General features: G+C 40.3%; 1 long non-coding RNA gene across 1 annotated transcript; it reads right to left on the minus strand.

Moving 5' to 3' along the window:
• Positions 1-17102: 17102 nt before the first annotated feature.
• On the minus strand, positions 17103-37979 carry LOC143665399 (uncharacterized). Its single transcript, XR_013166935.1, has 3 exons — positions 37894-37979; positions 17499-17611; positions 17103-17346 (listed from the first exon to the last, which is right to left on the minus strand). It is a non-coding gene; the product is annotated as an uncharacterized LOC143665399 (long non-coding RNA).
• Positions 37980-72089: the final 34110 nt, after the last annotated feature.

Here is a 72089-nt window from a genome sequence, read left to right on the forward strand (position 1 = left end):
GTAAAATTAAATAAAATTAAGGATGTGTTTCTCAGTCTGACCGACCACATTTCAGGTGCTCAATAGCCAGTGTGGTGAGAAATGATCGTATTGGACGGTTCAGGCCTCCACTACGAAAAGGGCGTGAAAGCAAAGCAGGTCAAATACAGCCCCCCAAAGATACCACATCCTAATCCTCTTGGGATAAGTTTATCCTGGATTATCTGGGTGGGTCCTAAACGCCATCCCAAATGTCTTTATAAGAGAAAAGCAAAGGGAGTTTTGAGAGACACTAGAGGAGAAGAAGGCAAGGTGAAAATGGGAGCTGAAGTGGGAATGACGCAACTTTAAGTCAAAAGTTACTGGCAACAGGTTGGGGCCTATTGCAAAGGGTCCTGGGTTGTAAGCTGTCACATCTATTCAGGAGCTGTAACTGTTCTTTCTAAATTCTCAGATACTGAGCTGTTTGTGGATAACCTGGTGGTTCCCTGAAACTTTGGATATTTGTGTGACACCCGAGACTCAGAGTTGGAGTTCTGAAGCTATGAAAGTCAACAATACTCCATAGAGGAACTGTTTAAAAAGTTGAAAAAGGGATCAGACTTCAAATAACAATATGAGTGAAGGATGATATGGACCATATTTTAAAACTTCAACTTCTGTATGTGACTAAAGGAAGAGATGTTTATTTGGTTTGAAATTTATATTTTGGGTATCCCATTACCTAATTTAACTTGTACAGTAAGTTTAATTGAATACCATAAGTATGTGGAATCTTGAATTGGGCATGAGACCTTGTTGGTTTGTCCAGGTTAGTGTGATGCCTTGATATATCCCAGAGTAATCTGGGCAGAGAATAAAAAAGTATTTGCAAAGTCCCCTTGGGACACTGGAGAGAAAGGAAGAAATACTCAACTTCCCCACCTGAGGAATTCCTGTTATTCTCTCAAGCAGTGGGGACAAACAATTCAATAGTCTGAGCCCTCCATCTTGGAGCTTGCCCTTATGAAACTTATTCCTGCAAAGGAGAAGCTAAGCTTACTGATAATTATGCCTAAGTGTCACCCCCAGAGAACCTCTTTTGTTGCTCAGATGTGGCCTCTCTCTCTAAGCCAACTCCATAGGTGAACTTACTGCCCTCCCCCACCTACATGGGACATGACACCCAAGGGTGTAAAACTCCCTGGAAACATGGGACAGAACTCCAGGTATTCAATGGGACTCATCATCAGGGAATTGAGAGAGCCTTCTTGACCAAAAGAGGAAGAGAAATATGAGATAAAATAAGGTTTCAGTGGCTGAGAGATTTCAAAGAAAGTTGAGAGGTTATCCTAGAGGCTATTTTTATGCATTATATATATATATAACCCTTTTTAATTTATGGTGTATTGGAGTGACTGGAGGGAAGTACCTTAATCTGTAGAGCTGTGTTCCAGTAGCCTTGTTTCTTGAAGATGATTGTATAACGATATAGTTTCTACAATGTGACTGTGTGATTGTGAAAACCTTGTGTCTGATGCTCCTTTTATCCAGGGTATGAACATATGAATAAAAAAATATGGATGAGAAAATAAATAATGGGGGGGAAGGGTAAAAAATTGGGTAAACTGAAATACTGTAGGTCAATGAGACGGAGGGGTAAGAGGTATGGGATGTGTGATTTTTTTTCTTTTTTCTTTTTCAAGATGATGCAAATGTTCTAAAAATGTTCATGGTGATGAATACACAACTATGTGATGATATTGTGCGCCACTGATTGTACACCGTGTATGGAATGTTTGTCTGTAAAGTTTTCTCAATTAAAAAAAAGCTGCTGGCAACAAACCAGAAGCTGGAGGAGACAAGGAATGGATGGAGATTTCGGGAAGGGATGTGGCACTGATGACACCTCAATTTTAGACTTCTAGCCTCCAGAACTATAAGGGATTAAATTTATGTTGTTTTAAGCCACGCTGTTTGTGGCCATTTGACAGCAGTTTTGGGAAACTAATTCAGTATATATATTTCATGTGCTCAAAAGGATATGGCTTTAGTCCCTAAGTGTCTCCGTTTCTTCATTTCCAACTTGAACTGCCAATGTAGAGCACGTATGCAGGTCACTACCAGCTCACCAACAGCCAAGGCAGGAAGACAAACTATGCAGGTGATCACTTCTCACACAAAGTAGAGAGGAAACCATCTTGGTTACAGGAACTGGCCGTGAGTTCCAAGGACGGTCACCCAGAATATTGGCTCATTCATAGGGTTTTCCCTGACGAAAAATCTTAATCATAATTCCAGAATGCTCCCACTTCACTTTTTTTTTCTTTTTTTTTTTATTAATTAAAAAAAGAATTAACAAAACAATTAGAAATCATTCCAATCTACATGTACAATCAGTAATTCTTAATAACATCACATAGTTGCATATTCATCATTTCTTAGTACATTTGCATCGATTTAGAAAAAGAAATAAAAAGACAACAGAATAAGAATTAAAACAATAATAGAAAGAAAAAAAACAAAAAAAAACAAAAACAAAAAACCTATACCTCACATGCAGCTTCATTCAGTGTTTTAACATAATTGCATTACAATTGGGTAGTATTGTGCTGTCCATTTCTGAGTTTTTATATCCAGTCCCGTTGTACAGTCTGTATCCCTTCATCTCCAATTATCCCTTCTCTTTTTTTTTTTTTTTTAATTAACGGAAAAAAGAAATTAACCCAACATTTAGAGATCATACCATTCTACACATGCAATCATTAATTCTTAACATCATCACATAGATGCATGATCATCATTTCTTAGTACATTTGCATTGGTTTAGAAGAACTAGCAACATAACCGAAAAAGATATAGAATGTTAATATAGAGAAAAAAATAAAAGTAATAATAGTAAAATCAAAACAAAACAACACAAAACAAAACAAAAACCTATAGCTCAGATGCAGCTTCATTCAGTGTTTTAACATGATTACTTTACAATTAGGTATTATTGTGCTGTCCATTTTTGAGTTTTTGTATCTAGTCCTGTTGCACAGTCTGTATCCCTTCAGCTTCAATTACCCATTGTCTTACCCTGTTTCTAACTCCTGCTGAACTCTGTTACCAATGACATATTTCAAGTTTATTCTCGAATGTCCGTTCACATCAGTGGGACCATACAGTATTTGTCCTTTAGTTTTTGGCTGGATTCACTCAGCATAATATTCTCTAGGTCCATCCATGTTATTACATGGTTCATAAGTTTATCTTGTCTTAAAGCTGCATAATATTCCATCGTATGTATATACCACAGTTTGTTTAGCCACTCTTCTGTTGATGGAGATTTTGGCTGTTTCCATCTCTTTGCAATTGTAAATAATGCTGCTATAAACATTGGTGTGCAAATGTCCGTTTGTGTCTTTGCCCTTAAGTCCTTTGAGTAAATACCTAGCAATGGTATTGCTGGGTCGTATGGCAGTTCTATATTCAGCTTTTTGAGGAACCGCCAAACTGCCTTCCACAGTGGTTGCACCCTTTGACATTCCCACCAACAGTGGATAAGTGTGCCTCTTTCTCCGCATCCTCTCCAGCACTTGTCATTTTCTGTTTTGTTGATAATGGCCATTCTGGTGGGTGTGAGATGATATCTCATTGTGGTTTTGATTTGCATTTCTCTAATGGCCAGGGACATTGAGCATCTCTTCATGTGCCTCTTGGCCATCCGTATTTCCTCTTCTGAGAGGTGTCTGTTCAAGTCTTTTTCCCATTTTGTAATTGGGTTGGCTGTCTTTTTGTTGTTGAGATGAACAATCTCTTTATAAATTCTGGATACTAGACCTTTATCTGATATATCATTTCCAAATATTGTCTCCCATTGTGAAGGCTGTCTTTCTACTTTCTTGATGAAGTTCTTTGATGCACAAAAGTGTTTAATTTTGAGGAGTTCCCATTTATTTATTTCCTTCTTCAGTGCTCTTGCTTTAGGTTTAAGGTCCATAAAACCGCCTCCAGTTGTAAGATCCATAAGATATCTCCCAACATTTTCCTCTAACTGTTTTATGGTCTTAGACCTAATGTTTAGATCTTTGATCCATTTTGAGTTAACTTTTGTATAGGGTGTGAGAGATGGGTCTTCTTTCATTCCTTTGCATATGGATATCCAGTTCTCTAGGCACCATTTATTGAAGAGACTGCTCTGTCCCAGGTGAGTTGGCTTGACTGCCTTATCAAAGATCAAATGTCCATAGATGAGAGGGTCTATATCTGAGCACTCTATTCGATTCCATTGGTCGATATATCTATCTTTATGCCAATACCATGCTGTTTTGACCACTGTGGCTTCATAATATGCCTTAAAGTCAGGCAGCGCGAGACCTCCAGCTTCGTTTTTTTTCCTCAAGATGTTTTTAGCAATTCGGGGCACCCTGCCCTTCCAGATAAATTTGCTTATTGGTTTTTCTATTTCTGAAAAATAAGTTGTTGGGATTTTGATTGGTATTGCATTGAATCTGTAAATCAATTTAGGTAGGATTGACATCTTAACTATATTTAGTCTTCCAATCCATGAACACGGTATGCCCTTCCATCTATTTAGGTCTTCTGTGATTTCTTTTAGCAGTTTTTTGTAGTTTTCTTTGTATAGGTCTTTTGTCTCTTTAGTTAAATTTATTCCTAGGTATTTTATTCTTTTAGTTGCAATTGTAAATGGGATTCGTTTCTTGATTTCCCCCTCAGCTTGTTCATTACTAGTGTATAGAAATGCTACAGATTTTTGAATGTTGATCTTGTAACCTGCTACTTTGCTGTACTCATTTATTAGCTCTAGTAGTTTTGTTGTGGATTTTTCCGGGTTTTCGACGTATAGTATCATATCGTCTGCAAACAGTGATAGTTTTACTTCTTCCTTTCCAATTTTGATGCCTTGTATTTCTTTTTCTTGTCTAATTGCTCTGGCTAGAACCTCCAACACAATGTTGAATAATAGTGGTGATAGTGGACATCCTTGTCTTGTTCCTGATCTTAGGGGGAAAGTTTTCAATTTTTCCCCATTGAGGATGATATTAGCTGTGGGTTTTTCATATATTCCCTCTATCATTTTAAGGAAGTTCCCTTGTATTCCTATCTTTTGAAGTGTTTTCAACAGGAAAGGATGTTGAATCTTGTCGAATGCCTTCTCTGCATCAATTGAGATGATCATGTGATTTTTCTGCTTTGATTTGTTGATATGGTGTATTACATTAATTGATTTTCTTATGTTGAACCATCCTTGCATACCTGGGATGAATCCTACTTGGTCATGATGTATAATTCTTTTAATGTGCTGTTGGATACGATTTGCTAGAATTTTATTGAGGATTTTTGCATCTGTATTCATTAGAGAGATTGGTCTGTAGTTTTCTTTTTTTGTAATATCTTTGCCTGGTTTTGGTATGAGGGTGATGTTGGCTTCATAGAATGAATTAGGTAGTTTTCCCTCCACTTCGATTTTTTTGAAGAGTTTGAAGAGAATTGGTACTAATTCTTTCTGGAACGTTTGGTAGAATTCACATGTGAAGCCATCTGGTCCTGGACTTTTCTTTTTAGGAAGCTTTTGAATGACTAATTCAATTTCTTTACTTGTGATTGGTTTGTTGAGGTCATCTATGTCTTCTTGAGTCAAAGTTGGTTGTTCATGTCTTTCCAGGAACCCATCCATTTCCTCTAAATTGTTGTATTTATTAGCGTAAAGTTGTTCATAGTATCCTGTTATTACCTCCTTTATTTCTGTGAGGTCAGTAGTTATGTCTCCTCTTCCATTTCTGATCTTATTTATTTGCATCCTCTCTCTTCTTCTTTTTGTCAATCTTGCTAAGGGCCCATCAATCTTATTGATTTTCTCATAGAACCAACTTCTGGCCTTATTGATATTCTCTATTGTTTTCATGTTTTCAATTTCATTTATTTGTGCTCTAATCTTTGTTATTTCTTTCCTTTTGCTTGCTTTGGGGTTAGCTTGCTGTTCTTTCTCCAGTTCTTCCAAATGGATAGTTAATTCCTGAATTTTTGCCTTTTCTTCTTTTCTGATATAGGCATTTAAGGCAATAAATTTCCCTCTTAGCACTGCCTTTGCTGCGTCCCATAAGTTTTGATATGTTGTGTTTTCATTTTCATTCGCCTCGAGGTATTTGCTAATTTCCCTTGCAATTTCTTCTTTGACCCAGTCGTTGTTTAGGAGTGTGTTGTTGAGCCTCCACGTATTTGTGAATTTTCTGGCACTCTGCCTATTATTGATTTCCAACTTCATTCCTTTATGGTCCGAGAAAGTGTTGTGTAAGATTTCAATCTTTTTAAATTTGTTAAGACTTGCTTTGTGACCCAGCATATGGTCTATCTTTGAGAATGATCCATGAGCACTTGAGAAAAAGGTGTATCCTGCTGTTGTGGGATGTAATGTCCTATAAATGTCTATTAAGTCTAGTTCATTTATAGTAATATTCAGATTCTCTATTTCTTTGTTGATCCTCTGTCTAGATGTTCTGTCCCTTGATGAGAGTGGTGAGTTGAAGTCTCCAACTATTATGGTATATGAGTCTATTTCCCTTTTCAATGTTTGCAGTATATTCCTCACGTATTTTGGGGCATTCTGATTCAGTGCGTAAATATTTATGATTGTTATGTCTTCTTGTTTAATTGTTCCTTTTATTAGTATATAGTGTCCTTCTTTGTCTCTTTTAACTGTTTTACATTTGAAGTCTAATTTGTTGGATATTAGTATAGCCACTCCTGCTCTTTTCTGGTTGTTATTTGCATGAAATATCTTTTCCCAACCTTTCACTTTCAACCTATGTTTATCTTTGGGTCTAAGATGTGTTTCCTGTAGACAGCATATAGAAGGATCCTGTTTTTTAATCCATTCTGCCAATCTATGTCTTTTGATTGGGGAATTCAGTCCATTGACATTTAGTGTTATTACTGTTTGGATAATATTTTCCTCTAACATTTTGCCTTTTGTATTATATATATCATATCTGATTTTCCTTCTTTTTACACTCTTTTCCATATCTCTCTCTTCTGTCTTTTTGTATCTGACTCTAGTGCTCCCTTTAGTATTTCTTGCAGAGCTGGTCTCTTGGTCACAAATTCTTTCAGTGACTTTTTGTCTGAGAATGTTTTAATTTCTCCCTCATTTTTGAAGGATAATTTTGCTGGATATAGGAGTCTTGGTTGGCAGTTTTTCTCTTTTAGTATTTTAAATATATCATCCCACTGTCTTCTAGCTTCCATGGTTTCTGCTGAGAAATCTACACAAAATCTTATTGGGTTTCCCTTGTATGTAATGGATTGTTTTTCTCTTGCTGCTTTCAAGATCTTCTCTTTCTCTTTGACCTCTGACATTCTAACTAGTAAGTGTCTTGGAGAACGCCTATTTGGGTCTAATCTCTTTGGGGTGCGCTGCACTTCTTGGATCTGTAATTTTAGGTCTTTCATAAGAGTTGGGAAATTTTCAGTGATAATTTCTTCCATTAGTTTTTCTCCTCCTTTTCCCTTCTCTTCTCCTTCTGGGACACCCACAACACGTATATTTGTGCGGTTCATATTGTCCTTGAGTTCCCTGATACCCTGTTCAAATTTTTCCATTCTTTTCCCTATAGTTTCTGTTTCTTTTTGGAATTCAGATGTTCCATCCTCCAAATCACTAATTCTATCTTCTGTCTCTTTAAATCTATCATTGTAACTATCCATTATTTTTTCTATGTTTGCTACTTTATCCTTCACTTCCATAAGTTCTGCGATTTGTTTTTTCAGTTTTTCTATTTCTTCTTTATGTTCAGCCCATGTCCTCTTCATGTCCTCCCTCAATTTATCGATTTCATTTTTGAAGAGGTTTTCCATTTCTGTTCGTATATTCAGCATTAGTTGTCTCAGCTCTTGTGTCTCATTTGAGCTATTGGTTTGTTCCTTTGACTGAGCCATATTCTCAATCTTTTGAGCGTGGACAGTTATCTTCTGCTGCTGGCGTCTGGGCATTTATTCAGATTTCTCTTGGTGTTGGACCCAGCAAGGTTGTAATATTTTTCTGTGAAATCTCTGGGTTCTGTTTTTCTTATCCTGCCCAGTAGGTGGCGCTCGTGGCACCCGTTTGTCTGCGGGTCCCACCAGTAAAAGGTGCTGTGGGACCTTAAACTTTGGAAAACTCTCGCTGTCCTGGGGGTTCGCTAGCCGAAACGGCTTGAGCCGGCCCGGGGTCCGAACGCAGGGAGGGTTGCTGGTCGCCGCAGCCAGGGAAAGAGCCCGTCCGAATTTCCTAGTCGGCCCTGGGCAACAAGCGTGGCGGGAGGGCGCCAGCGGCAGCGGCCTGCCCGAGAGAGTGCACGTTCCCCGGGAGTCACGGGTTTGGAAGGGGCCTCCCCCACCCGTCACCGTTCTCCGCGGCCTGGGGGTTTCCGATCCAATTCTCTCAGTTGGTCTGGGGGCTGCGCGTGGTGTGGGCGCCAGCCGTCTTTGTTTCAGGGGACCGCCTCTCCAATTCTCCCAGCCGGCCCGGGAAGGGGGAAGGGAGTAACTCCGGCCACTTGCCACCCCGCCCGGTAAGGCCCGCGCGCCTCGGCGATCTCACCCGAGCTGCTTCTCTCAGCCAGCCAGCCGTTCCAGGAGGGGGTACGCTGTCTTTTTTATCTCTGTTGTGGCTTTGGGCGCTTTCTGTATCGTTTCTACTCCCCTAGTAGGTGTCCTGGAGAAGAAACTAAGATCCGCGCGTCTTACTAAGCCGCCATCTTCCAGGAAGTCCCTCCCCCCCACTTCACTTTTTATAGCACTCTGTTCTACCAATTAGAGATTCCTCTGCTTCTCTTTGACAAACTCAAACAATTCTTAAAGTGGTGAGATTATCAGCGTGTTGGATCAGAAGGCTTCCTCTTAACACCTAGCTGAGATCGAGAGGGAAATCAAGCCCCATCATTAGAAACCACTAATCGAAAAAGAAACAGGGAAGGACACGGCTTCCTGCTCAGAAGGGGCCTATGTGGTGTGAGGATTCCAAGGGTGCTTAGAGCACAGTGGACCACTGGTGAGCAAAGAACTTGGGCCCTGGGAAAGGTTCCTGTCTTTCCCAGAGAAACAAACCAAACGCATTAGTATGTTCAGTGGCCAGGACACAGACAGACAGAGAAACCCAGAAGAGAAGCTACCAGAGGAAATTTCACTGGGTGCAGGCCTGCAGGAGGGAAAACAAGTGCGTTTCCTCCTTTGCCTCCTCCTCTATTCTCCCACTTCTCCTTCTGCTTCTTCTTCCAGTCTCTTTTCTCCCATCCTCTTCCTCCTCCATCTTCTCCTTCAACATTTCCTCCCTCTTCTCATCTCTCAGCTTCTTTTGCTTCCCCACTCCTGACTTTCCTACCCACCTGCTCCAGTTACAGAGACTCAGGCCGTTATTCAGAGCACTGAGCTGAGTCCAATTTCCTTCCTGGGACCATCCTGGGTATGTTGTCTCTGTATGAGTTTTCCGTAAATTTACAACTTCTCTAATTCAAAAAAAATTATTTTAGAAAAGCACTTTTCCCCAAGAAACAAAGGATGATCTTCATTGTACGTATATTCAATGTAGACGTTACAATGTATGTAACTTCTCTGTAAGAAGAGAAGTTCCTAACTCCAAGCACCCAATCGCTTTGCTGGCAACTCCCAGTATGGAGACACTGGTATGCATCATCTTGCCCATCCTAAATCTCAAGAAATATTAGTTTTGTAGAAATAAAAAGATGCTGACATTCTGGGATGTAAGTATAATCCTTCACAAAGAAGCTAACCAAAAGCATTCTGATTCATTTAGCGGCCAAGATTAGACCAGCGTGTGATTAAAATATTCATGCTTCAACTCAAAAGCCACCTTTTGTTAGAACAACAACAAAAATCTTCCCAATAGCTGCAGGCCATATGTTAAATAAACTTGAGGAAATATTTTCAGCCGTAAATGTCAACTCGCCACATGGAAGGCTGTCAGAATGACGAGCTCTGGAACTTGGCCTAAATTCAGTTTCACGTTTAAAAATGGAAGGTTATTTTTCTGTTACTGACACATGAAGGTAAGTATGTTACAATCACATCTGACCAAATTTCCTGGTTAAACTTTCAAAGTAATGAAGAAATCTCTCCATATAATTTTGTGTAAAATACTGGATTAGTGATATTCTTGTTTTTATCCTTTTGTATGAATGTACATACAATGAAGATCATCCTTTGTTTCTTGGGGAAAAGTGCTTTTTTAAAATAATTTTTTTTGAATTAGAGAAGTTGTAAATTTACAGAAAACTCATGTGAAAGATTCAGCATTCCCAAACACCACCCTTCTTCATCCCCACTGGTAACACTTCTCATTAGTGTGGTACCTTTGCTACAATTGATGAAAGAATATTCTAATTGTACTGTGAACTATAGTATATCGTTTACATTAGGGTATGTTTTCCCATACACCACACTATTGTTAACAGCTTGCATTAGTATAATACATTTCTTATAATTCATGGAAGAACATTTTTATAATTGTACTGTTAACTATAGTCCATTGTTTACCTCAGGGTCCCACTGAGTTGTATGTTTTAAATTTTAATTTTTATTCTAGTGTTATATATATGACCTAAAATTTCCCTTTTTAACCTCATTCACATATATACTTCAGGGTCATTAATTACACTCACCATGTTGTCCCACCATCACCACCATCCATTACCAAAACTTTACAATCAACCCAAATAGAAATTCTGTACAACTGAAGCCTTAACTTCCCATTCCCTGCAGGTCCAGCTCCTGGTGACCTTCATTCTAGATTCTGTCTCTATGAGTTTGTTCATTATAACTAGTTCACATCAGTGAGATCACACAATATTTGTCCTTTCGTGCTTGGCTTATTTCACTTACCATGACGTCTTCAAGGCTCATCCATGTTATCGCAAGAACCACAACTTCATTCCTTTTTTTTTTCTCATGGGCAGGCACCGGGAAACGAACCCAGGTCCCTGGCATGGCAGGCAAGAACTCTGCCACTGAGCCACTGTGGCCCGCCCCATACCTTTTTGATTCTGAATAATATCCCATTATATACACTACATTTTGTTTAACCATTCATCAGTTAATGGACGATTGGGTTGCTTCCATCTTTTACAAGTTGTGAATAAAGCTGCCGTGAACATTGGTGTGCAAATATCTGTTCGAGGTCCTGCTTTCAATTCTCTTGGGAATATACATAGTAGAGGAATTGCCGATCACACGGCAATTCTATACTTACCTTTATTTCGTAAAGTAAAGATTGATAGGTCCTGGGGCGGGCCGCGGTGGCTCAGCGGGCAAGAGTGCTTGCCTGCCGTGCCGGAGGACCCCGGTTCGATTCCCGGCCCCAGCCCATGTAAAAAACAAACAAACAAACAAAATATAATAAAACAAGAAAGATGTTTCCCTTTCTTCCATCCTTCCTTCCTTCTCTGTCTTTCCTTCCCTTCCTCCCTCTCTCTTAAAAAAAAAAAAAAAAAAAAAAAAAAAAAGATTGATAGGTCCTAATGTTAGTGTAGTCCAATTTGCCAATCTTTACTTTATGATAGTGCTTTTTTGGTTCTGTTTATCTTTGCCTACCCAATGTCAGGAAAATACTCTCAAATGTAAATTTACAGAGGATTTATTGTTTTACTTCTTATATTCATGCTACAATCCATCTGAACTTACTTATGGTGTAAGGTATGGGGTCAAGATTAATTTTTTTCCAAGTAGATATCTAATTGACCCAACACCATTCATTCAAAATGCCACCTTTTTCCTACGGTTCCAGAATTCCACCTTCATCATAGACCAAGCATCCAGATGTGCATAAATGTTTCTGAACTCTGCTCTGTAACATTTGCTTTTTCCTCTATCTTTTCACTAATAAATGTTTTAATTATTGAAGTTTTAAAATAGGATTTGATACCCATTAAAGCAAGTTTTCTAATTTTCTTCTTCAATATTGTATTGTTTATTCTGACCCTTTGCAATGCCATATAAAGTTTAGAATTCATCTGTTTATTTCTACCAGAACAGTGGCTTTTTCAAATGACTATATTGAATTTATAAATCAGCTTGTGGAAAATTGACATCTATATGAACTTGAATCATAAAGATAAGCTATACCTCCACTTATTTAGGTTTTAATTAATTTCTCTCAGCAGTATTTTGCAGTTTTTAGTGTGGAGGTCTTACACATCTTTTATTCAGTTTATTACTAGGTATTTGATATGTCTTGATGTTACTGTAAATGGCACAATTTTTTTAATATATTCAGAATCTGTTCATTTGAAAAGAACAAAATAATAGTCAAATATTTAAGAGGATATGACAAGAAAAGGAGAAATACACAGATAAGAAATAACAGTACAAGTGAAAAGAAAAGGACAAAGCTTCTGAAAGCAATCTTTTTCTCTTAAATAATAGCATGAACAATTCTATGAAAATAATTTTCAGAATTAGACTAGATTATTAACTCCTAGAGTAATAAGCATCACTTGATTTTACTCAAGAAGATATAGTTAAAGAAATCCATAATTGTTCAAATAACAGACCATTATCAAAACTTTGTTCTCCAAGCGCATTTGATTTGGCAGGCAAGTTAAGGAAGCCCCTTTATTTATACAAACTAATAACATGGAGAAAGACCAAACTGGTAGAATGTGAGTGTAAATGGCATAATTTTTTATTAGAGAAGTTGTAGGTTTACAAAAAATCATGCCTAAACTTCAGAGTTCCCATATATCACCTTATTATTAACACTTCGTATTAATGTGGTACATTAGTTACAATTGACGAAAGAACATTTTTGTATTTGGCATATTAATTGTAGTCCATGGTTCACATTAGGGCTCACCGTTTGCTTCGTACAGTCCTATGGTTTGGTCTTAATTTTCTCCTTTTAAACACATTCAAATGTATAATTCAGTGGGGATAACTACATTCAAAATGTTGTGGATATATTGTGTAAATTGTGTTCACAACGTTGTATTCATTTTCTAATTCTATTTCTAATTATATTGTGTTAGAATATAGAAGTAAAATTGATCTTCACATATTGATCTTACGTCCAGTGATCTTGTTAACTTCATATATTAATGCCAATGCTTTATCTATGGATTCTTTTGGGTTTTTATATATACAGAAAAAGCATCTGTGAATAATGGTACTTTCAAACCATATAACTTTAATTTATTTTTACGGCTTTTTTATGCTGACTAGAACCTCTAATACAATACTGAATAATTAGTGAGATGAATGACACGGATTGATTTTTGAACGCAAAATCAGCATTGCATTACTAATATAGAGTATTATTGTGAAGTATTATCTTTTTTATTTATCACTGGATTTAATTTGCTTATATTTTCCTTAGAATTTTTGAATTTCTGTTCATGAGAGAACAGACCTGTAGCTTTCTTTTTTTTGAAAAAAAAATTGTTTTGGTATCAAAATTTTGCCGACCTTATAAAATGCTTTACTATTCCTTCTTTCTATTCTCTAGAAAAGTTTATGCAAAGTCAGTGTTATTTTTCTTCCCTTTAAAGTAATTAAGAATTTTGCTGATGAAGTCACCTGAGCCTGGAGTTTTCTTTGTGGGAATATTTTCTTTATGGATATAAACTCCCTTTATAGCTATAGGACTAGTAGATTCTTTATTTCTTTTTGTGTTGTTAGGGTAAGTTCCCTGTCCCTCAGGTTGTCAAGTTTGTGGGCAAAGTTGTCTAATATATCTTTTTATTATTTTTTAATGTCTGCAAAATTTGTAGTTATATCCTTTATTTCCTCCCTGATATTGTTACATGCTCTTCCCTTTGGGATTTGTCTTGCAAAGTATTTTTCAATTTTATATCTTTTTAAAGAACTGATTTTTGGCTTTGTTGATTCTCTCTCTTATACATTTATTTGCTACATCATTCATTTCTGCTTCTCTCTTTTGTATATTCTTACTTCTACATTCCATGACTTTAATTTTCTATTTTTTTCCTACATATTGAGATGGACACTCAGTCTACTAATTTTTCAGTCTTTCTTCTATCTGATAAGTGTATATATTTAGTGCTAAAAATATCCCTCTAAGCATGACTTTAGCTGCATCACATATTTTGATATGTCATATTTTAATTATCATTCAAGTAAAAATATTTTCTTTCTCCAATATAATCTTCTCTTTGATCCAAGGGTTATTTACGATTGTATTATTTAATCTTCAAAAATTTAGGAATATTCTAGTTATCTTTTTTTTCTTGGTTTCCAGCTAAGTTTCACTATAATGAGAGATCATACTCTATATTGAACTTCATTGAGACTTGATTTATTGTCCAGCCTATAATCAATTTGGGTAACTATTCCATGTGTACTAAAAAAGAATGTGCATTCTGGAGTTTGTTGGGTGCCGGGTTCTACATACACAATTAAGACAAGTTTGTCAATCCTGTGCTTATGAAATTTTTTGCATGCTTCTTCTCAGTTACTGAGAGATGAGTTAAAATCTCCCATTATAACTGTAGATTTGTCTAGTTCTCATTTTATTTTTGTCAATTTTCACTGGCACTGTAGCCAATAAAATGCAAAGGAAAGAATTTGAAGGTGTAAAATGGATAGGCAGAGATAAAACTAAACCAATTTGCAAATTATGTTATTGCTTACCTGGAAAATCCAAGAAAATCAATGAAAAATGTCAACTGGGAACACTAATAAAATTCACAAATATTGTGAAGTAGAAAATTAATTTCAATAGTCACAAGTTAGAAAAGTATTATAGATGGAAAGACCCCATTTGCATCAGTAAAAGTAAGAACAATAAAAAGACTAATTTTCTATAAATAAATTTATCAAGAAAATATATAAATCACATGTCAAATAATCTTTAAAACATTTTAGAAGGTCATAAAAACACATAAACAAATGGAGAAGCATACTTTAGTTTTGGACAGGATGACTTAGCGTTGTTTTCTTATATCTTATCTCTGATATTTCTAATTTGATTATCTTTTAGTATTTTTTTCCTTTATTAAATAAGTTGTGGGTTTACAGAACAATCATGAATCATGCATAAAATAGAGGATTCCTATTTATCACTCTGTCAATCACTTGCATTGGTGTGGAACATTTGTTACAATTGTTGTAAACATATTTTTATAATTGTGCTGTTAATTAAAGTCCATGGTTTAACTTAGGGATAGTTCCATGAATTTTTTAAATTTTTATTCTGTTTCCACATATACAACCTAATATTCCCCTTTGAATCATATTTAGACATGTAGGTCAGTGCTGCTGATCGCACTCACAACGTTGTGCTACTATCACCACCATCCATTACCAGAATATCTCCATCAGGACAAACAGGAACCTGTTATATTTTAACCTTTAACATTAATTTTTTAATTTATCCATTTCAATAAAATCCAAGTAGTTCTTTTTTTTTAAGTAATGAAGAGAATCTAAATTTTATATTGGAAAATAAAGAAACAATGTGAGGAATGCTATGATAAGTAAAATCAAGGAAAAGGATTGTCCTCTATCAAATATAAAAATATTCTACAAAAGAAGAGTATTTAAAGCAATATAGTACATGCAATAGAATAGAAAGGAAAGTCCACGGAAAGGACATAAATACAAATCAGTGGGAAAAACTGAATTATGGAATAAATATTGGAGCAACTTGGTAGCCATCTAGAAATTATCAATATCGTGTCCGTATATCATACTGTGCTATTTAATAAATTTCAAATGGGTCAAGTATTTAAATATAAAAATAAATAAATAATGGTAGTAGGTAAATAGATGGGATGATTTTCATAATCTTAGAGAATGGAGGGATTTCTAACTGTGCCCCAAAATCCCGAAACCATGAAAAAAAACACTGAAAAGTCAACTATATGAAAAAAATTTAATATCTGCATGACAAGAGTAGATCCCTCCATAATCACATAGAAAGACAAATGGTGAACTTGGAAACAAAATTACAAGTCATCATAGAACAATCTTCCTAGTGTATAAAAAACTCTACAAATTGATAATAAAAAAAGGTTAATGACCCTATAGTAAAATGGACAAATACTATAAACAGACAATTCAAATAAAATGCATGCTTTTTTTAAAGATATTTAAGGGTGCTCAATCTCATCCTTAGTAAGAAACACAGAGATTAAAACAACCCTAAGATACTATTTTCACCATAAAACTGGCAAAAATTCCAAAGTTTGGTGGCAAGACTCCATTGTCAAAGCTGTGGGAAACAGGCACTCTCACACCTTGCTGGTGGGAGTAGAAATTGGTTCGGTCTGTAGGGAGGGCAATTTAGCAATCACAATCAAAATTACACATGCATGTACTCTTGAGTCCAGCAACTCCACTTGGAGAATTTCCACTATACATACATTTACATATCTACAAAACCACAGGTACACAGTTATTTATTGCAGCACTGCAGTCAACAGTGAAAGAATGGAAAGAATCTGGACACTCATTAATAGGGGACTGGCTAGATAAATTCAGTGGAGTATTTTGTAATTGTGACAAGAAATAAGTAAGCTCTTTGTATTAATATGGGAAGCTCTCTAAGATATATTAAGTGAAAAAAGCAAGGTACAGAATGCTGTACATAACACGCTAGCATCAATATTACAGAGGAGGGAAAGCAATGTCATCTGTACTGTTACGTCTGTTATTTATATTTATTTTGTATTTATCTTCAGAACCTCAGGAAGGGTCAATAAAACCCTAAGACCAGGGGTGGCTGTGGGGACCTGGAGATAGGAATGACAGATGTGGGAAGTTTTTCACTGTGAGCCTTTTCACACTTTTTGGTATTTTCACCGTGTATTTTGTATTACCATTCAAAACATTTTTTAATAACTTAAAACAGAAAACAACCTAACAACATTATCAAATACATTTAACTCCAAACGGAGCTTAAATGCACCATAACTCTAGCAAGGTCTGTACCACTGCAGGGTACATCAGTTGGGTGGTTTTTTTTTTACTGGAAGTGGCAGAAGGTTTAAACAATGAGAGCAATTTATTATGTCAGTTAACAAAGCGTCTAAAATCAGATCTTCCCAGGCTGGAGTTAACTCTGCAATTCCGGGCATCACATACAGACCTCATCATGAGCAGCCAAATGGACAACGTGTACCTTCCAGAGCATTTCTCAGGGGCTCCCTGCGGTAAACTGAGTTATGGACAGCCCACCACCCTACCCGCCCCCCAAAAATCCATGTTCTTAATCTTAATCCCATTTCACTTGTGTGTGAACTCACTATAAATAGAAACCCTTGAAGTTTTTTTTAGTTACGGTGTGGACAACTGTACCAGAATGGGTCTTAGTCCCATCCCTGCAGGCTTTATAAGAAGAAGATTTTGGGGAGGGAGCCAGAAGTCAGCTGGAACCTGGAAGGAAAAGGAGAGGACATGGCCATGTGATGGGAAAGCCAAGGAACTCCCAGGATCTGCCAGCAGCCAGAACGTTATGGAGCCCAGGAGAAAGCAAGCCTCCCAGCCCCCAAAACCGAGAGACAATACTCTTGTTTAAGCCAACTCACTATGTGGTATTTGTCATAGAAGCCGGGAAACTAAGCTATTTCCCAGCAGACTTCCTCTCAGGTCCAATTGCCAGTAATAATGTAATTTATCCAGGCCCAAGCTGCAGGAGAGACTGGAACAAAAGAGCAAGAACAATAATCACTAACATTTTGGGGCATTTACTACCTAACCAGCTACTTTCATAAGCACTTTACACATATTAAGTCATCTACTCTTCAAAGGTAGTATTATTAGGTATTGTTATCCTCACTTTATAGCTGAGGAAACTGAGGCACAGAGTGGCTAAAGAATTTGCCGCCATCACAGCTACTAAGTGGGTGGTGGAACGAGATTCCTGGTCTGGAAATCTGGCTCCTAAATCAGTAATCCCGACTGTCATGTGGATCACGTGACAGTAAATCTTCCTCACCTGTGGCAGGTGATTGAGTCCACCAGCATGGAAAAGGTGGAAGGATTGCTACTGGATACTCACCCAGCGGTTTTCTCCCTAGGACTAACGCAGTTCTTGACTGGTAGGAGCCACCCAGCCATCACCATTGGCCATTCTGTGAACACCTCCCCGTGTGCTCTCTAGGCCTGAGTCTAGTTGTCCATCAGGAGGAAACCCTGGGCGATGGGTGGGGTGTTTCTAGAGCAGCTGCAGCGGGAGCTTGACCTAGAGACACCTCCAACCAGTGGTCACCAGGTCTGCCACGGGGTGCTGGAACGAGCTCTAGCAGAGGGACAGAAAGGCCTCCTCCCAGGGGCAGGACAGGACAGGAGGCTGGAGAACGCATGGAAGACAAATGCCCACAGTTCAGTAGCAGCCCACGTTTTCAGGGCTTATGTCTACCAAGACAGAGTGTCCTGGACCTCTGACCCAGAAAGGCACTGTAGGACTCAAATGGAGTTTTTGGTCTGGGAGAAAATCTCCATGCCTGGGTTTCACGGGCAAAGCCCCCAATCATTCATTCTGCACCAGTGCTGATTAGATACCCCTGGGCATTTCCAGTTCCGGTCTCCAGTCCTGCCTGTGCCTCCCTGCCACTTGAGAGCCCTCCGCTGCTAAACACGCTTAAAACATTCAAGACAAAGAGCTCTTTTTTAAAAATAAAAAACTTTCATCCTCTAAGACTTCAGAGCAGCTAACTCTGCCCCTCATGTGCTAAAAATACCAATTTTCCCCATCATTAATCCAATAGCTTTTTCATATATTTCTTTTCAAAGAGTCAGAGATGCAGTGAGTCAGTTTCCTCACCTCCCAGGCACACAGCCCGGGGAAGGGGGCGGATATATTCTTAGCCTGGAGCGCACTTTGGTCTGTCTTATGTAAATCCTCTGGGAACTAGACGTCTCTAGACCATGCAAAAGAGGAGCCAGGAAGGCTCAGAGGAAGTAAGGAGCTGCAGCCCCTAGACAATGAGCCAATCCAATGGAACCTGCTCAAGCCTCCAGCTCTGAATTTGGGCCCCATGGGACATCCAGCTTCTCTCAGAAAGGAGTAACAGAGGGGAGAAATTCCTCTCCAAGTTTCCTCTCCAGGAGACGTCAAGAGAATTCATATGGTGGGCCCATGTCTGCTCATCAGCCCAGGGTTCAGGGAGGGATGAGAGATCTGGCCCCCAGGGCACCCAGGACCCCGGGCAGAAGTCCTGAGAACTGTGAGAAGAAGATGGAGTTTGTCTGGTTGGCCACTGCAGCTGATGGTCCTTAGGCAATACAAAAGCCAGAGGCATGTTCCTATAGACCCCATCCTCAATGTTATTTATTGTGTTTTTTAACTCAGAATTGGTTGAGTCACCTGCCCCTGCAGGTTACATGCAAAGGAGGCCAAAGAATTGAGAGACATGTCTGCTTTCTGCCAAGACCCCACCACACTTCCTAACAGCTGCTTTCAGAGCTCTTCAGCCTGAAGATAAATTTAGACCACAGAGAAGTGAGACAGTGGTCAGGTGCCCGAATCCCAGTTCCGGTACGGCCGTTGACTTCTGCCAAGTCGCAGCACCACTCAGGCCTCCACAGCCTCATCTCAAGTGAGGAGATGGACTCTGATCTAACCTGCCAAATTCAGAGGTTCTGAGCATGAGAAGAGGACTTTGCTTCCCTTCAAAGAACAAAAGTGCCTTACGCTCCACCCTTGGATCTGGCTTTCAGGTTCCTTCACTTTCTCTACTCAGTTCTACCCAGTATCTGGTGGAAATGCCAGACATGCTCCCTTAGAGAGCTACAACAGCTTCTCCACCTTGGGTGGCCAAGACTATCAGTGAATAATTTATGGGGGGAGGGGGGCATTATTTGCCCCCCACCCCAGAGATGCCTATGCCCTAATCCTTGGGACCTGTGGACATGTTGTATTAGCTAGCAAAAGGGACTTTGAGGATGGAATTTTGCTAATCCATGAACTTAAAACACTGATTATCTGGGTAGGCACAAGCTAATCACATGAGCCCTTTAAGCAAAGAACTTTCTCTGGTAAGAGGTCAGAGAGATGCAGCAAAAAGGGAAACTAAGAGAGATTCAATGCATGAGAAGGACTCACCTAGCTGTTGCTGGAGGAGTCACATGGAAAGCATGAGAAGGAAAGAGGGCATCATTTAAAAATAAATACCAGCCCCTGGCTAGAAGCCGACAAGGAAACAGAGTCCTCAGTCCTACATCCACAAGGAAATGAATTCAGCAAACAACTTGAGTGAGCTTGAAACAAATTCATCCCCAGAGCCACCAGAAAGGAACTCATCCCTGCTGACATCTCATAAGACTCTAAGCCAAGGACCCAGCTGAGCTACGATGTACAGATATAAACAGGTGTTGACAGTGGATGATTGTGCCTAAAATAAATTTGTTTTCTCCATTTATATCAAGATGAAAATTATATAGATTCAGTTCAGATTCTGAACATATTCAAATGATGGTATTTAAGGTGATGTTACTAAATTGTAAACTAGCCCAAGTCTAAATCAATTTTTTTAGGAATATAAATAGTATACTATGTCAACATGGGAAAAAAATGGGATGACAAGGGAAACATAGAGATTAAGAAGAGATGAGCACCAAAGACAATCAGTGTAAGCAAATCCTCTCATCTGTCTAACCTATCCTACATCTATATGAGTGATGCGTTTCTAAAATAGATTGATATGACAATTACTCAAGGAGTTAAATCTGAGAGTAACCAACCAAAATGCATGTGTGTCTAGAAAACTCTCAACAGGGCAGAAATAATTAATTTTGTGGCTTTTTGAAAAATTTCAGAGCATATTCATATCTATCTTTTAATGGATGTTGTTTATACCCCTAAAATTGTGGTAATTTGTTACAGCAGCACTAAAAATGTGCCATATAGGATGCTCCTGACACATGCATTACTCTAACACAAAAAGCTTGTCCTTTCAGGACACTCCTTCTCCGTCTGGCCCAGGGCTCTGTGCCGGTCCTGGCTGACCACTGAGCTCTGTCCTGCTTCCAGGAATTGACAGAATTCAAAAGCTTGACAGAAAATAAGGAGGAAGAAGGAAAGAAGGGAGGGAGGAGAGAAAGGAAAGAAAGGGGCTAATGTTATTTAGAGTAACTCCCATGGGCGTCTAGCCCCGACAGCACCCTCCTCGTAATTGAGAAATATGAAGTTGGCGACAGTGGCCATCTGGAAGAGGAGGGTCCAGGAGGGCCCTGGGGGTGCTCTGGAATCCAAAGACTTAAATATCTGCAAAGAACATCTTGTGAGGAGCCCTTTGGCTGTGAAAATGCAAATGACCCAAACAGACTGCCAAGGATGGTCTCAGGGGCTCAGCTGGCTCAGGAGTGGGGCCAAGCTCCACTCTCAGCCCTCCCTCTCACAGAGCCAGCGTGGCTGGACAGTCAGAGTGGGCCGCACCCCAGAGTCTGCGCACGGATTATGGGCCGGGGAGGTGCCGTAGAGGCCACGTGCTCACACTCCCTGCAGCTCTGGGCATCTGGAGAGAAGGGGGATTATGGTGCTTTGTGAACACATCAGTCTATGGGGTGGTCATGAAAGGGTCTTCCTGCTGCAACCGAGCATCCCGGGAGCTCGACAGCTCGGGGGTTACCCACTTCTCTCTCCTCCTCCACCCCCACTATCCTCCATTCTGCTTTGTCTCTTACTCTCTGCCTCTGTCTTCATCACTCTTCTCCTTCTCTCTTGCTTCCCTCTCAAGTTCCAAAGTGAAAACTGAAAATTAACCCTGCCCTCTCCAAGTTCTCTTTTCTCCTATGTCGTCTTAAACTTATGTAGTGAGATTGTACCAATAATAGTTGTTACTCAGAAAGGAAAGAAGATAAAATTAAGAGGTCATCCAGAGACAGTTTTTATTTATACAATCTAAAAGTTCCTGTTTATTTTGAGGCCTACCCACAGTGCCGTATGCGCATCTCGCCACTGTTCCTGGAAAGTCATTCCCTGTACACACAGAACCATTCAAACTCTACTCCCTGCGCCTCACCTCTGATCCTCTCTCAGCAAGCCTCTGGTGCCAGCCCAGGCTCTGGGGAAGCAGGCCAAGGGTGACCACAGATAACTAACCAGGGGAAAAACATGGTGAGATCATCAAGAACCTTTAGGCCCTGAGAGTGCCTAAGAGTTCTTCCCATCTGGTAAAATAATTGCAAGAATGAATTCATTTTCCAAATGGCCTAAGCACCGAGCCAGGAACTTGTACTCCATTTTAAGGTCAAAACACAAAAATTGGGAATAACAATCCTTGATCCAGACCAATGTGTCTTGAACTTTAAGTGTGCACAAATGCAGACACACACACACCCAGAAACCAGTGTCTCTATTTTTCCAAGCCCGCACCCCATCTTGACCCTTACTACAGGAGCGCCACATAAAATTCAGCCAGGTCTGAAAGGTAACTCTTCTGATAGGAGAGTCAGCTTGGGAAAGGAAACAGTTGCTAACCACAAAGACACTAGGCTGGAAGCAGAGTTATGAGCAAGAGAAGAAATAGGGAGACCAGAATGGGTCCTGCCAGCTGGTCTTCTGTCCCTGCAGGAGAACCCTCAGCCCCAGTGCTCCCCCTAAAATCCTGGCCCCTCAGAGCTGCAGCCCAGCCTGACTGCCCAGGGGCCCAAACTTCTAATGTGATTTTACTCATGAGACTCCAAGGGAGGAATCATTCACAACATCTGGAAGAGCATATTCCCTGATTTGATCATTTTTCTTTCTCCAATGCCATCTGTTGAATGTTATTATTCTGCTGAAACACAAGCTGTGACGGTATTAATTCCTTTCTCTGTCTTGCTTCTAAACCTCCTGTTATGAACAATCCTTCAAAAAGAGACTTTTAGCATTTGAGACTCTGCACTACGAATAACAACAACATAGCAGAAGCTAACACTATTGAGCATTATGAGCCAGGCACTGTCCTAAGCACTTTACATAGATTAACCTAAGCAACCCCCACAGCAGCCATTTGAGGTAGCTGCTATCACCCCGTTTCACAGTTGAGGTCACAGGCACGGGGAAGTTAAGAGATTTTCCCAGGACCGTAAGGTTAGTAAGTAGCAAATCTAGAATTCAAAATCAGGAAGTATGGTTCCAAACTCCAGTCTAAAGCCTTAATCACTGCTTTTCCTTGCCTCCCTAATATCGAATCTAAGGAATTGTCCAGCTCCTACAAAGAAGATAATGAAAGGGGTAAAGAAATGTTACAAAATGAAGTATCAGCAGCTAAAAGAGTTCGGATAGAGTGGAGAAGCTATTTTGGAGGTTACTCTTAAATAAGCTTCACTAGATATTGCTCATACTGCCGTTTGCCAACCCCCCACCAAAATCATTTCTGCCAACCCTAAAGAATACCTTGGGCTCTACCTGAGAGTCCACAAAAGTTTCACACACCAAAATTACTTTCCAGAAACCTACAACCTTCAAATGGGTTCCTGGGCCAGATGAGTCCTGAAACCCAGAGAGGCCAGCCTCTCCAAGAAGCTTGCTCCATCCTCCAACCACACTATCCCCCATTCCATCCCCACCCCTCATCAGCGGCTCCATCCCTCATCCATACTATCGACACCCCTTTCTAATATGAAACAGTTAGAATGGGTGTGCTAGTTTGTAAGCTGTCAGAATGCAATATACCAGAACTTGGATCAGCTTTTAAAAGGGGGAATTTAAGAAGTTATAAGTTTACAGTAGTAACCCTATAAAACTAAGGCATCCAGTGAAAGATACCTTAATTCAGGAAGGCCAATGAGTCAGGAACACCTCTGTCAACTGGGCAGTCACGTGTCTGGCATCTGCTGGTCCCTTGTTCCTGGGCACCATTGCTTTCAGCCTCTGTTCCTGTGGGGGCTCCTCACGTTGCTTCTCCAGGGCTGGCTTTCACCTCTTGGCTTCCCTTGGCCCTTCCAGGTTCTGGCTTGTTTAGCATCTCATGGCAATGGCTGCTGGGCTCCAAATATCTCCAAACACCCATGTCTCTGTTCTCCAAGTATCAGCATCTGTGTCAACTCTGCTCTGAAGTTTCTGTTGGCTCTGTCATTTCTGACTCCAAAATGTTTCCTCTTTTAAAGGATTCCAGTAAACTAATCAAGGCCCACCTGGAATGGGTGGAGTCACATCTCTATCTAATCAAAAGGTCACACCCACAAGTGGGCATGCCACATCTCTGTGGAGATAATCTAATCAAGGGACTCCAACCCACATTATTGAATCAAGATTAAAAGAAATGGCTGCTCCCACAAGATTGAATCAGGATTAAAACAGGCTTTTCTGGGGCATATAATATTTTCAAACCAGAACATTGGTTCGAAATACCCTTAAAGATTGGGAGAAAGATCAAAGGAGGAGGAGTTATAACAGAGAAGATAGGATTTAACAAATGAGTATGACTACTGAATCATTATATTAATATTTCTTTTAGTCTCCAGTGTCTTGGAGCAGCTGGAAGGAAAAATCTAAAACTGTGGAACTGTAACCCATACCAAACTCTGAAATCTGTTCTATTACAACTTGTTACAATGTACTTTGAAATTCATTGCTTGTTTGTATATATATTTCATAATTAAAAATATAAAAAAAAGCTGGGTCAAGATGGCGGCTTAACAACGTACGCATTTAGTTGTTCCAGAACAACTACTAAATAACCAGAAACAGTACAGAACAGCTCCTGGGGCCATATCAGTGACCAGACACACAGCGTACCCCAGTCTGGACCAGCTGCACTGGCTGTGAGCACCCCCCCGAACCGTGAGTTCCCAAAGCTGCGGCAGCCAGCACCCCTCCCCCACAGGCCGCTTCCCAGAGGGGAAAGGAAAGGACTTTACCAGCAGCAGGGACTGGGCACAATCAAATGCCAATTGTGGAACTAATTAACAAATTCTGACTACTAAAAATAGGCCCCCAGCTTAGGTGAACCTGATCAAAGCGGAGGTTGCTCATTTTTGCCCCAGTGCCAAGGGGGCAGGACTGACAGAAAAAGGGGGAAAAAAAAATAAGGAAACAGAGGTTTTTATGGCTGTGTATCTACAAAGACTTGACCTCTGGATACAGCAGCAGGACTTTTCAGGCTGCAACTGCCCCAGACATAGGCAGAAGTGAGCACTTTTGGGGGCTTGTCTGGAGCCTGTGCCTTCCCCAGGGGAGGGGTGAAGCCCAACTCAGGTGGAATCCCTCCATCAAGGAATTCAGACACCAGGGCTTGGTAATTTGAAGCCATTGAAACCAGCCTGCAACCTCTCCTCTGTCTCCACCACGCCCCCAGCAAAGAGAGTCTGCCAAAGTTAAAGGTACCACATCATCTTATGCTGGTGGGACCTGCAGTCAGACAAGCACCACACACAGGGCAGGATAAGAAAAACAGAGTCCAGAGACTTCACAGGAAAGTCTTTCAACTTGCTGGGTCTCACCCTCAGGGAAAACCAATGCAGGTGACTCTTTCCTCCTGATAGGAGGCCAGTTTGGTCTGGGAGAATCTGGCTGGGGTCTATAATATCTAAGCAGACCCTCCCAAGTGTGGGCGGGGGGGGGGGCGGGAAAGCACCACACAAGCAAGGCAAGAAACAAGAAAACAAGAACTGAAAAATTCTCCTCTGTTAAACAAAACTTGAGCTAAACGTGCAGATAAAGCTGAACGGAATGTCAAAGAACAGATAGACAACAAATTCATCCAGCAAGAAAACCCTAGATAAAAGAAGTGAAAGCAATCTCCAGAATAAACTAATTAAGGTAATTAAATGCCTAGACTCCAGCAAAAAATAACAACTCACACTAGGAAAATTGAAGATATGGTCCAGTCAAAGGAACAAACCAACAATTCAAATGACATACAGGAGCTGAAACAATTAATTCAGAATGTACGAACAGACATGGAAAACCTCATCAAAAACCAAATCAATGAATTGAGGGAGGATATAAAGAAGGCAAGGAAAGAACAAAAAGAAGAAACTGAAAGTCTGAAAAAACAAATCACAGAACTTATGGGAATGAAAGACACAGTAGAAGAGATGAAAAAAACAATGGAAACCTACAATGGTAGATTTCGAGAGACAGAACATAGGATTTCAAAACTGGAGGATGGAACATCTGAAATCCGACAAGAAACAGAAACTATAGGAAAAAAATGGAAAAATATGAGCAGGAACTCAGAGAATTGAAAGACAATATGAAGCGCATGAATATAAATGTTGTGGGTGTCCCAGAAGGAGAAGAGAAAGGAAAAGGAGGAGAAAAGCTAATGGAGGAAATTATCACTGAAAATTTCCCAACTCTTACGAAAGACTTAAAATTAGAGATCCAAGAAGTGCAGCGTACTCCAAAGAAAATAGATCCAAATAGACATACTCCAAGACATTTAATAATCAGAATGTCAGAGGTCAAAGAGAAAGAGAGGATCTTGAAAGCAGCAAGAGAAAAGCAATCCATCACATTCAAGGGAAGCCCAATAAGACTATGAGCAGATCTCTCAGCAGAAACCATGGAGGCGAGAAGACAGTGGGATAATATATTTAAATTATTAAAAGAGAAGAACTGCCAACCAAGAATTCTATATCCAGCAAAACTGTCCTTCAAAATAGAGGGAGAAATTAAAACATTTTCAGGCAAAAAATCACTGAGAGAATTTGTGACCAAGAGACCAGCTCTGCAAGAAATACTAAAGGGAACACTAGAGACAGACACGAAGACAGAAGACAGTGGTGTGGAGAAGAGTGTAGAAAGGAAGACTATGAGTAAAGGTAAAAAGAAGGAAAATTAGATATGACATACAAAATCCAGAAGGCAAAATAGCAGAAGAAAGTACTACCCATGCAGTAAGAACACTGAATGTTAATGGATTAAACTCTCCAATCAAAAGACATAGTCTGGCAGAATGGATTAAAAACCAGGACCCATCTATATGCTGTCTCTACTCAAAGGACACGAGGCCAAGGACACAAATGGACATTTACACACCAATGTTTATAGCAGCATTATTAACACTTACCAAGAGGTGGAAACAGCCAAAATGTCCATCAACAGACAGTTTTCTAAACAAACTGTGACATTTACATAAGATGGAATATTATGCAGCTGTAAGACAGAATAAAGTTATGAAGTATGTAACAACATGAATGGACCTTAAGGACATTATGCTGAGTGTGATTAGCCAGAAACAAAAGGACAAATACTGTATGGTCTCACTGATATGAATTGACATTAGTGAATAAACTTGGAATATTTCCTTGGTTACAGAGACCATCAGGAGATAGAAATAGGGTGAGATATTGGGTAATTGGAGCTGAAGGGATACAGATTGTACAACAGGATTGAATACAAAAACTCAGAAATGGACAACACAATACTACCTAACTGTAATGTAATTATGTTAAAACACTGAATGAAGCTGCATGTGAGAATGATAGAGGGAGGATGGCTGGAGACATAAATGAAATCTGAAAGAAAGATAGATGGTATAATCTAGGAATGCCTAGAGTGTATAATAATAGTGAAATGTACAATGCACAAATTTTAAAAATGTTTTTGCATGAGGAAGAACAAAGGAATGTCATTATTGCAGGGTGCTGAAAATAGATGATAATTAATACTTTAAAATGTGACCTTATGTGTGAGACTAAAGCAAAAAATGTTTATTTGTTACAAAATTTATATTTTGACTAGAGCATTTCCTAATATAACTCATGGAGATAGTTTGATTGAATGTCATAAGTACTTGGAATCTCAGGTAGACATGAGATTTTGTTGGTTTGTCCAGAGTGATGCCCCGATGAATCCCAGAGTGATTTGATCAGTGACTGGAAAAGTATTTGCAAGCCCCCTTCAGGGAATGGTGAGAGCGGGGAGAAATTCAACCTCCCCAAGTTGAATTCTTGATATTCTCACAAGCAGTGTGGACAACCAAAGCTATAGGCTGAGCCCCCAGTCTTGGGGGTTGTTCATATGAAGCTTAACCCCACAAAGGATAGGTCAAGTCTACTTAAAATCTAGGCCTAAGAGTCACCCCCAAGAGAGCCTCTTTTCTTGCTCAGATGTGACCTCTCTCTCCAGCCAACATGACGAGCAGTCTCACCACCCTCCCCCTCTCTGTGTGGGACATGACTCCCAGGGGTGTGGACCTTCTTAGCAACGTGGGACAGAGATCCTGGAATGAGCTGAGACTCAGCATCAAGGGACTGAGAAAAACCCTAGAATGAGCTGAGAATTAACATCAAGGGGTTGAGAGAACCTTCTCGACCAAAGGGGCAAGAGTGAAATGAGACTAAGTGTCAATGGCTGAGAGATTCCAAACAGAGTTGAGAGGTTATCCTGGAGGTTATTCTTAGGCATTAAGTAGATATCACCTTGTTGTTCAAGATGCAGCGGAGAGGCTGGAAGGAACTGCCTGAAAATGTAGAGCTGTGTTCCAGTAGCCATGTTTCTTGATGATGATTGAACAATGATATAGTTTTCACAATGAGACTCTGTGAATGTGAAAACCTTGTGTCTGATGCTCCTTTTAGCTACTATATCAACAGACGAGTAGAACATATGAAATAAAAATAAATAATAGGGGGAACAAATGTTAAAATAAATTTAGTTTGAAATGCTAGTGGTAAATGAAAGCGAGGGGTAAGGGGTATGGTATGTATAATCTTTTTTTTCCTCTGTTATCGTTTTATTTCTTTTTCTGTTGTCTTTTTATTTCTTTTTCTAAATCGATGCAAATGTTCTAAGAAATGATGAATATGCAACTATGTGATGATATTAAGAATTACTGATTGTATATGTAGAATGGAATGATACCTTAATGTTTTATTTGTTAATTTTTTTAATTAATAAAAAAATTTTTTTAATGTAAAAAAAAACAAAAACTAGAAGATAGTGAAACAACAGCGCATTGTCCATAGGAGAAAAGAAACTTGTGCTCTCTGCGAATACACTCCCTCAAATACGTGCACACACACACAGATTTACATGTACATTTCTGCAGTACCTGGATCCAGTACCACAGTGCGATGAGATTCAACCTTGATTCAGTGTAAGACTCTTTTCCTAACTTTTTGTTCTTGGGTAGAAACTAGCCAGAGGTGACGGGACATTTTCTTGAGGAACTCTGGGAACGGGGTGGAGAGCAGAGAAGAGAGAAGGCCTCCTGCCCCTGGAGGTCCTGCTGCCTGGGTTAGGAGGACAGCGGCACCTGGACAACCTGCAGTGGGAGGTGGCCGCAGGCTTGTCTTCCTTGTCCCGTGTCCACTTCCCTTTCAGTTCTGCTGTGCTACTTATGTGCGGTGCATCTGATCACATCACATTCCATCACCATATTATATGTTAGATGAGAGGAACCAAGGTTTGGCTTTCTATAAGATATGTGAAACATTATACAAGTGGAAGGGGGTGGCTACATTTTTTCCACCATGGATGGTTTGCCTTTCAGGGGTCTACTGAATGCCATATTTGGGAGCATGAAATCCTTCTACTAGATATGAAAATGCTGATGAAATATTTTACATTTTGTTGAACATCATGTATCTCTATGATATTCCCACTATGGCAATCTCAGCAATTAAAGGATAGTGCTATTTTTGCTACCTGGATTAGTCACTTTTTAATCCATAAATAACAATCATATAGCCAGTGGCATAACTATAGCTAACAACTTCATAATCTCAGTGGCTTAACCCAACAAACTTTTGTTTTCCTCCCTCAGGGTCTGTAGGTCAGTTGGACTTGGCTCTAATCTGGAGATGGTATTTGGGTCTGTCTGATCCAAGTTTCTTTCAGTCTCACTGTACTATCTTCTTCTTGGGAAGCTTCTATCATGTTCTTTTCATAGCAGATGGTAGAAGACCAAGAGGCCAAACCAAACAATGCAAGCACAGGTAAAGTTTGTGCTCATATCTCTTCTGCTGACCCTCTTTTAACCAAAGTCATACAACCAAGTCCAACATCAGTGGGGCAGAGAATATACTCCTTCCACTCTATTGGGAGGGTCTGCAGAGAACCACACATGGCAAAGGGCATGGATGTGCAATTTCATAAGCTAGAGTAAAGAATTAGGAATAATACAATGTAGCCCACTACCTCTATGAACTTCATGTTGGATTTCCGCAGACTCCTTTTCTAACTACCACATCTCAAAACCAGAGAAAAGTCAGTAACATGTGGAACCCATCAGTGTGGAGTAGGATTTAGGTGTGCCTCAAACTCAAGGCCCTGAATGTGGTTTAGCAAAATAGAAGGTAGATGTTTTGCAAAGTGGTTGTGGGACAGAAAGGGAAGACAAGAGTAGGGGGTAGAAAGTCAGAGCTTGTGCATCAGACTGCAATTCAAAACCAAGGATCAGGATGAACGTGGGAAGAGATGACGCAAACATCCTTCAATAAACAAGGAATATTTATAGCAGGAGCATAGCTGCCCTTGATCAAAAAGGCACTAATTATACTTAAGAAAAACAACCAACCTTTGGAGAAGTTTCTGTTCCCTACCCACAAAGGGCAGAAGAACATAAGAGAGATGACAGGCAGAAAACAAAAGCTAGCCCTTTATTTTCAGAATGGTATACACTGTGACTTAAACTACAATTTTATCACACAAGCAATAATTCTCCAATAAAGAATTATAATGTAGATGAGCCAAAAGAGTAAAATAATAATTATTCATTATCCTACTACTGGGAAATAAACATGGTTAACCTTTAATGTATATCTTTTGAACTCTTATCCCCAAAATTATACTGCACACAGGTTTTGGCATGGGCAGGCACCAGGAATCAAACTCGGGTCTCCACATGGCAAGGGAGGATTCTGCTACTGAGCCACCATCACACTGCCCTGCATGCCCACTTTTGTATAAACTGATTTTTTCCACCTTGTGGTGCATGCCAATAAACTACGATTTTTAATAGTCTCAGAACATTCCATATTAAGCATATGCCACATTTCATATAAAAAAGCATATCCTTAGACATTTATGAGTTCTCAACTTTTCACAGTTATAAATAGTGGTATAACAAAAATCCTTAATTGTAAATCTTGGCACATATCAATTCTTTAGGATAATTTCATAGACTTAGAATTTTAGGGTTGAAAGTTATACTATATTTAAGCTATATAAATTAAGGTATATAATAATAAACTGACTCCAGGAAAGCTACCTGGATTCAGACCCCACAATCGGTATATGAGAGTTTACTGGTGCATTGATTTTCAGTGTTGCTCTGAAAGACCTACGCAGTCTCACATCAAACCAAGAGAATAAGTGAGAGTCCGGAAACATTCTGCTTCCTAGGAGACAGGACCGAAGTACAAATGCTGTTGACTCTACATCACCTTTGAGCCAGGCAGGAAGATGGAAGATGAGTCCAACTATCCATCAGCTAGTAATTTGAGGGCAAAAAGAGTCAATAAAATTGACAGCTCTTCATGTTTCATTAGGTCCTTTCAAGTGAAAATCATTTCATGAACAAGTTTTATTAATTATAGTGATAAAAATATGTAGCATGGATTTTTAAAAAGCAAACTGAAACAAGCCATGAAGAAAAGGTAAGGACCTCTCCCCACTCACATTCTCACTTACCAGCAGAATCGCCATTAATTATTCCTTTGTAAATAGGGAGGTATAGAAATCGTCTATGCATTAGGCACGTATAAGGACATATCATTTTTAAAATGGATAGGATGTCTACTTCTGGGTATGATGGAATAACAGGGACTGACCTTAATATTCTAGGAAGAACTGAAAATAAGACACATTCTGTATAAATATCTCATTTTATTGTGCTTTTCAGATAGTGGTTTTTTTTTTGTTTTACAAATTGAAGGCTTCTGGTAACCCTGCATCGAGCAAACCTTTCGGCACTATTCTTCTAACAGCTCACTTCACACCTCTGGGTCACAGCTGGATTTAGGTATGCACAGTGTTTTTTTAGACATAATGCTATTGTACACTTACTGGACTTTAGTACAGTGTAGACATACTTTAATATTTGCTGGGAAACCAAAAATTTTCATGGGTCTTGCTTCCTTGTGATATTGCTTTATTGGGGTGGTCTGCAAGCACACCTGCAATATCCCCCAGGGATGCCAGTATGTGAAACAGGACATGGCGTACAGGCAATGAGAACATTGATCTCTGAGAGTTGGGAAGTAAATGGGATCAGCCCTATAAAAGCCCCACCTTACTACATTGAGAGAGTTTCCAGGTTGTGGGGAAAGGAAGAGAAACTGGGCAGTAGTCTCCCAACTTCAATGAAATGAAGCTGGGAGTCTGAGGGAGCCAAAGTGGTAACAGTTTTCAGTCAGAGTATCACAGAAGACTGAACCACAGAGAGAACTCCAGAGGTCTAAGGACGGTCCCCTGAGTTTTCAACTGAATCCTGATCAGTGCAAGCATGTGGGAAAAATATGTGAAGTGGGTGAAAGGACTCCTGAAAAGATAGAGGGAACAATCCTCATTGCTCACAGAGTGTTAGGAATAGTTCCTGTTCCCAGGAAGCAGAGTGGAATCCTCATAATTCATACAACATCAGGCAGAGACCCAAAAGGGATGTGCCTCAGTGATAACACTATTCTGGTCTAACCAAGTTTAAAAGCAAGACTTGAGCAGATCAGATTTTTCCCAAAAAATTTAACCACAGCTCAGAGCAAAGCTTATGCATTTTTATAGGAACACAAAAAAATCTTGCACCCAACAAAGTAAAAGTCACAATGCCCAGCATTCAGTCAAAAATTACCAGACACATAGAGAAACAAGAAAACGTGTGCGTTTTCTTGTTTCTTGTGTAGACCCACAACTAATGCAGGATATAGAATTACTACACAAGGACATTAATACAATTCATTTAACTATGTTCAATATGCTCAAGAAGCCAGAGGAAAAATTGAACAAAGAAGATATTTAAAAGATAAAAATTGAACTACTAGAGATTAAAACTACAATGTGTGATATGAAAAATATACCTGATGGAATTAACAGATTACACATTACCAAAGAAAAGATTAGTGATCTTGAAGACAAAATAGAAGTCTTGAACAGAAAATCAGTAATCTTTGAAACAACTCAAGCAACCTATGACGGACTCATTGCAGTTTCCTCAAAGGAGGTGGATGGACAAAAAAAGCACTTGAAAAAATAATGGTCAAAATAGTCCAAATTTGATGCAAACTATAAGCCCATGAATCCCAGAAGCTCAATGAACTTAAAGCACCAAAAAAGAAAAGAAAAAAAAAAAACACGAAAAAGGTACATTAAGGCACATCAAAATTAGATTACCTAAATCCAGTGAGAAGGGTGAAATTTTTAAAGCAGCAGCAAAAAAAGAGCAGGAAAGCAAAGATAAGAATGACAGAAGTTTTATCAGGAAAAAAAATTGCAGCTAAGAAGACAGTGGAATAATGTCTTTAAAGTTTTGAAAGAAAAAGCTGAAACCTAGAATACTATGTCCAGCAAAAATATCTTTCAAAAATGAAGATGAATGAATATATGACCCAGCAATCCCACTTCTAGATGTATACCCAAAAGAACTGAAAGCCAGGATTCAAACAGATATTTGAAAACTGATATTTGTAGTGGCTTATTCACAATAACGAAAAGATGGAAGCAACCCATGTCATCAACAGATGACTGGATAAGCAAAATGTGAAACCAAACGGATGGCAGTAAGTTGGAAGGGGAGAGTATTATTGTAAGGACTGATACTACATGAAATAGTAAAATGCCCCTTGGAGGTAGATCTATGATGAGAGAATGTAGACTATAAACACTAAAACCATCACTAACTTTCCCCAATGTCCCCTTCCCTGTAAATCCAAATTACATAATCAAGATCAGAATTAACTTCATTATGTTCCCCGTCTTCCTTCTTTGCACTGGGCATTGTGTACCAAGACTGCCCAGGTTCGCATTCCAACTGCATCGTCTTCCTACTCCCACTTCCCTACAACTTTACCCAGCCCCAGGCAGCCACTAATCTACTTTCTGTCTCTATGAATTTACCTGTTCTGGATATTTCATATAATTAGAATAACATAACATGTGATCTTTTGCATCTGGCTTTTCAGTTAGCATAATGCTTTCGTGTTACTTCACTCCCTTAGCTTCTGATTCTTCATGCACAGGAGGCTAAGAATGCCATCAGCCAAAGAAGGTTTCTATAAGAATTAAAAGAGATAATGTATGAAAATGTCTTTTGCTCAGTGTCTGACACACAGTAACTGTTCAGTAAATGTAGTTGATGCTTTTAGTATTAACACAATTACAGTAATTAAGAGATGTCAGGACAGCTTCATGGGTATGTGATCTTTGCAGTCACATAGGGCCCTGCCCTCAGAAAGGGCCCTGTACTTGGTTTCATGTTCTTCTGTCGCCATCTTGAAATTCTTAATAACTTACTTTCTTTCATTTTTTGTAAGTGAAATCCAATGGGGAAATGGAGCATTCTCATAAGTAGAGGACATACCTGCAATATGCCTGCCTGCCACCGTTCTTTGCCACCTCATTCAGATATAATATTAGAGAAGCCCCCTGAGCAGAGAATTCCCATGGGCCTATGTTGAGTGGTAATTTGGTGAAACTCAAAGAAAATAAAAAGTAAGCTTATTACATCTACAACTGAGTAAGCAGAGGCACTGACAGCCCCAAAAGGCCACATTTTCTCTACAAACGAGGATTTGCTCCCAACACAGAAGAAGGCAGTGGAGTTGTAAGAAACACAGGTGACCAAGGAACCCTATATACCCTCCCTGCTTGTGTGGTGTCCCTATATTAGCCACAACTTACTCTGAAAATGATGGTATATGAGGAAAACAAAGATAAGACAATCCATAGTTCCTTTTCTTTTCAATCCTTCTTTAACCCACCAGTAAACCAAAGGTAGAGAGTGTTAGTAGAAGACGTGAAGTAAACAGTTGGGTTACTTTTGTGTAGCATTTCCACTATTCTGGTAAAAACAAAATACACGGCATGTATAAGCTTTGAAACATCAAGTGTGTAATTCTGGTGACTCTGCAAGTGAGTTAAATGCTCTTATGTTCGCATTTAAAACTGGCACTATACCACATAATGATGAACTATAAAATTCATGCTAAAAATTTAAATTTTTAATTTTTCTCTACTTAGAACAACATTAAATAGTGAATAAAAATGCCTAAATAAGTCAAGAGAGAGACCATGGAAGAAAGGAAAAAGCCTTATATTTTAGTACTTTTATTAACACTTTGTACCAGCTTTTTGAACAAAAGGCCCCACATTTTTACTTTGTACAACTCCAAAAAGTATGCACCTGGCCCTGACAGATGACGTTTAATCTGTCATAATGTAATAATTGCATTCTTAAGGAATTACACAAAGTTAAAAATGCATTTTAAACATAATTGCTTCATTAGAAATAAGGAATTACAGACAAGAGGATTTCAGACTCACATCAAAAACGTTTTCCTACAGAATTTGTTCTAATAGAAGGGGTTTTTATAGCCGTAAGTGTGTGACTACAACCCCTAACTGACACCTAGCAAATCTAGCATATGAATGCAACTTCCTTTGGTTCAAGAGTAGCAACTTTTCAATTTCCATTGCCACCAGCATTTCAGTAGCAAAAAGCTTCTTTTTATGTTCTTATCCATTTTTCATCCATTGTTGCATTGAGCAGAGCAAGAAGCCATTTAAACAAAGTGTTTTTTTACTTTTCTCTGTAGGTGCTACTTCCTGGTTCTATTTATTCCCTTCGTGGCGCATTATCATCTACAGCTGTCTCTAAATGCAAACTATGTTCCCTAAATAGCAGATCACTTATATCCAACTCTTATTATGAAACACTGAGGAGAAATATCTATAATTACAATACTCCAAAATCCTGACAAATTGAAAAGTAAGGAAACACCAAAAATTGAACTCCTGGAAATCAAGATGCTATCTGGAAAACAACAACCCAATTTCCCTAATATTACAGTTGCAGAACATGAAGTCTGGAAGCAAGGAAAAAACCCCTACAAGATTGCTGAGTTAATCAATGGCAGAGTTAGAGTACACATAGAAATATCTTGACTCCTGACTGAGAAGATCTACCATACTCCAATATTACACAGTTTAAAAGGAGAATTCCTTGGGTTAACCTTACCAAACAGCTGCCCACGTGACCAGAAAGAAACTTCTGGGGTCTCCATGTACTTCAATTTAATTTAATTTGAAATGAAGGAAATCTTTGGACTGGAAAGAGGTTAAAATGATCCTAGAGAAGAACAGTCATTTGGGGTCATCAGTCAGCACTTCAACAGTGTAAGATAATTTTTATTTTAAGTTTCTTAAGATTAATACAGTGTACCAGGGTCAGTAGCTGCCACTCTCTGGGGCCTTCCTGGTGTGTCAGGTTCAGCAGAGGCAGCCGTAAAACCTGCACAGACCAATGCACTCAGTCCTTTAGAGTGTGGCCAGCCATGGACCAACACCATCTAAGACCTAAGATTACACACCTTCAGATAAAAGAGAAGACCCTGTGCTGGTTTTCAACTGTTCTGCACCCCAGAAAAGCCATGCTCTTTTGATCCAATCTTGCAGGCCCAGACCTATTTGGGTGGAAACTTTTGATTAGGTTATTTCCATGGAGATGTGACCCAGCCTATTTAAGGTGGGTCTCAATCCGCTTGCTGGAGTTCTTTAAGAAAGCTGAGAGAGTTTAGAGAGGCTAAGAAAGAAAACACCCCAGCAGACGCCAGAAGGACCTATAGGAGCCGAGAGAGCCATTTTGAAACAAACCAGGAGAGAAGGGCCAGCAGACATCGCCATGTGTCTTTCCATGTGACAAAGGAACCACGAGGCAGTCAACCTTTCTCCAGTGAAAGCATCTTTTTGTGGATGTCTTAATTTGTGCATTTCCATGGACTTAGAATTTCAACTTTTAAGTTAATAAATCCCCTTTGTAAAAACCAATCCATTTCTGGTATATTGCATTTCAGCAGCTTTAGCAAACCAAAACAACCCCCATTCTTATGATGAGAAGGGGGAGGAGATAAGCACTCAAACAGCTAAGCATAAAACAGGGTCAGTGCGCCACACCTGCATAAACTGAGCGCTTTAATACCACAAAGGAAGTGCTAATTCTTCCCTCATTGCTCAGGGAACACAGGAAAGATATTTAGGAGTCTGCCAGATAGAACATTTCTGGCAGTAAGAATATCATGAATAAAAACCAAGTGACTTTTGTAATTTACAGGTATGCAATGGTGAGGGGAAAAAAAGTTTGTAAGTTATCTTTTCAAATGTGAATACTTCTTAAAGGAATAAAAGCATGTTTACTTACTTAGCCTCCAAACATGCTAGTGTTAGCAAATGTGTCAGAGATCAGAGATGCCAAGCACTGAGGAAAGAGAAGGAAAAGGAAGATGCACAGAAAAGGGAAAAGGGATTGAGGCCAGTTCTGATAAAGTAACTGACAAGGCCTCTGCTTTCAAAATCACAAACTCCTAGATATTCTTTTACCTCTTGTCAAGATTTGGAGCAATGGTTTTTTCAACCCATGCTAAACATGTATCGTGAGTGAGAAACAAATATTTGGTATGTTAATAACTAATACTTCAGACTTAACCTGTTCATTAATTTTTCCTGCAGAATCTTTTCAGGAAGTAGGTGAGGTTGTTAAAATCAAGCTAAACCCATGGAGAAGTACCATATATATGAATGTCATCTATTGTACTAGGCAGGCCAAGTTTCACAACTCTTGTCTTGCCAAAATCTTTTCTAGAGGTTTTTCATTTTATATGCCCCCCTCCTGGTATTACAAGAACCTGGCCACCTGGGCTTAGCTAATTGGACCAAGGATGGACACTTGACTTAAAAACAGCCAGCAGGCAAAGGCTGCCCATCAGCTTCTGTTTCTCAGGAACTCAAACTGAAGATAAAAGTGAAGAGCTGAAACATGTTAATCAGAGAGCTCTAGAGCACAGATTTGAAATCTCTTCTGCTGAGGGGTAATGATTACCAGGTTCTTGGGTTACCTTTGCACTCTCCAGACTCCACCCTCCAGTCCCAGAGAGGTCTGGCTGGATTAGCTCCTTTTTTGCCTGTGAGCTGGACAGGTAGATTTCCCAGGGTTCCCAATGGAATTCTTCCTTAATTCCACTTCCATCCTTACAGTAAGCCCCATTCCATGGAGGAGGCTGCTCCTTGTTAACAAAGAACCTCCCCAACCTCTTTTCATTTGTGCTTCATAGAAGAAATATGGGCTGAGAACCAGAAAGCCAAGGAACTGGAAGTTCTTAAACGTAAAGATGAGCATCCCCTAACCCAAAAATCTCCAGCTATCTCCACCAAAAAGACCTTGATGAAAAGAAGCCTAGTCTGGGTCGGGAAGCCATAGTTCCAGCCCTTGCCCTGACGTTGACCATCTAAGAGACACTGGACAAATAACTGGGCCTGCTTGACCCTTCCTCCTTCCCCTGCTCATGCCATCGAGTCCCTGTTGTTGTAAGGTCCTAGTAGGATTTTTTTTTAACTTTTTTTTTATTGTGAAATGTAACACATATACAAAAAAAGCAATAAATTTCCAAATACATTTTAACAAGTAGTTATAGAACAGATTTTAAAGTTTGGGGTGGCTACAGATACACAATTTTTCATTTTTTCTTCCAGCTGCTCCAAGGCACAGGAGACCAGAAGAAATATCAATATATTGATTCAGCAGCCACACTCATTTGTAAAATCTTATCTTCTATGTTGTACTCTTCCTTCTCTCTGTTTTCTTTTTTGTGAAAAATAACATATATACAAAGCAATAAAATTCAAAGCATATCACAGCAATTAGTTGTAGAACAGATTTCAGAGTGTGGTATAGGTTATATTTCCACAATTTTACGTGTTTATTTCTAGCTGGTCGAAGTTACTGGAGACTAAAAGAAATATCAGTATAATGATTCAGCACATTAAAAGGCCTGCCACACTGCTCCTGACCATCAGCCCCTCCCCACAATGGTCAGCAAGGTTTCAGCCTGACACCGAAGTGGAAATTAGTTTCAATTGCTGCCCTTCCCAGTAGTATCTTCATTTCAAGAAAAAGACGCAAAATTTCAGGCACTTCAGGGTCAGTGGGAAGATAATTCGGGGCTCAGGGCTCTGTCCAGACCGCCCGACCCAAGGAGAGGACCACAACCAACTCCTCCTACTCAGACGGCAGCCAAGCTCCATCAGCGCCCCCCCTGAGCGCCTCCTCCAGTGGCGTGGAGAGGGAGGGCCATGCCCCGCGTCCTTGGCACGGTGGCAGGCCGTCACTGGCTGCGGGGCTCACCAGGCCTCTTAACAAGCTCCTGGCTGGGGGAACTCCTGGGCCCCATCTGCTCTGAAGTCTGTCTCCTCAAGCCTCTCGGGGAGAGTCATTTTAAATCAGCCTGTCTCTGAAGACAGCGTCTCACCACATGTCAACAAGCCTGGGAAGCAGAACGTTACAGACGGACGTGTCCTTTCTAATGACACACGCGGAGCCGTGGGCAGAGCCGGGGAAGTCAGCGCAGTGGCCTGGAGAGCACAGACCTGAGGACAATGCACTGAAGAGCACCCTCAGATGTGCGTTCCGGGGCCGCCACAGACAGTCATTTAATTGCGTTGACTGGGACCTGGTTTCCCCAAGTGGTTTACTCTATAATTTGTTCAAACTTCTGTTACAAAAGGAAAGTAATTCCACGTTCAGGAAGCACTATCCATCCAGGTTAATTTGGTCTATCAGGAGCAATTTGAACAGGCAGGTTGCCGTAGTAACTTCCCTGTTTTACTTTTAGTAACGAGTAAAGGTATAGGAAAGGAGAGGCAATCTGTCTTCGGCTGTGACTTTCTAGTGTTCTGAGGAGCTGGGAGTCAGGAGGAGATGCTGTAAGGCTGTGAGATGAAGCAGAGGGCACCTGCTCCCACCTCCATTACAACCAGAGCAGCTTTACTTTTAAGTTTCTTAAATATTTGGGTTCCATTGCTTTAAAAAAAACAAAAAAAAAGAACAATCACAGAACTCTGGTAAAGGGCACTGAATGAAGAATTAGAATACTAGATCCTTGTTCCTTCCTACCCCAAACAGACTGAGCTTAATGTCCATGGCGTTTCCCAGTCCAAGTAGACATCTCTGCTCCTCAGCGGCTTGCGCACCTCTCCCAGCCTCTCCTCCGTACTCTTCCTCACCACTGTGCTGGGATCTCTAGTCAGTCTCTGGGCCTGTTTCCTGCCCCGACCCTGGCCACACGTGTGCATACACCAACACCCTGCAAGGCCAGATTCACTTATTTTTGCACAGATCCTGGGGAAACCCTTTTCCTGGCATCTGTTCATTAACGATAATATTGAAACTACAGGGTGAACTGTTATAAAAAGGTGCTTCCTTTTTAACTGTTTAGCTGTGTGAAATCAGGATGTCCTTGATACTGGATAACTAAAAAAGAGAAAGAAAGAAGAAGAGGAAGGGAGCATAAGGAGAAGTAGAGGGGGGTGGTAGTAAAAGCTACAGCAGCTAATGCTGACAAAAGAAAAGCCGCGATCATCATCCGTAACTTCCATAACGAGACTGGACTTGATCACACTCTCCATTCATGCTTGCATAACAGGGTAACAGCTTGGGTTCTTCCCTTCTCTGCTCTCATGGACCCGGGAAAGGTGACAGGTGCATGCCACCCAGGAAGGATACTGGTGAAGATCTGAGAAACCCGAGGGAACGGGGCTCCCTGTACCCCTGCTGCCCAGGTACACCCTGGTTGAGGGAGATCAAGGGAAAGCAGCTCTGATAGACTAGGCAGCAATCTGAGTTGACTGAATTGACCAAAGTAAGACTGTCAAAATGGAAAAGACCATAGAAAAAGGTTGTCTGGCAACTATTTACCTCTCCCATCATCATCCCTACTTCTACCCAGTGGGGTGCTGATGAGTGTTTAACACCACTCTCCATGGGGATAGGAGAGCTCTGATTTGCAGTGTTTGCTAATTTCTGTGGCTACATATTCCCACCCTGGCCAATTTCAAGCTACCAACATGACATGCCCCCAAATGAAAAGTTCCAAAGGGATGCAGAGAGGCACATCATTATATAATATTTCTATCACATATTTATAATAGATGGAAAAGATTCAAGAGCACAGCTAATAGTAAAAAAATTAAGTGATAATTTTTGCATATTTATTATCTTTGTGTTAGTATAATTGATTGAATCTTAAGTTTATATAATTTAATTTTTAATATTACTTATGGGCAACAATTGGTTCACAAGTTTCCCCAAAATTTTACAGTTGGCTGTCATAAACTGATACAAGTCACCTCAAGCATGTCACTCCTCCACTCCACCTCTACTGCAGGGTGTAATTTGTAAGGAAATTATCTTAATGATAAATAATGTAATATAAAGCTACACTTTCTTTCCAAATCTAAGCAGGTGGTGTATTAATTTTTGACCCACTATGTACAGTCTTGAGTTTTGCCTGCTTTTTGGCCAACATCTAAGGTCTCTTTTAGTATTGACCTTAGAACTGGACATCTCAGGCCCCTGCCTCTTGGGAAGTCCCTGCTCTGGCCCTCTTTCACCCATCCTTCTCCTCACTGAGTGAGGAATCTATAGGGTCAAGTGGATGTGCCCACACAGAACTCACGACCCTTCTAGACCCAGGAATACAGAATCTGCCACAGTGGCCATGAGCCTGTTCCCAGAACTGTGTGGGCCTCTCTCCTGGATCTGTTCTCTGGAGGGTGAAACCCACTGCTACTGTTATGCATATCTATAGGCCTGAGAGGAGGCCAAGGGAAAGGTCTTTGTAGTGGAGGACAATGGGTGGATGGAGGTGAGTTGTTCAGGCCCAGATGTCCCCAAATATACATGCTATGGTACTAGCTGGAACTGGGGATGGCATAAAAACGCAGACCCTATTAGCCCTCTAGCTCTAGCTCCTCAATGGCAGGCATAGATTCCTTGTGGCAACCCCCAGATCTGCCAAATCCTTCTTCGTTGTGCCTCTCATAACTGCCAGACCATCTTTGTCCACAAGACTTGGACAAAGGCTGAGCTTGGTCATTTCTTTGGTATAAAAGTTTTATCTCAGCTTTAGCAGAGCCAACACAAAAGCCCTTGAGGAACAGATGATGACAAGGGGGCCTTTGGTAGTCTTGCCTGGACTGAGTTGCCGCAGCTTTCCATTGGTTTAATCACAGGGCATGGTGGTGCTCAGAAATGCCTTAGGGAATCTCCTGTATTCCAGGAAAACTCTTCTTTACCTCCATTGTGCAGTTGCAGTCTTATTTCCCCTAATAATCAAGGTCAATCACCCAGCCAGTACAGTAATCTCCTTCATTGCCTGTTGATTCAAAGGCATGAGAAGTCCAGAGTGGCCAACCTGCCACCAGGTAGCAAACTGATCACCCTGGGGAATGGTGCCACATCGGGGAGTGAGTGTGGGTCTCTGCTGCTGGCAGACTGGGCACTCAGCAGTGGCCGTAGTCAAACCGGTCTTGGTGAGAGGAAGTTCGTGTTGCTGAGCCCATGCATAGCCTCCACCCCTACCACCATGACCACTTTGTTCGTGGGAAAAGAGGATGATTTGTATCCACAGGATGGGTCATTTTATCCACTTAATTATTAAAACCTTCCTCCGCTGAAGTCACCCTCTGGTGAGCATTCACACAGGACACAAATATGTTCATGTTTTTAGCCCACTCAGAAAGGTCTATCCACGTACCTCTTCCCCAGACCTCTTTGTTGCCAATTTCCCAATCATGTTCCTTCTAAGTCCCTGATCATCTAGCTAAACCATTAGCAACAGCCCATGATTCAGTATACAAACACACATCTGGGCAGTTTTCCTTCCAAGTAAAATGAACAGCAGATGCACTGCTCAAAGTTCCACCTACTAGGAGGATTTTCCCTCACCACTGTCCTTCAGGGACATCCCAAAAATGGGCTGTGTGTCTGCAGCTGTCCACTTTCAGGTGGTACCTGCATAACATGCAGAACCATCTGCAAACCAGGCCTGAATCTTTTCTTCCTCCATTACTGTAGGAAACTCCCCAAGAGGCCATAGCTCTGGTCTGGGAAAGAGAAGGTAATGTGGCCAGAGTGGGGGCCATAAGCATTTGGGCCACTTCCTCATGTAACTTACTTGTGCCTTCAGGACCTGCTCTGGCCCTATCTCTTATAAACTATTTCCATTTTATGATGGAGTGCTGCTGCGCACATCCAACTTTATGGCTTGGTGGGTCAGACAACACCCAGCTCATGATAAGCAACTCGGGTCTCATGGTAACTTGGTGGCCCATGGTTAAGCATTCAGACTCTACTGAGGCCCAGTAGCAGGCCAAAAGCTGTTTCTCAAAAGGAGAGTAGTTATCTGCAGCAGATGGTAAGGCTTTGCTCCAAAATCCTAAGGGTCTGCATTGTGATTCTCCTATAGGGGCCTGCCAAAGGCTCCAGACAGCATCTCTATTTGCCACTGACACTTCCAGCACCATTGGATCTGCTGGATCATATGGTCCAAGTGGCAGAGCAGCTTGTACAGCAGCTTGGACCTGTTGCAGAGCCACCTCTTGTTCAGGTCCCCACTCAAAACTAGCAGCTTTTCCAGTCACTCAGTAAATGGGTCAGAGTAGCACACCCAAATGAGGAATATGTTGTCTCCCAAATCCAAAGAGACCAACTAGGCGTTGTGCCTCTTTTCACTCATAGGAAGGGCCAGATACAACAGCTTATTCTTCACCTTAAAAGGGATATCTCAACATGCCCCACACCACTGGACACCTAGAAATTTTACTCAAGTGGAAATCCTCTGTATTTTTGTTGGATTTATCTCCCATTCTCTGACACACAAATGCCTTACCAGTAAGTCTAGAGTAGCTGCTACTTCTTGCTCACTTGGTCCAATCAATATGATATCATCAATATAGTGGACCAGTGTGATGTCTCATGGGAGGGAGAAACTATCAAGGTCTCTGCAGACAACCCCTGAGGTTGATATACCCCTGAAGTAGGACAGAGAATGCATACTGCTGGCCTTGCCAGCTTAACGCAAACTGTTTCTGGTGGTCCTTACTAATAGCTATTGAGAAAAAAGCATTTGCCAGATCAATAGCTGCATATCAGGTACCAGGGGATGTATGATTTGCTCAAGCAATGATACCACATCTGGAACAGCAGCTACAATTGGAGTCACCACCTGGTTAAGTTTATGATAATCCATTGTCATCCTCCAAGACCCATTTGTTTTCCACATAGGATGAATGGGGATGTGGTGGGAATCCCCACTCCTACTTTTTCAAGTCCTCAAGAGTGACACTAATCTCTGCAATCTCTCCAGGAATTCGGTATTGCTTCTGATTTACTATTTTGCTAGGTAGGGACAGTTACAGTGGCTTACACTTGGCCTTTTCCATTAAGCCAAACTCCATGAGTCAGGGAACCAATGTGAGGATTCTGCCAGTTGCTGAGTATGTCAGTTCTGATTATGCATTCCAGAACTGAGGAAATAACCACAGAATGGGTCCTGCGACCCACTGGACCTACTGTGAGACAGACCTGGGCTAAAACCCCATCGATCACCTGTCCTCCATAAATGTCTACTCCAACTGGTGAATCAGAATGACATTTTGGGTCTCCAGGAATTAGTGTCACTTCTGAGTCAGTGACTAGTAATCCATGAAATATTTCATCATTTCCTTTTCCCTAGTGCACAGTTACCCTGGTAAAAGGCCATAAATCTCATTGGGGAAGGTTGGGGAAAAAAAGTTAACAATATACATTTTTGGCAGTGTAACTAGATCCTTCCCCAAGGGTACCTGGCTCTCCCCTTGTATTAGTTAGGGTTCTCTAGAGAAACAAAATCAACAGGAAACACTCACAAATAAAAAATTTATAAAAGTGTCTCACATAACTGTGGAAAGGCAGAGTCCAAAATCTGCAGGGCAGGCGGTGAAGTCAACAATTCCAGTGGAGGGTCTGGACGAACTCCACAGGACAGGCTCACTGGCTGAAGCAGGAATAGAGCCTGTCTCTTCTGAATCCTTCTTAAAAGGCTTCCGGTGATTAGATTAAGAATCACTCATTGCAGAAGACACTCCCCTTGGCTGGTTACAAATGGAATCAGTTGTGGATGCAGCTGACGTGATCATAATTTAATTATATGAAATGTCCACATTGCAACAGACAGACCAGCACTTGCCCAACCAGACAAACAAGTACCACCACTTGGCCAAGTTGACACATGAACCTGACCAAGACACCCCTCATTTAAGGGGCTCTAGGTCTATAACATATCTCAAGTCTGGGAATTGATTAAGGGGCCATGATTCTCTGTTTATATAATTCAAGTTAGAATTCTGTTCACTTGACCTAGAACTCCTCTGCTTAAGCAGCTCAAACAAGAATTTAGTAGATTGCTCATCCATTTTACTTCTAGGTACTCCATGATCTACTCATCAATGCCATAAGTCTCTGCGAGTCAGATTATTTTGATTACTGCTTTGAGTCTGCAGCCCTTTATGGTGACTATGCCCACCTTATCTGTGGCGGTTAACTGTTGCTACATGGGTTTTGCAAACTTGAGATTCGATCATCCCCATTGTGTTTAAAGATTCCAGCTCAGTGACAGCAGTTCCCACAGTCATATCTGACCTACAGAGAAGGGCAACTACAGAGTTCTTCAGGGACAATGGCGTTTGTCTCACAAAATTATTTCTCAAAGTCCTGGTAAAAGCTGTATCTTCTAAACATTCCTGGGGTATGTAAGCAGATCCTCCATGATAAATCCACTCTAACATTCCAAACTCTCTAATCCTTTGGATCCCTCATCTGCTTACATCTAGGAAGTTCTGGCATTTTGGCCTCAGGTTACATCAGCCACCTTTTTATCCATGTTTAAACCAACCACCCAAGAAAACTGTTAATGCCCTTTCTAACTCCTTGAGCTACAACACTGAAGGCAGAATCTCTGCTTAGTGAGCCCATATCAATAAATTCAGCTTGACCCAACTTTATATTCCTTCCACTGTTATCCCACACCCTTAATATCCATTCCTACACATATTCCCCTGATTTCAGTCTATATAGATTGGAAAATTCATGCAGTTCTTTTGGAGTACAGCATATCTCTTCATGGGTCACACTTTGAGGCCTTTTGGGACTTCAGCCTAGTTATAGGTCTTCAGAAAAAGGGGTGGTAGAGCGGGTCATGAAAAGTATTAGAAGTGTCTTTCAAGCCAATAACCTCCAGGCATTCTGTTGCAGCTTCATCTGGTGAAACAACATTAGCCAACTTCACGACCTGCACCCCACCCTTACATACCCGTGCACCCTCATCCCAGCCCCCGGGCCCCTCCCCCTCACAAGGCACAGGGACCTGCCCTCCTTGTGCTCTGACCTCTGTGTCCCATGCTGCACACCCTGATGCCTGTGACCCCCACACTCCACGCCCCCACCCATACCCTCCCGCACACCAGCCTCGTGCATCTGCACAGCCCCCATCTACCTTCCATGACGCCCCACCTCTGTCCCCCACACCGCACCTGCTCCTGCGCTCCAAGGCCTGCCGGAGCTGTACCCCGCCCACACGGCACCCCCACTGCACCCCACCCACACAGCCCCCCCCACTGCACCCCACCTACACAGCCCCACCCACGCAGTCCCCCCAGCACCCCACCCACACAGCCCCCTGCACCTCGCCCACACAGCCCCCGCAGCCCCCGCACCGCAGCTCCACAGCCAGTGCCTGGTACCCACACTCACAGCCCCAGCAGCATCCATGGCCTGAGCCCTGTGCCCTGTCACCACACTGCTGTGCCCACCACACACCCACACCCTACCCTACATCCATCACAGAATACAAAGCTTTAGACCACGGAAGGACATCAACTGTCAAAGCAACTCTATCAGGATATTTACATGCCTTGAAGGCAGCGGAGATCATGAAGTATATCAAGATGTACAGAGATAAAGCCCAGCTTAATGACGAATTAAAACACCGAAGGAGACGCAGACAGGGAACAATTAATCATAGATGTTCATATAATTCTACTAAATAAAATTAATGGTATGGCTAATGACATAAAGGAGATCAAGAAAACACTACAAGAGCGTAAAGAGGAATCTGAAATAATAAATTGAAAAATAACAGATATCATAAAGATTAAAGATGCTGCCAACCAAATAAAAAATATACTAGAGACACACAACAGCAGATTTGAAGAGGCAGAAGAAAGATTAACTGAACTAGAGGACAAGACAACTGATTTCAAACAAGCAAAAGAGCAAATGGCAGAAAAAGGTGGAAATATTTGAACTGGACCTCAGGGAAATGATGGACAAAACAAATTGTACAAACATAAGAATCATTGGTGTCCCAGAAAGAGAAGAGAGGAGTAAAGGGCTAAGAAGAGTAGTTGAGGAAATAATGGGGGAAAACTTTCCAACTCTTATAAAGGACATAAATATGCAAATCAAAGAAGCCCAATGAACTCCAATAGAATAAATTCAAATAGGTCTTCCCCAAGACACATACTAATCAGTCTGTCAAATGTTGAAGAGAAGCAGAAAATCCTGAAAGCAGCAAGAGAAAAACAATCTGCTACATACAAGGGAAACCACATAAGACTGACTTCAGACAACACAACTGGCACCCTGGAGGCGAGAAGGCAGTGGTATGATATATTTAAAATCCTGAAAGAGAAAGACTTCCAGCCAAGAATTCTGTACCCAGCCAAATTGTTCTTCAAAACTGAGGGAGAGATTAAAATTTTCATGGACAGACAAATCCTAAGAGAAACTGTAAACAAGAGATTGGACTTACAAGAAATACTAAAGGGAGTTCTGCCAGCTGAAAAACAAACAAACAAACAAAAAAAAAAAACCAGCAGAAGGAAGTCTGGTGTAGGGCACAGAAATGAAGAGTACCAGTAAGGGTAACTTAAAGGATAAAAAGAGAAAGAGGGAAAAGAATATATAGCTCTGACAAATAAATCCAGAGGATAAGATTCAAGAAACACCTTTACAGTAATAACTTTGAATGTTTAATGGACTAAATTTACCAATTAAAAGATACAGATTGGCAGAATGGTTTAAAAAACATAATCCAGCTGTATTTTGCTTACAAGAGACTCATCTTAGACACAAGGATACAAATAGATTGAAAGTGAAAGGATGGAGAATGTTCCACACAAGCTGTAATCAAAAGAAAGCAGGAGTAGCTGTACAGGCAGTCAAAGTAGATTATAAATGTAAAGACATCATAAGAGGCAAAGAAGGACACTATATTAATAAAAGGGACAATTCACCAATAAGAAATAGCAAACATAAATGTTTATGTCCCTAATAAAAGAGCTCCAAAGTACATGAGACAGACATTGGCAAAACAGATGGGAGCAATAGACATTTCAAAAATAATAGTAGGAGACTTCAATACACCACTCTCCTCTATAGATAGAGCAACCATACAGAGGATCAACAAGGAAATAGAGAACTTAAACAATCTGATAAATGAGTTAGACTTAACAGGCATAACTGGGTCATTACACGCCAGAACACCAGGATATACATTCTTCTCTAGTGCTCATGGAACATTCTCCAGGATAGATCATATGCTGGGGAACAAAACAGGTTTTTATAAATTTATAAACATTGAAATTATTCAAAGCACTTTCTCTGATCACAATGGAATGAACCTGAAAATCAATAACCACCAAAGAACAAGAATTTTCACAAATATAAGGAGATTAAATAACACACTCTTAAACAACCAGTGGGTCAGAGGAGAAATTGTTGGAGAAATCAGTAGTTGTCTTGAGTTGAACGAAAATACAACATATCAGAACTTAAGGGATGTGGCAAAGACTGTGTGTTCTAGTTTGCTGGAATGCAATATACCAGGAACAAAATGGCTTTTAAAAAGGGAATTTAATAAGTTGCTAGTTTACAGTTCTAAGGCAAGATAATGTCCCAATTAAAGCAAGTCTATAGAAATGTCCAATCAAAGACATCCAGAGAAAGATACCTTGGTTCAAGAAGGCCGATGAAGTTCAGGGTTCCTCTCTCATCTGGAAGGACACACGGTGAACATGGCATCATCTGCTAGCTTTCTCTCCTGGCTTCCTGTTTCATGAAGCTCCCTGGGAGGCATTTTCCTTCTTCATCTCCAAAGGTCGCTGGCTGGTAGAGTCTCTGCTTCTCGTGGCTATGTTGTTCTGCTCTCTCAGAAATCTCTCTTTCTCCAAAATGTTTCCTCCTTTATAGGACTCCAGAAACTAATCAAGACCCACCCAAATGGGTGGAGACACGCCTCCAGCTAATCTAGTTTAACAACCACTCTTGATTTACTCACATCTCCAGGGAAATGATCTAATTACACTTTCAAACATTCAATACTGAATAAAGATTAGAAGAAACGGCTTCCTTTACAAAATGGGATTAGGATTAAAACATGGCTTTTCTATGGTACATACATCATTTCAAACCAGCATACTGTGCTTAGAGGGAAATTTATTGCTCTAAATGCCTGTATTAAAAAACAAGAAGGAGTAAAAATCAAGGGCTTAACTGCTCACCTGGAGGAACTTGAGAAAGAGCAGCAAACTAATCCCAAAGCAAATAGAAGAAGAGAAATAGCAAAGTAGAGTTAAATGAATGGGAGAACAAAAGAACAATAGAAAGAATCAATGAAACCAAAAGTTGGTTCTTTGATAAAATCAATGGACCATTAACAAGGTTGACAAAGAAAAAAGAGAGGATGCAAATAAGCAAAATCAGACATGAGAGGAGGTTGTTACCACAGATCCTGAAGAAATTTCTATAAATGTCATAAGAGGATACTATGAACAACTGTATGCCAACAAGCTAGACAACTTAGACAAAATGGACAAATTCTTGGAAACACATGAGCAAGCTACACTGACTCACAAAGAAATAGAAGATCTCAACAAACCAATCACAAGTAAAGAGATTCGAAAATCTTCCTACAAAGAAAAGCCCAGGGCCAGATGGCTTCACAGGGGAATTTTATCAAACATTCCAAAAAGAACTAACACCAATCCTGTTCAAACTTTTCCAAAAAAAAAGTGAGGAAAAAGGAACACTACCTAACTCATTTTATGAAGCTGACATCACTTTAATATCAAAATAGAGTAAAGATGTTACAGGAAAGGAAAACCAATCTCCCTAATGAACATAGATGCGAAAACTCTCAACAAAATACTAGCAAATCGAATCCAACAGCACATTAAAAGAATATACACCATGACCACGTGGGGTTTATGCCAGGAATGCAAGCATGATTCAACACAAGTGTGCTGGTTTGAAACGATGTATGTCCCCCCAAAAAGCCATGTTTTAATCTAAATCCCATTTCATAAAGGCAGACGAATCTCTATTCAATACTGTATGTTTGAAACTGTAATCAGATCATCTCCCTGGAGGTGTGATTTAATCAAGAGTGGTTGTTAAATTGGATTAGGTGACAACATGTCTCCACCCATTTGGGCAGCTCTCAATAAGTTTCTGAAGTCCTATAAAAGAGGAAATATTTTGGAGAATGAAGGAGATTTGGAGAGAGCAGAGAATGCTGCAGCACCATGAAGCAGAGAGTCCATCAGCCAGCACTTTGGAGATGAAGAAGAAAAACGCTTCCCGGGGAGTTTCATGAAACAGGAAGCCAGAAGAAGAAGCTAGCAGATGACACAATGTGCCCTTCCAGATGAGAGAGGAACCCTGACTGTGTTCACCATGTGCCCTTCCACTTAAGAGAGAAACCCTGAACTTCATCATCCTTCTTGAATCAAGGTATCTTTCCCCGGATGCGTTAAATTGGACATTTCTATAGACTTGTTTTAATTGGGACATTTATTCAGCGTTAGAACTGTAAAGGGGCAACTTATTAAATTCCCCTTTTTAAAAGCCATTCTGTTTCTGGTATATTGCATTCTGGCAGCTAGCAAACTAGAACAAGAAAACAAATTAATGTAATACAGCACATTAACAAATCAAAAGGGAAAAATCACATGATCATGTCAATTGATGCTGAAAAGGCATTCGACAAAATTGAACGTTCTTTTCTGATAAAAGCACTTCAAAAGGTAGAAATCAAATGTAACTTCCTCAATATGATAAAGGACATATATGAAAAACCCATAGCCAGCATCTTACTCAATGGAGAAAGGCAGAAAGCTTTCCTGCTAAGATCAGGAATGAGACAAGGATGCCCTCTGTTACCACTATTATTCAACATTTTACTAAATGTTCTAGCTAGAGCAGTAAGGTAACAAAATGAAATAAGAGGCATACAAATCATAAAGGAAGAAGTAAAATTTTCATTATTTGCATATGACATGATACTATTCTTGGAAAATCCTGAAAAATCTATAACAAAGTTACTTGAGCTAATAAACAAATTCAGCAAGGTGGCAGGATATAAAATTCATGTGCAAAAATAAGTAATGTTTCTATACACAAGAAATGACCTAACCAAGGAGCCAATTAAGCAAACAATTCATTCAAAATAACAACTAAAAGAATCAAGTATCTAGGAATGAACTAGAGATGTAAAGGACCGGTACACAGAAAACTAGGTAACGTTGCTAAAAGAAATCAAAGATTTAAATAGGTAGAAAGACATTCCCTGCTTGTGGATAGAAAAGTCAAAAGTAGTTAAGATGTCAGTTCTACCCAGACTGATCTACAGATGCAATACAATACCAATGAAAATTCCAACAACCTACTTTGAAGACTTGGAAAAGCTAGCTACCAAATTCATCTGGAAGGGAAAGAGATAGCTAAAAGTATCCTAAAAAAGAAGAACAAAGAGGGAGGATTAACACTTCCTGATTTTAAAACTTGTTACAAAGCCACAGTTGTCAAAACAGCATGATACTGGCACAAAGACAGAAGTATTAACCAATGGAATTGAATCGAGAGTGCAGAAATAGACCACAAAATCTATGGTCAACTGACCTCCGACAAGGCCACTGAACTGGGACAAAACAGTCTTTTCAATAAATGGGCATGGGAGAATTGGATATCAATAGCCAAAGGAATGAAAGATTTAATACAAAAATTAAAGCAAAGTGGATCAAAGACCCAGATATAAGAACCAGTACCATAAAGCTTCTAGAAGAAAATGTAGGGAAGCATCTTCAAGACCAAGTAATAGGAGATAGCTTTCTAAACTTTACACCTAAAGTACAAGCAACAAAAGAAAAAATAGATAAATGGGAATCCTCAGAATTAAATGCCTTTGTGCCTCAAAAGACTGCCAAAAAGGTGAAAAGGCAGCCAACTGAATGGGAGAAAATATTTGGAAAATACATTGGACAAAGGTTTGATTTCCTACACAAAGAAATCATACAACTCAACAACAAAAGAACAAACAACCCAATTATAAAATGGGCTAATAATATGAATAGGCATTTTTCTGAAGAGCAAATACAGATGGCTTAAAAGCACATGAAGAAATACTCATTTTCATTAGCTATAAGGGAAATGCAGATCAAGACAACAATGAGATACCACCTTACACCTATAAGAATGGCTGCTGTTAAACAAACAGGCAACTACAAATGTTGGCGAGGACATGAAGAAATTGGGACGCTTATGCACTGACGGTGGGAATGTACAATGGTGCAGCCACTATGGAAAACAGTCTGGCAATTCCTTAGGAATTGCCCTATGACCCAGCAATAGCACTGCTTGATATATGCCCAGAAGAACTGAAAGCAGTGACACAGACATTTGCACACCGAAGTTCAGCAGCATTATTCACAATTGCCAACAGATGGAAACAATCTAAATACCCATCAACAGACAAGTGGATTAACAAAATGCAGTATATACATATGATGGAATATCATGCAGCACTAAGACAAAATGACATTCTGAAGTACATGATAAGATGGATGAGCCTTGAGGACATAAAGCTGAGTGAAATTAGCCAGACACAAAGGGATAGCTACTGTATGACTCCACTTTAAGACCAGCATAAAGGTATAATCAGAGGCTTATAACACAGAATATAGAGGATTTAGAGATACATAGAAGCTAGAGATGGGTGAACCATTAGCTAATGAGGTTGAACTCCAATGTAAGGGAATAGATAGAAGTGAAGGTGGTTCTCTAGTGGGTCTATACATAATATTACCATATTGAAGATGAACAAGATTGAAAGGGGGTGTAGAGACCTACATGCCCCACTGATTAGCACTAGAAATATGAATTAGTTCTTGCAAGAATTACTTCAAAGTTATGATTCATGCACACAGACTGTTTAAGTCCAGGGGACGGGGAAAACTGCTATTGCATGCTATGGGCTCTGTTTAACAGGAAAATATTGGTAGTACCACAGCAACACCAGGGGTAAATAATGGGGAGAGGGACAAGATTTAAGGAGAAGTTTAGATCTCCTATTTGGTGAGGGTGTGTTTATTGGTTATCTTTCTCTTGGGAACAATGGAATTATTTAAATGATAATGGACTTTGGACTTTGGGCAAAATACATGCCTTTCAAACGCAGGTGGCAGGAGGATGTACTGACTGAGAAGTAGATTGGTGAACGATGGTGCATACTTATGGTTGAATATCGTGCTGCTACAAAAAGGAATGAACTCATGAGGCACGCAACTGTGTGAATGAACCTATGCGACATTTGGTGAAGCAAAATAAGCCAGAAATGAAAGGCCAATTATTGTATGGCCTCCTTTAGAAAATGCTTGTAAGAAAACAGCAGCCTAAATTATAAGCCGTGATAGCAGACACATTTAGTCCAGAGTGGTAATTATTATTTCTGGAATTTGAGAGGCTGTTTTATATATGAATAATCTGGTATTTAGAGATAAGAACAAATACGATCAGGTCAGGATTAAGGTATTCAGAACACAGGGGTAAGGAAGACATCGTCTATATTTTAGAACCTCACCTACTCTTTGAGACCAAAGGAAGAAAGGTTTATTTTGTCAATTTCTGTAAATTTTCTGTAGCACATAATCTAACTCAACCTGTCTGGTAGTTCATTTGAACAATCGAAACACAAGGACCCCAGAATAAGAATGAGGGCCTTTAATCCTGTATAGCTTAAGGTAATGCCTGGATACATCCTAAAACATATTAAGCAGATAATCAAAAAGTATTGGCAAAGTCCCTTGATGGGAGAAATGATATGGAACTATTAAACTTTACCACTGGGGAACCCCCTGATGCTGTGTCAAACATTCAAGACACCCAAATCAATAGACCAAGCTCGTGATCTTGAGACTTGCTCTTGCAAAGCTTATGTATGTAGTGGAGAAGCTTATCCTACCTATAGGTGTGCTTAAAAGTTGCTTCTGGAAGACCTTTTTTTTGTTGCTCAGATGTGGTCTCAGTCTCTCTAAGCCCAACTCTGCAAGTGAAATCATTGCCCTCCCCCTATATGGGACATGACATCCAGGTGTGAATATCTTCCTGGCAGCATGGGAGATGACTCCCAGGGATGAACCTGGCCCTGGTACCATAGGATCAGCAATGCCATCCTGACCAAAAAGGGGAAAAGAACTGTAACAAATGAGGTATCAGTGGCTGAAAGAGTTCAAATGGAGTTGAAATGCTACTCTGGAGGTCACTCTTATACATGCTTCAAACATTGCTACCTCTCACAGCTTGCTAAACTCCAACCAAATCTATTCCTGCCAATCCTAGGGCATAATATAAGATTCTACAAAGGCTCCATGCACTAGGGTAACTTTCCAGAAACCTACACCCTCCAGATGGGTCCCTAAACCACATAAATCCTGAAATGCAGAGGGGCCAGACTCTCCAGAACATCAGCTAGTTCCATGCCCCTATTCCATATTATGGAAAGCCCCTTCCAGCATGAAAAAGTTAGAATGGCATAGCCCAAATACCCCTATAGAGTGCCAGAAAGATCAAAGATGATGGTGGGGTTATACAGAGAAGGCCAGGTTTAACAAACGAGTACGACTGCTTAATCATTGTATTGTTATCTCTTTTAGTCTCCACTATCCTGGAGCAGCTAGAAGTAACAAGCTAAAATTGTGAAATTGTAACCCATACCAAACTCTGAAATCTGTTCTACAACTAATCATTGTGATGTTTTGAAACTTATTGCTTTTTTTGTATATTAAGCTATTTTTTCCAAAAAACAAAAAAAACTCAATTGCAATGATAAATCACAATTGTGCTCTTTTGTGTATACTTTGGATGATTACATAGTATGTGAATGTATAATTTATTTCAATAAAAAATAAATAATTTTTAAAAACCCATGAAATGACACTACACAGTGACCTTAAATTAAGCCATGAACTACATTCATGTTAATAGTACAATTACAAAAATGTGCTATCATTAATAGTGAGAAATGTTCCACACCAGTGCCAGGTTTTAATAATAGGGTGGAGTACTGGAATCCTGAATTTTTTTTAATTTTATTAATTAAAAATATTACAAGAAACAAACATTCCCAACACATACACTCAGCAATTCACAATATCATCACATAGTTGCATATTCATCATCATGACCATTTCCCAGAACATTAGCATCAATTCAGAAAAAGAAACAAAAAGACAACAGAAAAATGTAACAAACAGAAAAAAAAAAATTTACAGGCCATAGCCCTTACTGATCCCTTTCATTGATCACTAGCATTTCAAACTAAATCTATTTTAACATTTGTTCCCCCTATTATTTATTTTTATTTCATATGTTCCTCTCATCTGTTGACAAGGTAGATAAAAGGAGCATCAGACACAAGGTTTTCACAATCACACAGTCACATTGTGAAAACTATATCATTATACAATCATCATCAAGAAACATGGCTACTGGAACACAGCTCTACATTTTCAGGCAGTTCCCTCCCTCCAGCCTCTCCACTACATCGTGACTAACAGGTGATATCTATTTAATGCGTAAGAATAACCTCCAGGGTAAGCTCTCCACTCTGTTTGGAATCTCTCAGCCATTGACACTTTGTCTCATTTCACTCTTCCCCCTTTTGGTCGAGAAGGTTTTCTCAATGCCATGATGCTGGCTCTGAATTATTTTTAAAAAATAAGCAGGGAATTTATTGGCTTGCTGATGGTCAAGGTCAAAGGTAATGATGGCTTCGGATACACCCGTGAGATGGGGGTCATTGTAAGCGGGATCCAGCTCTCTTTGCGGCTCGGCTCAGCTCTGCTTCCCAGTTTGTGTTGTCCCTCTTCTCAGAAGGTTTTTTCCTCATGCCTGCAACATGGCTGCAGCAGCACAGGCTTCATGCCCTCTCAGCCCCACACTCAGCACAGAAGAAATAGAGTCTCCTGCCCTCTAAGTCCTGGGTCTCCATCTCACTAACCTGAATTAGGGCACAAGCCCTTCCCTGAGCCAGTCGGTGAGTCTGGAAGGGGGTGGGGTGGGATCCGCTGACCAGCCCGTTCTGTACTGGCAGAGAAGGAGGGAAGGCTGTTCTCCAGAAAGAAATTGGGGCACAGATGTCGCCATCGTCACAACCTCAGCTGGACCCTCACACCTTTCACCAGCACCTGGTCAACTCCTCTCCGAATCTGCATGTGTGAAATGGGGGTCCTCATAGGACAGGCCTCCTGAGGTGGTTGTGGAAGGGCCTGGAGCGTGGGGAGGTCAACAGTGAGTCACCATCATCGCTCTGACTACAGCCTCACTCCCCTCTCCTCTGTGCTTTCTTCTCGAGACCTTCTTGACCTCGGTGACACGCCCGTCTGTCGGATCTCCTCTCCTCACTGATATCCCTCCTTGTTTGCCTTCCTGGGCTGCTTTTTGGGGGGGAATCCTGTACTTTGTGCATGATTGTTCTGCAAACATACAAGTCCTCTAACTAAAAATAAATAAATTCAGAAACCTTATACTATGTGCCAGCACAGTTATAGGTGGTGGATAGGCAGTGAAAGTTTCCGCAAGGAGCTCATACTTGAGAGCACCACTCTGTGGTCCTGAAAGCCAGACGAGATGTTTGTAACCTAATTCATCAGGTGGTGGGGACTTGGAGAAGGGCTTTGAGCAGTAAAAACTTAGACTTTTTTTTCTGTACAGTTACCGTGGGAATTCAAGAGCAGCAAAGTTGGATGGTTAATTCTACTATAAAGTAACTTTCATGAGGTGCACTGGCCTTTGAAGACTATGTCCTTCTGCAGAGAAATGTCATCCTGTCTCTATTTTCAGCATATAAGGAAAGTCCCAAATGATCACACAAGTGTTTCTCAACTGTCCGTGAGGTGCAAGGTACTTCCCTGCCTGTCGGCTATCCCAGGAGGAATCTCAGACAGCTTCTACTTAAAATTACACATACCTTCAGGGGTTCTGATGGGTCTCTCTAGGAGAGCATGTCAACCCCAATTTCTCAATCAGTATTTGGTCAGAAAAATGGAAACCACTCAAAGTATTTCAAGGGAGGGATTTGCTACAGAGAATGAGAAGCTTACAAAATTGGTGGGAGGACTGGCAAAGCAAGTTCAGGTGAGAGATATTAGCTTCTAAGAACTCTGATGGTGGGAATTTCAGAAAACAGATGCCTGTGACACCAAACGAGACAAATTGCAGGAGAATATACAAAAATAACTGGCAAAACCGCACATCTGCTATGTACCAAAGCCTATATGTTTGTCTGTTGTTACACAAGAGCAGTAAAGATTTCTGCTTTTCTTCTCCCTTTGCTGCATGAGTGCCTCTTATTGGCAGAATCTAAATCAGAATTCTGACACCAAAGGATTCTGAAGAATGTAGTTTCTAGGCGTTGAGCCCCTGAAATATAGGAGAAAACATGGTTGGGATTAGAGGCAAATACTGGTTGCCAAAGCAATTCCCTCATACACACAAAATATGCAGCCCATGCCCTAGTAAGGCACCTGCCTTTGGAGGCCAGGCTGGTGGCGGGAAGACGAGGAGGTGCAGAGCTGTAAGGGATGGCACTTTACCCTTGAAAACATGCGCACTGTCTCCATGTGGCAGTGTACGGTAAGAATCCTCCTGCAAAGCTACAGCCCGAACTGGGCAGGAATACCTGAAAGGCAACACCGGTTCTGCCAGATATGGAAAATTGGTGACCCTCTTACCCTTGGTAATTGCTGAAGAAGCTATGTATCTCTGACCCAAGTTGGCACACAAAGTATTTTTCATTGATTTATTTGGTGTACATCTAAACCGATTTTAAAGCAGCTAGAAAATCCATTTCTAAAACAGAAGGCTTGTCTTTTAAAAGCTGCTCTAGTTACCGAGTTCACGATATTCTTGGACCAAAGTGATTTAAAGAGTGGAAGAAGAGTGTGCCTCTGTTTTTCAATCTTTCCCTCAAGGCATAGATCAGTGAGTCCTTGTGACCTGCTCCTAAAACAGTTCCTACCCAGAACATTTCAGCATATTATTTCTTCAAAGGTCATCCTTTTGTCAGACAGTTTTCCCAAAATTAAATATAGACACAGTGGGAAGAAGGAAGAGAGAAGGCTGGTTTTGCTGTGGCATGGGGCAGAGGTCGGAGATAGGATGATGCCACAAACCTGCAAATGCTATGAGTTTTTAAACCCCAGTCCTTAAGGAACACAGCCATATTATCTTCATTGCATTTCCCTGAGCAGTATTTCTCTGATAGAGGAAAGCTCAGAAATTACAAAATCCAGATAAACAGCAACCACAATCTTAGTCTTGAGAAGACTAGACTGAGCGCCCTCTTTTATTTATTTTCAGGGAAGGTGACCAAAAAATATAACTGAACACTGTATGCCTGGCCTAGTCTGAAAACAGGCCTCCCTAGAGGCAGGAGATTTGACCTTTTGACCTCCTGGGTTCTTTCCTGGCTGCCTGTAATGTGTGTTAGGGATACTAGTGGTTTCTACCTTGTCTTTACAACAGAGAAGCGTGCACATTCACCAGGACCACCTCTTAAGGCTGATATCCGGTCAGGTGCAGAGGCACTCCATGCATAGAATTCTTACTACCTTTCCAATTACATGAAACTTCTGGTCAAAAGTAGGGTCTCAGTTAGTTAAAAGTGGGGTTTAGATAATTTTCCATTTAAAACCGTGCAAGGCAGAGCATATGCTTGTTATTTGCCCCCCGACCAGTCTCTGGAGGGCTGGCAGGGAGAGGCAGCCCAGCCATGAACTCTATAACACTGATATATTCTGTCCTAAACCTAAGTTTGAGATACCCTGGTTTCAGGGCTCATCTTTGCATGACGCTTATCCAGATGTAAGTCTCAGAATCTCCCCTTTGACACAAGCCCGGGAAAACACAGAGACAATAATCAGGCAGGGACTGACACTTTGCAGGTTTTGCCCGGAGGTGATTTCTTTCCCCTCATCAAAATTCATTACCATCATGATAGTCGGTTTTCTCATTAAAAACCACGACAGTAAGCTCATTTATCAACTTACTTGTCCAAAAATGTCAAGTGATCTAATTTGATTAGGTAGCTGTATGCAAGTATATCTCATCACAGTCTCTTTCTGGACAATCTAGGAGACAACCTAGCTTTACCTTTGCATAAAACTGAATAATCATTAGAGAAATCTCCAGGACAATAGAATTATGGGGCTCAAAGGTATCTCAAAGCATTAGTCATCTCACTCTCCCTATCTCTGGGCAGAGGTGCAGGCAAGCCGTTTGGTAAAAGTAGTCACACCTAGACCGTCCCCACAACTGCTCTGAAGGTGTGTTTGTGTGTGTTTGTGTGCACATGTATATAAACATACTACAAATAGCCAAGTATGTATAGCTGAAGGAAATATACCTAAACCTATGTTAAGTACGTTATACACGTTATAACTATTCTATGAGGTATTGGTATTCCCAGTTCATAGAAGTATAAACCATGGTTGAGAAAAGTTATTTAACTCTTCAAGTCAGTGGCAAAGGTCAGATTGAAGCGGTCTTGTCTCAGGCACGCTCTGTACTTCTACCCAGAGAGCCCTCGTGACCAAGCGAATGATTGTGTCCTTGCTGTGGTTGTTCTCTTCACATGAGCCCATGCCATCTTTGTTATCAATACAATTTAGCAAGTATTTTGAGTGCCTACAAGATGCACATTCCTTGAGCTGAAATTCAGCATCAAAGGATTAAGAAAACCTTCTCAACCAAAAGGGGGGAAGAGTGAAATGAGACAAAATAAAGTGTTGATGGCTGAGAGATTCCAAACAGAGTCGAGAGGTTATCCTGGAGGTTATTCATATGCATTAAATAGATATCATCTTGTTAGTTAAGGTGTAATGGAGAGGCTGGAGGGAACTGCCTGAAATGTGGAGCTGTGTTCCAGTAGCTATGTTTCTTGAAGATGATTGTATAATGATACAGCTTTCACAATGTGACTCTGTGATTGTGAAAACCTTGTGTCTGATGCTCCTTTTATCTACCTTGTCAACAGATGAGTAGAACATATGGAATAAAAATAAATAATAGGCCCTCCTTCTCCCCTCTCTTTCTCCGCCGGCCCGCCGCGCAGCAGTCGAGCCGCCCGCCCTCCTTCTCCCCTCTCTTTCTCCGCCGGCCCGCCCCGCAGCAGCCGAGCCGCCCGCCCTCCTTCTCCCCTCTCTTTCTCCGCCGGCCTGCCGCGCGGCGCCCACGCCCCGCAGCAGCCGAGCCGCCCGCCCTCCTTCTCCCCTCTCTTTCTCCGCTGGCCCGCCGCGCGGCGCCCACACCCCGCAGCAGCCGAGCCGCCCGCCCTCCTTCTCCCCTCTCTTTCTCCGCCGGCCCGCCGCGCGGCGCCCACGCCCCGCAGCAGCCGAGCCGCCCGCCCTCCTTCTCCCCCCTCCTCCCCCTGCTGCTCCGGCTGCTCTCCAACCACCACGGTGCCCTCTTCCCCCACCTTCACTGTGCTCCTCCGCCACCAGCCTCAACAGCCTTGCCGCCCTCACCTTTCCTCCTCCAGAACAGCTACTGGGGGAGTGGAGATAATACAGAGCAGCTCCCGGAGCCACAAGGGAGATCAAAGGGACAGCGTACCCCATCCTGGAACGGCTGACTCTCTGGGAGAACCAGGTCCGGTGAGATCACCAAGGGGCACGGGCTTTCCTGGGTGGGACGGCAAGCGACCGGAGTCCCTCCCTTCCACCTTCCCGGGCCAGCTGGTAGAATTGGACAGGCGGTCCCCTTAGGCCGCGGCGGCTGGTGCCCCCACCACACGAGGGCCCCCGGAACAACTGAGATAGTTGGGTCGGAAATCCCCAGACTGTGGAGAACAGTGACCGGGGGATCCCTTCCAAACACGTGACCCCCCCGTCGGCTGGGAACAGTGCACTCTCCCGGGCTGCGACAGCTGGCGCCCTCCCGCCACGCTTGGTGCCCCGGGCCGACTGGCTAATTTGGCCGGACGCTCTCCTGTGCTGCGACGGCCGGCGACCCTCCCCGCGTTTGGAACCCCGGGCCGGCTGGCATTCTTCCAAGACGCTTCGGCTGCCGAACCTCCCCTACGGCGAGAGTTTTCCAGAGCTGAGGGACCCACAGCAACTTTCGCTGGTGGAACCCACAGACAGGCGTGTGCCACGAGCGCCACCTACTGGGCAGGATAGGAAGAACAGAACCCAGAGATTGCACAAAAAATCTTTCAACCTGTGGGGTCGAACACCCGGGGAAATCTGACTAAATGCCCAGACGCCAGCAGAAGATAACGGATCACGCTCAGAAAATTGAACACATGGCCCAGTCAAACGAAGAAACCAATAGTTCAAATGAGATACAGGAGCTGAAACAACTAATGCTGAATATACGAACAGAAATGGAAAACCTCTTCAAAAACAAAATCAATAAATTGAGGGAGGACATGAAGAAGACATGGGCTGAACATAAAGAAGAAATAGAAAAACTGAAAAAACAAATCACAGAACTTATGGAAGTGAAAGATAAAGTAGAAAAGATGGAAAAAACAATGGATACCTACAACGACAGATTTAAAGAAACAGAAGATAGAATTAGTGATTTGGAGGATGAAACATCTGAATTCCAAAAAGAAACAGAAACTATCCGGAAAAAAATGGAAAAATTTGAACAAGGTATCAGGGAACTCAAGGACAATGTGAACCGCACAAATATACGTGTAGTGGGTATCCCAGAAGGAGAAGAGAAGGGAAAAGGAGGAGAAAAACTAATGGAAGAAATTATCACTGAAAATTTCCCAACTCTTATGAAAGACCTAAAATTACAGATCCAAGAAGTGCAGCGCACCCCAAAGAGATTAGACACAAATAGGCGTTCCCCAAGACACTTACTAGTTAGAATGTCAGAGGTCAAAGAGAAAGAGAGGATCTTGAAGGCAGCAAGAGAAAAACAATCCATCACATACAAGGGAAACCCAATAAGACTATGTGTAGATTTCTCAGCAGAAACCATGGAAGCTAGAAGACAGTGGGATGATATATTTAAGTTACTAAAAGAGAAAAACTGCCAGCCAAGACTCCTATATCCAGCAAAATTGTCCTTCAAAAATGAGGGAGAAATTAAAACATTCTCAGACAAAAAGTCACTAAGAGAATTTGTGACCAAGAGACCAGCTCTGCAAGAAATACTAAAGGAAACACTAGAGTCAGATACAAAAAGACAGAAGAGAGAGACATGGAGAAAAGTGTAGAAAGAAGGAAAGTCAAATATGATATATATAATACAAAAGGCAAAATGGTAGAGGAAAATATTATCCAAACAGTAATAACTCTAAATGTCAATGGACTGAATTCCCCAATTAAAAGACATAGACTGGCAGAATGGATTAAAAAACAGGATCCTTCTATATGCTGTCTACAGGAAACACATCTTAGACCCAAAGATAAATATAGGTTGAAAGTGAAAGGTTGGGAAAAGATATTTCATGCAAACAACAACCAGAAAAGAGCAGGAGTGGCTATACTAATATCTAACAAATTAGACTTCAAATGTAAAACAGTTAAAAGAGACAAAGAAGGACACTATATACTATTAAAAGGAACAATTAAGCAAGAAGACATAACAATCATAAATATTTATGCACCGAACCAGAATGCCCCAAAATACGTGAGGAATACACTGCAAACACTGAAGAGGGAAATAGACACATCTACCATAATAGTTGGAGACTTCAATTCACCACTCTCATCAATGGACAGAACATCTACACAGAGGATCAATAAAGAAATAGAGAACCTGAATATTACTATAAATGAACTTGACTTAACAGACATTTATAGGACATTACATCCCACAACAGCAGGATACACCTTTTTTTCAAGTGCTCATGGATCATTCTCAAAGATAGACCATATGCTGGGTCACAAAGCAAGTCTTAACAAATTTAAAAAGATTGAAATCATACACAACACTTTCTCGGATCATAAAGGAATGAAGTTGGAAATCAATAATAGGCAGAGTGCCAGAAAAGTCATAAATACATGGAGGCTCAACAACACACTCTTAAACAACAAGTGGGTCAAAGAAGAAATTGCAAGAGAAATTAGTAAATACCTAGAGGCAAATGAAAATGACGACACAACATATCAAAACTTATGGGATGCAGCAAAGGCAGTTCTAAGAGGGAAATTTATTGCCCTAAATGCCTTTATCAGAAAAGAAGAAAAGGCAAAAATGCAGGAATTAACTGTCCACTTGGAAGAACTGGAGAAAGAACAGCAAACTAATCCCAAAGCAAGCAAAAGGAAAGAAATAACAAAGATTAGAGCAGAAATAAATGAAATTGAAAACATGAAAACAATAGAGAAAATCAATAAGACCAGAAGTTGGTTCTATGAGAAAATCAACAAGATTGATGGGCCCTTAGCAAGATTGACAAAAAGAAGAAGAGAGAGGATGCAAATAAATAAGATTAGAAATGAAAGAGGAGACATAACTACTGACCTCACAGAAATAAAGGAGGTAATAACAGGATACTATGAACAACTTTACGCTAATAAATACAACAATTTAGAAGAAATGGACAGGTTCCTGGAAAGACATGAACAACCAACTTTGACTCAAGAAGAAATAGACGACCTCAACAAACCAATCACAAGTAAAGAGATTGAATTAGTCATTCAAAAGCTCCCTAAAAAGAAAAGTCCAGGACCAGACGGCTTCACATGTGAATTCTACCAAACGTTCCAGAAAGAATTAGTACCTACTCTACTCAAACTCTTCAACATAATCGAAGTGGAGGGAAAACTACCTAATTCATTCTATGAAGCCAACATCACCCTCATACCAAAACCAGGCAAAGATATTACAAAAAAAGAAAACTACAGACCAATCTCTCTAATGAATACAGATGCAAAAATCCTCAATAAAATTCTAGCAAATTGTATCCAACAACACATTAAAAGAATTATACATCATGACCAAGTAGGATTCATCCCAGGTATGCAAGGATGGTTCAACATAAGAAAATCAATTAATGTAATACACCATATCAACAAATCAAAGCAGAAAAATCACATGATCATCTCAATTGATGCAGAGAAGGCATTTGACAAGATTCAACATCCTTTCCTGCTGAAAACACTTCAAAAGATAGGAATACAAGGGAACTTCCTTAAAATGATAGAGGGAATATATGAAAAACCCACAGCTAATATCATCCTCAATGGGGAAAAATTGAAAACTTTCCCCCTAAGATCAGGAACAAGACAAGGATGTCCACTATCACCACTATTATTCAACATTGTGTTGGAAGTTCTAGCCAGAGCAATTAGGCAAGAAAAAGAAATACAAGGCATCAAAATTGGAAAGGAAGAAGTAAAACTATCACTGTTTGCAGACGATATGATACTATATGTAGAAAACCCAGAAAAATCCACAACAAAATTACTAGAGCTAATAAATGAGTACAGCAAAGTAGCAGGCTACAAGATCAACATTCAAAAATCTGTAGCTTTTCTATACACTAGTAATGAACAAGCTGAGGCGGAAATCAAGAAACGAATCCCATTTACAATCACAACTAAAAGAATAAAATACCTAGGAATAAATTTAACCAAAGAGACAAAAAACCTATATAAAGAAAACTACAAAAAACTGTTAAAAGAAATCACAGAAGACCTAAATAGATGGAAGGTCATACCGTGTTCATGGATTGGAAGACTAAATATAGTTAAGATGTCAATCCTACCTAAATTGATTTACAGATTCAATGCAATACCAATCAAAATCCCAACAACTTATTTTTCAGAAATAGAAAAACCAATAAGCAAATTTATCTGGAAGGGCAGGGTACCCCGAATTGCTAAAAACATCTTGAGGAAAAAAAACGAAGCTGGAGGTCTCGCGCTGCCTGACTTTAAGGCATATTATGAAGCCACAGTGGTCAAAACAGCATGGTATTGGCATAAAGATAGATATATCGACCAATGGAATCGAATAGAGTGTTCAGATATAGACCCTCTCATCTATGGACATTTGATCTTTGATAAGGCAGTCAAGCCAACTCACCTGGGACAGAACAGTCTCTTCAATAAATGGTGCCTAGAGAACTGGATATCCATATGCAAAAGAATGAAAGAAGACTCATCTCTCACACCCTATACAAAAGTTAACTCAAAATGGATCAAAGATCTAAACATTAGGTCTAAGACCATAAAACAGTTAGAGGAAAATGTTGGGAGATATCTTATGGATTTTACAACTGGAGGTGGTTTTATGGACCTTAAACCTAAAGCAAGAACACTGAAGAAGGAAATAAATAAATGGGAGCTCCTCAAAATTAAACACTTTTGTGCATCAGAGAACTTCATCAAGAAAGTAGAAAGACAGCCTACACAATGGGAGACAATATTTGGAAACGACATATCAGATAAAGGTCTAGTATCCAGAATTTATAAAGAGATTATTCAACTCAACAACAAAAAAACAGCCAACCCAATTACAAAATGGGAAAAAGACTTAAACAGACACCTACCAGAAGAAGAAATACGGATGGCCAAGAGGCACATGAAGAGATGCTCAATGTCCCTGGCCATTAGAGAAATGCAAATCAAAACCACAATGAGATATCATCTCACACCCACCAGAATGGCCATTATCAACAAAACAGAAAACGACAAGTGCTGGAGAGGATGCGGAGAAAGAGGCACACTTATCCACTGTTGGTGGGAATGTCAAAGGGTGCAACCACTGTGGAAGGCAGTTTGGCGGTTCCTCAAAAAGCTGAATATAGAATTGCCATACGACCCAGCAATACCATTGCTAGGTATCTACTCAAAGGACTTAAGGGCAAAGACACAAACGGACATTTGCACACCAATGTTTATAGCAGCGTTATTTACAATTGCAAAGAGATGGAAACAGCCAAAATCTCCATCAACAGAAGAGTGGCTAAACAAACTGTGGTATATACATACGATGGAATATTATGCAGCTTTAAGACAAGATAAACTTATGAACCATGTAATAACATGGATGGACCTAGAGAATATTATGCTGAGTGAATCCAGCCAAAAACTAAAGGACAAATACTGTATGGTCCCACTGATGTGAACGGACATTCGAGAATAAACTTGAAATATGTCATTGGTAACAGAGTTCAGCAGGAGTTAGAAACATAGTAAGACAATGGGTAATTGAAGCTGAAGGGATACAGACTGTGCAACAGGACTAGATACAAAAACTCAAAAATGGACAGCACAATAATACCTAATTGTAAAGTAATCATGTTAAAATACTGAATGAAGCTGCATCTGAGCTATAGGGGTTTTTTTGTTTTTGTTTGCTTGTTGGTTTGTTTGTTGTTGTTGTTTTTTACTATTACTACTACTTTTATTTTTTTTCTTTATATTAACATTTTATATCTTTTTCTGTTGTGTTGCTAGTTCCTCTAAACCGATGCAAATGTACTAAGAAACAATGATCATGCATCTATGTGATGATGTTAAGAATTACTGAGTGCATATGTAGAATGCTATGATTTCTAAATGTTGTGTTAATTTCTTTTTTTTTCTTTCCGTTAATAAAAAAATTTAAAAAATAAATAAATAATAGGGGGAACAAATGTTAAAATAAATTCAGTTTGAAATGCTAGTGATCAATGAAAGGGAGGGGTAAGGAGTATGGTATGTATAAATTTTTTTCTGTTTTCATTTTATTTCTTTTTCTGAATAGATGCAAGTGTTCTAAGAAATGATCATGATGGTGAATAGGAAACTATGTGATGATATTGTGAATTACTGACTATATATGTTGAACGGAATGATCAAAATAGGAATGTTTGCATTTGTTTGGTGTTTTTTTGGTATTCAAAAGAATAAAATTAAAAAAAAGAAAGCAATAAATGGGAACTCCTCAAAATTAAACACTTTTGTGGATCAAAGAACTTTGTCAAGAAAGTAAAAAGGCAGTCTACACAATGGGAGACAATTTTTGGAAACCACATACCAGATAAGAGTTTAGTAATCAGAATATATAAAGAGATTCTTCAACTCAACAACAAAAAGACAAACAATCCAATCTAAAAATGGACAAAAGACATGAACAGACACTTCTCAAAAAAGGAACTACAAACTAAATGTCACATGAAAAGATGCTCAACTTCACTGTCTATTAGGGCAATGCAAATCAAAATTACAATGAGATATCATCTGACACCCACTAGAATGGCCATAATAAAAAAAAAACAGAAAACATCCTGTGCTGGACAGGATGTGGAGAAAGAGGCACACTTATCCACTGTTGGTGGGAATGTAAAGTGGTGCAGTGCTCTGGAAGACAGTTTGGCAGTTCCTCAGGAAGCTAAGTATAGAATTGCCATATGATCCAGCAATCCCATTACTAGGCACATGTTCAGAGGACATGAGGGCAAGGACACAAACAGACATTTGCACACCAGTGTTGATAGCATTATTTATGATTGCCAAGAGAAGGAAACAGCCCTAATGTCCATCAACAGATGAGTAGCTAAACAAGCTGTGGTATATACATGCAATGGAATATTATGCAGCTGTAAGACAGAATAAAGTTATGAAACATGGAACAACATGAATGAACCTTGAGGACATTATGCTGAGTGAAAGTAGCCAGAAACAAAAGGACAAATACTGTATGGTCTCACTAATATGAATTAACATTGATGAGTGAACTTTTAGAATTGAAGTTAAGAACACAAGTTTTCAGGAGATAGAAATAGGGTGAAGATTGGGAATACAATCTGTATTCCTTCAACACCAATTGCCTAATCTCTACCCTGAAGGAATACAGATTGTGCAATAGGATTGATAGTAAAAATTCAGAAATGGATAATACAAAACACCTGACTGTAACAAAATAACATAAGTATACTAAATGAAGCTGAATGTGAGTATGATTGAGGGAGAAAGACTGAGGACACGTATGAAACCAAAAGGAAAAATAGAGGATAAAGACCGAGACAGTATAATTTAGGAATGCCTAGAGTGGACAATGATGGTGATTAAATGTACAAATGAAAAAACATTTTTGCAAGAGGGAGAACAATGAATGTCAACATTGCACGGTGCTGAAAATAGATGGTATATGGGAAAAAGTACAATCAATGCAAACTAGGATCTATAGTCGACGGTAACATTATAATATGCTTTCACTGGATGTAATAAAGGCATTAATGCCAAAACTAAATGTCAGCAAGCAAGAGGCATGGTGGAGGGGTCTGGATTCTTTCTGGAAGAAAAGGAAATATTTTCATATAGATTATGGTAGCAAAGGCATATCTATACACTTAGGTTGGATTGTATGATGTGTGAATAAAATTGTCTAAAAATGAACAGAAAGAAACAAGTGCTAGAGAAAATGCGGACAAAGAGATGAACCTATTCACTGTCAGTAGGGGAGGGCAGTGTGGTGGCTCCACAGGAGGCTAGGGATGGGGCTGCCGTGTGATTCCGAAACCTGTTGTTTAGTATATACCTGTAGGAACTGAATATAAGGACATGAATGGACATTTGCATGCTGGTATCTCTGGCAGCAGAGTTCATGATCCTCAATGACTAGAAGAGGCCTAAAGGTACAACAACTGAGGAATGGAAGGGGTAACTATGGTGTACACATACAGTGGACTACTGAGTGGCCACAAGAAGAAATGAAATTGTGAGGCATGCAACTCGGTGTATGAACTTTAAGGACAGTATGTTGAATGAAATGTCAGGCACAAAAAGACAAATATTATAATGCCTCAATTATATGGTCTAACTATAATATAAAAACTTGGTGAAACTGAAGTTGAGAAAATGGGTTATCAGGTTGGGGACTATTGTAAAGGGCCCTAGATTGTAAGTTCTTACAGAAGTCACATATATTGAGGAGTTGTAATGGTTATTTCTAAATTCTGAGATGCTGAGCTGTTTGTTTTATAACCTGGTTGTTCCCAGAAACTTTTGGTATTTATATGACACCTAAGACTCAGAGTTAGATCTCTGTTAGCTATGAAACTCAGCAGTACCCCATACAGGAACTATTTAAAAAGTTGAAAAAGTGATCAGACTTCAAGTAGAGATATGAATGAAGCTGATCTGGATAAGATTAAGGTAAATCAGAATTCAGGGTAAAGGATGATATGGTCCATATATTAAAACTTCAACTTCTGTATGAGACTAATGGAGAGATGTTCATTTTGTGCAAAATTTATATTTCGAGTAGTGCATTTCCTAATTTATCTTGTATGGTCAATTGAGTTGAACACCATAAGTACATGGAATCTTAAATAGAGCATGAGATCCTGTTGGTTTGTCCAGGTTAGTGTGATTCCCCAATATATCCTAGAGTACTTCAGGCAGTGAATAAAGAACTATTTGCAAGGTCCCCTTGGAGGACTGGGGAGAAAGGAGGAAATATTCAACCTCTGCATTTGGAGAATTTCTGATATCCTCACAAGCAGTGGGACAAGCAAATCAATTGGCCAAGCCCCCAATCTTGGAATTTACCCATATGAAACTAATTCCTGAAAAGGATAGGCTAAGCCTACTTAAAATTAGGCTTAAGAGTCACCTCCAGAGAACCTCTTTTGTTGCTCAGATGTGACCTCTCTCTCTAAGCCAACTCGGCAGATGAACTCGCTGCCCTACCCGCTTCATAGAACATGACTCCTCAGGGCATAAATTTCCCCAGCAATGTGGAAATCTCAGGATTCCCTGAGACCCAGCATCAAAGCATTTAGAAAGCCTTCCTGACCAAAAGGGGGAAGAGAGAAATGAAACAAAATAAAGTTTCAGTGGCTGAGAGATTTCAAACGGAATTGAGAGGTTATCTTGGAGGTTATTCTTATGCATTATATAGATATCCTTTTTTAGTTTATGGTGTGTAGGAGTGGCTGGAGAGAAATACCTGAAACTGTTGCTCTGTGTTCCAGTGACCTTGATTCCTAAAGACAATTGTATAACAGTATAACTTCTACAGTGTGACTGTGATTGTGGAAGCCATGTGTCTGATTCTCCTTTTATCCAGGGTATGCATAAATGAGTAAAACAATGTGGACAAATAAATAAATAAATAATAGGGGGTCATGGGTAAAATAAATTGGGTAGATTGAAATACTAGTGGTCAATTGAGAGGGAGGGGTAAGAGGTATGGGATACATGAGTTTTTTTTCTTTCTATTTATTTTTCTGGAGTGATGAAAATGCTCTTAAAATGATCATGGTGATGAAAACACAGCTAACGTGATGATATTTTGAGCCATTGATTGTACACCATGTATAGACTGCACATGTGTGAAAATTTGTCAATAAAAAATATTTTTTAAAGTGCCTATTTCACTACATCATTCCCATCACTGAATATTATCATTTCTAAATGATAATTTGCCAAGTTGACATCAAAGAGAACATACATAAATAATTCTCATTGCTTTCACTTGCATTTTTTATACTTAAACACATTTTTCTTGCATATGCTAACTATTAATATTTTTTCTTGCATGACATGTTCATTTGTGCCATTTACCATTTTTCTTTTGGGCTGTTTATATTTTTCCCATAGCTTTGTAAGAGTGCTTCTTCATAATAAAAAAAAAAAAAAGCAGTGTTTTGTCTTTCATCATTCTGTTTCACAATTTCTGTTTTGTTCATGTTATTTTATGCCATCAAAAGTTTCTAATTTTTGACTTCCGGAGAAGATGGCGGCTTAGTAAGATGCGCGGGTCTTAGTTCCTCCTCCAGAAAAGCAACTAAAGAAACAGAAACAATACGAAACAGCTCCCGGAGTCACGACAGAGACCAAAAAAGACAGCGTACCCCATTCTGGAATGGCTGAACGGGTAGGGAGAATCCACTGCGGTGAGATACCCGAGGGGTGCACGTTTTCCCGGCTGGGGTGGCTGGCGTCTGGGGTCCCCTCCACGCACGTGGCTCCCCGGTCTGACTGGGAACATTGGATAGCGGGGCCCTCCCGTCACGCTTGGCGTCTCGGGCCAGCTGGGCAATTTGGACCGGCACTCCCCCAAGCCACGGCCAGTGACCCCCGCCTCCATGCGCGGCTTCCCGGGCCGACTGCCCCGCAGATAAACGACCGCCACGAGCGCCACCTACTGGGCAGGAAAAGAAAAACAGAGCCCAGAGATTCCACAGAAAAACCTTTCAACCAGCTGGGTCCCACACCCAGGGAGATCTGATCAAATGCCCAGACACCAGCAGAAAATAATGGATGACGCTCGGAAAATTGAAGATATGGCCCAATCAAAGGAACAAACCAATAGTTCAAATGAGATACAGGAGCTGAGACAACTAATGCTGAATATACGAACAGAAATGGAAAAACTCTTCAAAAACCAAATCAATAAATTGAGGGAGGACATGAAGAAGATATGGGCTGAACAAAAAGAAGAAATAGAAAATCTGAAAAAACAAATCACAGAACTTGTGGGAGTGAAGGACAAAGAAGAAAAAATGGAAAAAACAATGGATACCTACAATGGTAGATCTAAAGAGACAGAAGCTACAATTAGTGAACTGGAGGATGGAACAACTGAATTCCAAAAAGAAACAGAAACTATAGGGAAAAGAATGGAAAAACTCGAGCAGGGAATCAGGGAACTGAATGACAATATGAAGCGCACAAATATACGTGTTGTGGGTGTCCCAGAAGGAGAAGAGAAGGGAAAAGGAGGAGAAAAACTAATGGAAGAAATTATCACTGAAAATTTCCCAACTCTTATGAAAGACCTAAATATACAGATCCAAGAAGTGCAGCGCACCCCAAAGAGAATAGACCCAAATAGGCGTTCTCCAAGACATTTACTAGTTAGAATGTCAGAGGTCAAAGAGAAAGAGAGGATCTTGAAAGCAGCAAGAGAAAAACAATCTGT

The sequence above is a fragment of the Tamandua tetradactyla genome, chromosome 21 (genome assembly GCF_023851605.1).
Source record: "Tamandua tetradactyla isolate mTamTet1 chromosome 21, mTamTet1.pri, whole genome shotgun sequence".
Classification (NCBI taxonomy): domain Eukaryota; kingdom Metazoa; phylum Chordata; class Mammalia; order Pilosa; family Myrmecophagidae; genus Tamandua; species Tamandua tetradactyla.